The sequence below is a fragment of the Hyla sarda genome, chromosome 2 (assembly GCF_029499605.1).
Source record: "Hyla sarda isolate aHylSar1 chromosome 2, aHylSar1.hap1, whole genome shotgun sequence".
NCBI classification, from domain to species: domain Eukaryota; kingdom Metazoa; phylum Chordata; class Amphibia; order Anura; family Hylidae; genus Hyla; species Hyla sarda.
Genome location: NC_079190.1, coordinates 505,279,408 through 505,340,355, shown reverse-complemented (window position 1 = coordinate 505,340,355; position 60,948 = coordinate 505,279,408). Strand labels below are relative to the sequence as shown.

Sequence of the window (60,948 nt, the reverse complement as noted above, 5' to 3'; positions counted from 1 at the left end):
GAGTTGAAACGTTGTAATGCTGACATGAGATATTAAATCACACTGTTTTTTTGGAGTGCTGCGCCTGTTTTTGGTTTCTGTCTATGGAGGACTTTGATCGAGTCTTTTTTTGGACGCTGGCACCACCATTGTTTGCTGGACTGGATAAGTAGTGCTGCATTATTTTGGGACTATATATATATATATATATATATATATATATATATATATATATATATATATATAAATAAATATATGTCTACATTTATATATATATATATATATATATATATATATGTGTGTGTATATATATATATATATATATATATAACATTTTGATTATAAAAAAACATATATAATAAAAAAATATATATATTTTTCTTGTCATTTACATATATAACATGGATCCAGCTGTGCCACCACCAACATGGCCGCCGGAATTCCCCTTACGCCAACGACGGGAGCCCTTTCGTGCCTACTGAGCATGCGCCGAGCGGTCGCCCACTGATGACGTTATCGCTTCGCTCTGCCACGTCTCTCCTGGGCAGCTGCGGAGAGTAAAGGGAAGAAGAAGAAGAGCCGGGGAGCCCGAGGCTGCAGAAAGACCCCGCTCACCCCCCCAGGACGTGCACCCTGCATGGGCCCAACATGCAGCAGACAGACCCCTGCCAGACACCTGCCCCGACCGATGACTGAGCTTCCGCTGCCCGTCCATGTGTGAGTACCAGCCCAGGCTTACGCTGCTCAGAAAGTGCTCTGCAGCTCTGCACAACTACAACTCCCAGCGTGCTCTGACAGCCGCATTGCTGGGAGATGTAGTTCCACAGGTTGCAGGATAATTGCATAGACATGTGCACACAGTAAACACTATATATACGCTATAGGGCATGCTGGGAGTTGTAGTTGCGCACCAGCTGCAGAAGCACAGGTCGCCCCCTCATAACTTTGTTTCCTAACCAGTGTGCCTCCAGCTGTTGCAGAACTACAATTCCCAGCATGCCCGGACAGCCTTTGGCTGTCCGGGCATGCTGGGAGTTGTAGTTTTGCAACTGCTGGAAGCGCACTGGTTCGGAATCCCAGTAATATGTCAAGGGCATGCTGGGAGTTGTAGTTTCTCGACAGCTGGAGAGACAAAGGTTTCAACCTCATGCCTTATCAATGTTTCGATATGCCAAGTGCATGCTGGGAGTTGTAGTTTCTTGACAGCTGGATAGACACATGGATGCATCCTCTCATACACAAATGTACCAGTATGCAATGTGCATGCTGAGAGTCGTAGTTTCTGTACAGCTGGAGGGACATGGGTTGCATCTTCATAACCCTATCAGTATCCCAGTATGTCTTGAGCATGCTGGGAGTTGTAGTGTCAACAGCTGGAGAGGTATGTGTCTCACCCTTGCACTGTGTCTCAGTATGCCAAGTTCATGCTGGGAGTTGTAGTTGTTAACAGCTGCAGAGGCATAGAATGCATCCTTATAACCTGATCTGTAATCCAGTATAACAAGTCCATGCTGGGAGTTGTAGTTTCTTGACACCGAACAAGGCATATGGATGCATTCTCTTGTACACAGTATACATGCTGGGAGTTGTAGTTTCTTGACAGCTGGTGAGGCAAGGATTACACCTCCAAATACCTTACTTATGTCTCACTGTGCCAACCAAGTGCCTGCTGGGAGTTGTAGTTTCTCAACAGCTGCACGGCGATGCCTCCTCTTATACACCTATGTACCAGTATGTGATGTACATGTTGGGAGTTGTAGTCTCTTAACAGCTGCCAAGGCACAAGTTGCTTCCTTTTACACCTTATCTACGATCCAGCATTACAAGTGCATGCTGGGAGTTGTAGTCTTAACACCTAGAGGCAGGGGTTCCATCCTTGTACACCTTATTTATTTTACTATGCCAAGTACATGCTGGGAGTTGTAGTCTTAATATATAGAGAGGCAGGGGTTCCATCCTTGTACACATTATCTTACTATGCCAAGTACATGGTGGGAATTGTAGTCTAAACACCTAGAGAGGCAGGGGTTCCATCCTTGTACACATTATTTTAGTATGCCAAGTGCATGCTGGGAGTTGTAGTCTTAACACCTAGAGAGGCAGGGGTTCCATCCTTGTACACCTTATTTGTCTTACTTTGCCAAGTACATGCTGAGAGTTGTAGTCTTTCAATAGCTGTGAAGACACAGGTTGCATCCTTATGACCCCATCTATATCCCAGTATGTTATGAGCATGATGGGAGTTGTAGTTTTCAAATATGCACGCAGCAGGGCAGTGTTTTACAGCTAGCATGTCTCCAGCTGTTGCAAAACTGTCCGGGCATGCTGGGAGTTGTAGTTTTGCCACGGCTGGAAGAGGCAGAGATGTAGTCTGCAAGATACAGTATCATCTGTTCCAGTCCAGGATACATTGTAACAAACTCTCAGCACGGGAGAGAGATTTGTGCAGGTTACGACTGGAAACAACTGTAACAAACCCTCAGCTGTAATGCTGCGTTCACACGGCCGTCTGTCCCCGTTTTTTTGTATCCCCGTTTCGGTTGCATTCTTGCAGGTTGTAAACGGATTAAAAACGGTGTTTAAAAAAAAAAAAAACATTCATGTAAATGTTTTTTTTTTTTTTACAATCCGCTTACATCCGTCTGCGCTCATTTCCGTTTTTTTGACGGCAGAAAAAACGGCACATGCAGTATTTTTTTTCCCGTCAGAAAAAAAGGATACAGTAAATTTAACATTGAAGTCTATGGAAAACGCATGAGCCTTTAACCTCATCCGTTTGCATCAGTTTTTTTTCAATGTTTTTTTTTTTATCCGTTTTTACTTCTGAGCAAATTATAATTTTTTGTTTATTAGGCTGCGTTCACACGGCCGGCTGGACCCGTCCAGTTCTTCTCCCGGCAAAAAAAAAAAAAAGGACTTAACGGGGTATTCCAGGCCAAAACTTTTTTTCATATATCAACTGACTCCGGAAAGTTAACCAGATTTGTAAATTACTTCTGTTAAAAAAAAATCTTAATCCTTCCAATAGTTATTAGCTTCTGAAGTTGAGTTGTTGTTTTCTGTCTAACTGCTCTCTGATGACTCGCGTCCCGGGAGCTGTGCAGTTCCTATGGGGATATTCTCCCATCATGCACAGCTCCCGGGACGTAAGTCATCAGAGAGCAGTTAGACAGAAAACTTCAGAAGCTAATAACTATTGGAAGGATTAAGATTTTTTTAACAGAAGTAATTTACAAATCTGTTTAACTTTCCGGAGCCAGTTGATATATCTAAAAAAAAGTTTTGCCCTGAATACCCCTTTAAAAAAACGGACAATAATGGATGCAAACGGATGTTATCCGTCTGGATCCGTTATTGTTCAATTAATAAACAAAAACATTTTTTTTTCTCAGAAGTAAAAACGGATCAAAAAGCGCGTTGAAAAAAAAACGGATGCAAACTGATGACATTAAAGGCTCATCCGTTTTCCATAGACTTCAATTCTAAATTTACTGTATCCGTTTTTTCTTTTTTCTTACGTTTTTTTGACGGGAAAAAAAATACTGCATGTGACGTTTTTTCTGCCGTAAAAAAAAACGGAAATGAGCGTAGACGGGTTGTAAAAAAAAAATCCCATTGACATGAATGGGATCTTTTTATAACTGTCTTTAATTCGTTTACAGCCTGCAAGAATGGAACCGAAACGGGGATAAAAAAAAAAAACGGGGAAAGACGGCCGTATGAACAATAATGTATCGAAAAGGAAAACATCCGTTTGCATCCATTATTGTCCTTTTTTTTTTTTTTAAAGTCCGTTTTTAGGGGAGGGGTCTAGACGGCCCTGTGAACGCAGCCTATAAGACATATTAGATCAGGACAGACGTTTCATGTTCCTATTCACTGACGCAAGCAGAGATCTTAGAATTAGTAAATAATCCACTTCCCTTATTTCCTCCTTCACAAAGTAATAACTTTTTTTTTTTTTTCCTCTGCCTTCGTAACTCTGCTGGGAGTTGTAGTTTCACAGCAGGTTGCGGAGTACCTGCACATATGTATGCATGCAACTGATAGCATGACACAATGCAGCAAATCTCCAGCAGTGTACAGCAGCCTGTAGTGCTGTCACCCAGATCTCCTAAAAAATAAAAAGTAATGCTTGCAGGGGGTGTCAGTTTTCACTGCAGTCCTTGAAATCTGTTCATGAACCAGGAGGCTCAGGATGAACGATGCTGCAAGACCCACAATGTCATATAAGATACATTGTAACAAAGAGTTTAAATGGGAACTCCGGTGGAAAACAACTTTTTTTTTTTTTTTTTTTTTTTTTTTTTTTTTTTTTTTTACTCAACAAGTGCCTGAAAGTAAAACAGATTTGCAAATGACTTCTATTTAAAAATCTTAATTCTTCCAGTACTTATCAGCTGCTGTATGCTCGACAGGAAGTTGTGTAGTTCTTTCCAGTCCTGTCCGTGTCAGGAACTGTCCAGAGCAGGAGAGGTTTGCTATGGGGATTTGCTCCTGCTCTGGACAGTTCCTGACACAGACAAAGGTGTCAGCAGAGAGCACTGTGGTCGGACTGAATAGAAATTCAAAAAAGAAAAGAACTTCCTGTGGCGCATACAGCAGCTGATAAGTACTGGAAGGATTAAGATTTTTAAATAGACGTCATTTACAAATCTGTTTAACTTTCTGGCATCAGTTGATTTAAAAACATTTTTTTTACCGCTGGAGTACCCCTTTAATGCTCCCTTTGTTATTCCTACCTATGTGTGAGTCTTCACTGTGTTTTCTTGCATTCCGTTCGTGAACCAGGAGGCTCAGGATGAACGATGCTGCAAGACCCACAATGTCATATAAGATACATTGTAACAAAGAGTTTAAAGGGGTATTCCGGTGGAAAACAACTTTTTTTTTTTTTTTTTTTACTCAACAAGTGCCTGAAAGTAAAACAGATTTGCAAATGACTTCTATTTAAAAATCTTAATTCTTCCAGTACTTATCAGCTGCTGTATGCTCGACAGGAAGTTGTGTAGTTCTTTCCAGTCCTGTCCGTGTCAGGAACTGTCCAGAGCAGGAGAGGTTTGCTATGGGGATTTGCTCCTGCTCTGGACAGTTCCTGACACAGACAAAGGTGTCAGCACAGAGCACTGTGGTCGGACTGAATAGAAATTCAAAAATGAAAAGAACTTCCTGTGGAGCATACAGCATCTGATAAGTACTGGAAGGATTAAGATTTTTAAATAGACGTCATTTACAAATCTGTTTAACTTTCTGGCACCAGTTGATTTAAAAAAAATTTTTTTTACCACTGGAGTACCCCTTTAATGCTCCCTTTGTTATTCCTACCTATGTGTGAGTCTTCACTGCAGTTCTTGCATTCCGTTCGTGAACCAGGAGGCTCAGGATGAACGATGCTGTAAGACCCACAATGTCATATAAGATACATTGTAACACAAGGAGTTTCCTTCTCCCCCCCCCCGTGATGCCTACCTATGTGTCAGTCTTCACTGTGTTTTCTTACATTCCGTTCATGAACCAGGAGGCTCGGGATGAGCAGTGCATGACTTAAGTCACTGGCATACGTGAAGGCGTTGTAGAGGGAGATTGTGTCTGGCAGCATTGCTCATCCTGAGCCTCCTGGTTCATGAACAGAATGCAAGAAGTACAGTGAAGCCTGACACTACCGCAGAGGGAGAATGTAACACTCTGTATCAGTCTTTACTTCTTCTTGCATTCTATATATGAACCAGGAGGCTCAGGATGGGTGACACTGCCAGACACCTCATGCCAAGTCCTATTGTGACAGAGAAGGTTACACTTTTCGCTCTGCAACACAACACCTACGTGTGTGTCAGTCATCACTGCGTTTCTTGCATACTATTCATGAACCAGGCAGCTCAGGATGAACATTGCTACCAGACCCTAAGTCCTACTGTTACAGGGAAGGTGCTTGCATTCTTTCTCTGCAGGTTTGACGGTCTTTACTGTATTTCTTGCATTTTATTCATGAACCAGGAGGCTCAGGATGAGCAGTGCATGGCGTAAAAGTCACTGACACACGTGCGGGCATTGTAGAGGGGGATTGTAACTCTCTAATCCAGTGTTTCCCAACCAGGGCGCCTCCAGCTGTTGCAAAACTACAACTCCCAGCATGCCCGGACAGCCTTTGGCTGTCCGGGCATGCTGGGAGTTGTAGTTTTGCAACAGCTGGAGGCACCCTGGTTGGGAAACACTGCTCTAAACCAATGACACTCAGAATCTGGCTGTGTTGTTCATTCTGGTTTGTGAATAGAATGCGAGAAATACGGTAAAGACTGACGCCCCTGCAGGCATTGTAACTCTCTGCACCAGTCTTTGTTTTATTTCTTACATTCTGTTCATGAACCAGGAGGCTCAGGATGAGCAATGCTAGAAGACCCTGCATGCCATCTAAGTCCTACTGTTACAGGGAAGGTGCTTGCATTCTCTATGTGCAGGCATCACAGTCTTTACTGTATTTCTTGCATTTTATTCATGAACCAGGAGGCTCAGGATGAGCAGTGCATGGCATAAAAGTCACTGATAAATGTGCGGGCATTGTAGAGGGGGATTGTACCTCTCTAATAAAGTGTTTCCCAACCAGGGCGCCTCCAGCTGTTGCAAAACTACAACTCCCAGCATGCCCGGACAGCCAAAAAGTTGTAGTTTTGAAACAGCTGGAGGCGCCCTGTTTGGGAAACACTGCTCTAAACCAATGACACTCAGAATCTGGCTGTGTTGTTCATTCTGGGGGTCCTGGTTTGTGAATAGAATGCGAGAAATACGGTAAAGACTGACACCCCTGCAGGCATTGTAACTCTCTGCACCAGTCTTTGTTTTATTTCTTACATTCTGTTCATGAACCAGGAGGCTCAGGATGAGCAATGTTGCCAGACCCTACATGCCATCTAAGTCCTATTGAGGGTGCGTTCACACTGAGTAATCCAAGAGGAATTTACTCGAGTAATTCCTCTTGAGTTCGCCGCTTAGAAATAATTAACACCCGCTTTGCCATTGACTTAAACGTATTTTACTCTGCGCAGTTCACACTGCGTAAATTCCGCTCGCGGAATTCCGTTCCGCTGGAAGAAAGAACATGTTCATTCTTCTTGCGGAATACGCGAGCAGAAATTCATTGAAGTCAATGGTAAAAAAAAATTCCGCTTGGAATCATTTCCGTGCGGAATTTGCGTTAAATTTGCGCAGAAATTCCGTACGAAAAAATAAATAAATAAATAAATAAATAGAATGGGAAATTCCAATTGGTGGTTGTAGTCCAGCAAAAAATAAAAAACTGTTTCCTCCTACATTCCGCGCGGAATTAACGCAGAATTCCATGCGGAATATAGGAGGAAACTTTTTTTATTTTATTTTTTTTTATTTAATTTATTTACCGTATTAATTTTTATTTTGCTGCACTACAACCACCAATTGGAATTTCCCTTTTTATTTATTTATTTTCGGACGGAATTTCCACGCAAATTCCGAGTGGAAACGATTTCAGGTGGAAACATTTTTACCATGGACTTCAATGGACTTTTTCTGCTCGCGTATTCCGCAAAATTTGCGCAAATTTTGTTGCGGGAAAAAAAAAACGTAAATTCTGCGGCGGAGTTTTTACGCAAGGATTCCTCTGCTATTCAGTGTGAACGCACCTTGTTACAGGGGAGGAGCTTACATTCTCTATCTGCACTAGTGTCAGTCTTTACTGTATTTTTTGCATTTTATTCATGAACCTGGAGGCTCAGGATGAGCAGTGATTAGAGATGAGCGAACTTACAGTAAATTCGATTCGTCACGAACTTCTCGGCTCGGCAGTTGATGATTTATCCTGCATAAATTAGTTCAGCCTTCAGGTGCTCCAGTGGGCTGGAAAAGGTGGATACAGTCCTAGGAAAGAGTCTCCTAGGACTGTATCCACCTTTTCCAGCCCATCGGAGCACCTGAAAGCTGAACTAATTTATGCAGGATAAATCATCAACTGCCGAGCCGAGAAGTTCGTGACGAATCGAATTTACTGTAAGTTCGCTCATCTCTAGCAGTGATGCCAGACCTCGTATTCTGTCTGACACTAGTGCAGGAGGGACAATGCGAGGACTTAGACAGAATACCAGGTCTGGTGTCACTGCTCATCCTGCGCCTCCTGGTTCATGAATAGAATGCAAGAAAAAAAAAAAGCAAAGACTGGTGCAGAGAGTTCCATTGTCAGTCTTCACTATATTTCTTCTATTCAATTCAAGTGTTATGTGTAACTCCCGGCAACAGTAGAACTTGACATGTGGGGTGTGGCAACATTGCTCATCCTGAGCTTCCTGGTGCATAAATAGAATGCAAGAAATAAAGCAGAGATCGGTGCAGAGAGTTACAATGCCTGCAGGGGTGTCAGTCTGCACTGTATTTCTCACATTCTATTCACAAACCAATAAGAAATGCGTCCAGACTCTGCGCGTCATTGGTGCAGAGCGTTACAATCCCCCTCTACAATGCCCGCACGTGTGTCAGTGACTTTTATGCCATGCGCTGCTCATCCTGAGCCTCCTGGTTCACGAATACAATGTAAGAAATACAGTAAAGTCTGTGACGCCTGCAGATAGAGAATGCAAGCACCTTCCCTGTAACAGTAGGACTTAGATGGCATGCAGGGTCTGGTAGCATTGCTCATCCTGAGCCTCCTGGTTCATGAATAGTATCTAAGAAATAAAACAAAGACTGGTGCAGAGAGTTACAATGCCTGCAGGGGTGTCAGTCTTTACCGTATTTCTCGCATTCTATTCACAAACCAGGACCCCCGGAATGAACAACAAATCCAGATTCTGAGTGTCATTGGTTTAGAGCAATGTTTCCCAAACAGGGCGCCTCCAGCTGTTGCAAAACTACAACTTTTTGGGTGTCCGGGCATGCTGGGAGTTGTAGTTTTGCAACAGCTGGAGGTGCCCTTGTTGGGAAACACTGGATTAGAGAGGTACAATCCCGCACTACAATGCCCGCACATGTGTCAGTGACTTTTATGCCATGCACTGCTCATCCTGAGCCTCCTGGTTCATGAATAAAATGCAAGGAATACAGTAAAGACTGTGACGCCTGCACATAGAGAATGCAAGCACCTCCCCTGTAACAGTAGGACTTAGATGGCATGCAGGGTCTTCTAGCATTGCTCATCCTGAGCCTCCTGGTTCATGAATAGAATCTAAGAAATAAAACAAAGACTGGTGCAGAGAGTTACAAGACAGACAGATTCTAAATGTCATTGGTTTAGAGCAGTGTTTCCCAACCAGGGCGCCTCCAGCTGTTGCAAAACTACAACTCCCAGCATGCCCGGACAGCCGAAGGCTGTCCGGGCATGCTGGGAGTTGTAGTTTTGCAACAGCTGGAGGCGCCCTGGTTGGGAAACACTGGTTTAGAGAGTTACAATCCCCCTCTACAATGCCCGCATGTGTGTCAGTGACTTTTATGCCACGCACTGCTCATCCTGAGCCTCCTGGTTCATGAATAAAATGCAAGAAATACAGTAAAGACTGACACCAGTGCAGGGGGACAATGTGAGGACTTGGACAGAATACAATGTCCGGCATCACTACTCATCCTGAGCCTCCTGGTTCATGAACAGAATGCAAGAAATACAGCAAAGACTGACACTAGTGCAGGGGGGGGGGGGGGACAATACGAGGTCTGGCGTCATTGCTCATCCTGAGCCTCCTGGTTCACGAACAGAATGCAAGAAATACAGTAAAGACTACGCCCTCGCATTCTCCCCCTGCACGCGTGTCAGTCTTTACTGTATTTCTTGCATTCCATTCTTGAACCTGAAGGCTGTCAGGGCATGCTGGGAGTTGTAGTTTGGCAACAGGTTGTAGATCACTGGTCTGTAGAATAAAACCTTTATATCATCACTAATCGCTGTTGCTCCGTTGAGCAGAGCCGAGCGCGCTCCACTGTGTCAGTCCTCAATGCAAAGATCTTTCATTCTATTCCTGAACATGGAAGTTCTGCACAGTATGCTGGTGTGCCGGGCATGCTGGGAGTTGTAGTTCTTCAACAGTTTAGAAATCACTGGTCTATAGAATCAAATCTCTCCCCTCCTCCTCCTATTTCTCTTTGCTATTCCAGTGTGTCAGTCTTCACCTCAACTCGCATTCTATTCCTGAACCTGGGAGCTCAGGATGAGCTGAGGTGCGCAGTACTCTTCCGAGGTGCACGGGATGAGAAGATACAGAGAGTGAAAAGAAACGCGCTTCGGTGCTCGGCTCTGCTCAACGGAGCAGCAGCGCTTACTGACTATATCGGGTTTCATTCTATAGACCAGTAGTCTCCAACCTGCGGACCTCCAGATGTTGCAAAACTACAACTCCCAGCATGCCCGGACAGCCGTTGGCTTTCCTCTGTAGCCTACAGCTGCTAATAAGTACTGGAAGGATTAAGATTTTTTAATAGAAGTCATTTACAAAATGGTAAAATTTTTATGGCACCAGTTGATTAAAAAAAAATAAACATAAAATAAAAATTTCCACTGGAGTACCCTTTTAAACAGATTTGTAAATTACTACTATTTAAAAATCTTAATCCTTCTAGTACTTATCTGCTGCTGTATGTTCCAGAGGAAGTTCTCTTCTTTTTGAACTTCCTCTCTGTCTGACCACAGTGCTCTCTGCTGACACCTCTGTCCATGTCAGGAACTGTCCGGAGTAGGAGAGGATTGCTATGGGGATTGGCTCCTACTCTGGACAGTTCCTGACATGGACAGAGGTGGCTGCAGAGAGCACTGTGGTCAAACTGAAAATAACTTCAAAAAGAAGAGAACTTCCTGTGGAACATACAGCATCTGATAAGTACTGGAAGGATTAAGATCTTTAAATAGAAGTAATTTACAAATCTGTTTAACTTTCTGGCACCAGTTGATTTAAAAAAATAAATAAATAAAAAAAATAAATTTAAAAAATTCCACCGGAGTACCCCTTTAACGACATCGGACGTAAATGTACGTCCTGGTTTAGCGTAAAAAAAAAGTAACAAAAAAAGGTGGAAAATCCCCTCCCCCAATAAAAATGAAAATTGTCAGTTTTTCCCATTTTACCCCCAAAAAGCGTAATTTTTTTTTTTAATAAACATATTTGGTATCGCCGCGTGCGTAAATGTCCGAACTATCAAAATATTATGTAGAAATTATAAATAAAAAATATTTATGTGAACCAGTCCTCAAAAGCACAGGGGAGAGAAAAAGGAAAAGACTAGTGGAGATGGGATCCAAGAAATGGTCTTTATTATATAAAAAGGATATATATGACCAATCGCCTAGCAGGGCCCTTGCTAAAGGCGAATGGAATATACTGGGTAAAAAATAGATATAATAAAAAATACAGAATATAGTAGGATTAAAATGAGATAAATATGATGGGTAAGTAGCACCAAAGAAAATTCATTAATTAAATATCTGCTGCATATATCAGGAGAAAACGTTCTCAGTCCATATAATTCATAGGGATATTTCAATGAAAAATCCACAAGAAATGTCCAGAATGAAAAGTCCCAATTAGTTTGGGTGTGTCCGGAGTAACGATATATGGTAGTGAGTGTAGCCACAATAGCTACAATAGGAAATTCATGGACAGGTAATGCAGACAATGTGGCAAACACTGTCAGCGATGAAGATGTCGAGTCTCGGTGCACAGCACCACTCACCCTCCTTTGGAGTCCTCAGGTCCGGGCTGGCACGGCTGAGTCCGGCACTCTGGATATCAATGCCCGCCTGGGTGGATGGCTGAATCTCCGGGGGTCCGAGTGTCCTGGGCTGGCACGGGAGGCGTCCGGCCTTGGGGAGGATGATGTCCAGGAGTAACTCTGCCGACCGGGGCTGTGAGAGGATGCAGGTAACAGGTGGTGCGGATTGCACGTATGAATAAGGTGCTAACAGCGCGCGTGCAGCAGTGGTCCCGGAATCGTGGGCATCCAGCTGTTGCAATTGGAATATGGCAGATACAGTCTATTTGAAGTGATATACACTTATGGATAAGGTGCAGATAATGGGCTAGACGCGTTTCAAGGCCGCGGGCCTTTTCTTCAGTTCAGTTCACACACCTATAGCTACTGAAGAAAAGGCCCGCGGCCTTGAAACGCGTCTAGCCCATTATCTGCACCTTATCCATAAGTGTATATCACTTCAAATAGACTGTATCTGCCATATTCCAATTGCAACAGCTGGATGCCCACGATTCCGGGACCACTGCTGCACGCGCGCTGTTAGCACCTTATTCATACGTGCAATCTGCACCACCTGTTACCTGCATCCTCTCACAGCCCCGGTCGGCAGAGTTACTCCTGGACATCATCCTCCCCAAGGCCGGACGCCTCCCGTGCCAGCCCAGGACACTCGGACCCCCGGAGATTCAGCCATTCACCCAGCATACCACCCAGGCGGGCATTGATATCCAGAGTGCCGGACTCAGCCGTGCCAGCCCGGACCTGAGGACTCCAAAGGAGGGTGAGTGGTGCTGTGCACCGAGACTCGACATCTTCATCGCTGACAGTGTTTGCCACATTGTCTGCATTACCTGTCCATGAATTTCCTATTGTAGCTATTGTCGCTACATTCACTACCATATATACCGTTACTCCGGACACACCCAAACTAATTGGGACTTTTCATTCTGGACATTTCTTGTGGATTTTTCATTGAAATATCCCTATGAATTACATGGACTGAGAACGTTTTCTCCTGATATATGCAGCAGATATTTAATTAATGAATTTTCTTTGGTGCTACTTACCCATCGTATTTATCTCATTTTAATCCTACTATATTCTGTATTTTTTATTATATCTATTTTTTACCCAGTATATTCCATTCGCCTTTAGCAAGGGCCCTGCTAGGCGATTGGTCATATATATCCTTTTTATATAATAAAGACCATTTCTTGGATCCCATCTCCACTAGTCTTTTCCTTTTTCTCTCCCCTGTGCTTTTGAGGACTGGTTCACATAAATATTTTATATTTATAATTTCCACATGTTACATTAGGCCTTTTGGGTGAAGGCAACACCTTTAACCTCAAGCACATTATTTCTTTTATCCTAAGTGAGCTACACATATTTTACATATCAAAATATTATGTTAATGATCCCGTACAGTGAATGGCGTAAATGTAAAAAATTTAAAAAGTCCACAAATCCTTCTTTTTTGTCACATTTTATTCAAAAAAATTAATCAAAAATGATCTAAAAGTTTTATATATGCAAATGTGGTATCTAAAAAAAAAGTACAGATGACGGCACAAAAAATGAGCCCTCATACCGCCCTATATACGGAAAAATGAAAAAGTTATAGGTGGTCAAAATAGGGCGATTTTAGATTACTGATTTTGTACAAAAAGTTTTTGATTTTTTTTAAGCGGTACAAAAATATAAAAGTATCTAGCCATGGGGATCATTTTAATCGTATTGACCCACAGAATAAAGAACACGTCATTTCTACCGTAAATTGTACAGTGTGAAAACAAAACCCTCCAAAATGTGCAAAATTTAGGTTTTCATTTATTTCATTTCATTTTTTTTTTGGGTTCGCCGTACATTTTATGGTAAAATGAGAGGTTTCCTTACAAAGTACAATTGGTCACGCAAAAAACAAGCCCTTATATGGGTCTGTAGATGGAAGTATAAAGGAGTTATGGATTTTAGAAGGCGAGGAGGAAAAAACGAAAACGCAAAAATAAAACTGGCCTGGTCCTTGAGGTGAAAATGGGCTTGGTCATTAAGGGGTTAAGCACTGCTGCTCCGTTGAGCAGAGCCAAGTGTGCGGCAAACTCCTCGAAAGCAGGCGTGTTTTTATTTTTTTTTATTTCGTAACATGTTATTATCCGGATAAACTAAACCGCAATTATCACCAAGACATGAAGACTTCCAAGGACTCGGCCCAGACGCTGACTACACTACATGACTCAGGGGGGGCCGAGGTGGTGCCAAAAAAAGTATGGCCGCCCACCCCTCTGTACCCTAGTTGGGGGGGGCGAGGATGACTAATAAAGACCCTCATGCAAATCGCCATCTGCGTCGGTGTTTGCGCACTTATTTTAGGCAGAGAGGATGCCCTACACTTAGCCGTAGTTTTCCTACTTGCTGATGGTTTCCAGGTAGCAGCACGTGTGTTTGCCTTAAAGGGGTACTCCGAAAAAAACGTTCCGAACGCTTGGAGCGGGCGGCAGGGGTTGTGATGTTGCGGCCATGCCCCTTTGTGACATCACGACCACGCCCCCTCAATGCATTGAGCGTTGGGTGCCGGCGCTGGGGGTCGGGACATCACAACCACGCCCCCTCAATGCAAGTCTTTGGGAGGGGGCGTGGCGACCGCCACGCCCCCTCCCAAAGACTTGCATTGAGGATGCGTGGTCGTGATGTCACGCCACCCAGCGTTCTAAACGAACGCTGGGTGCAGCGCAGAGATTGCGGGAGTCCCAGCTGCAAGACCCCCAGCGATCAGACACCTTATCCCCTATCCTTTGGATAGTGGATAAGATGTCTAGGGGCGGAGTACCCCTTTAAGACTTTACGATTGAATTGCTCTCCTATAGAACTCAATGGGAATTGTGTAGACCGGTAATATATACGCTGCAGGGTGACAGGATCGGGCGCCGGGCCCTCAGGTAGGGCCGACATGACGTCTGTTGTAGAGATAAGTCTCTCCCGGGTGACGGCTCACAATGATTGTTTGTTTGTCTTGGGAGTCGCTGGTGACCTCATGTATTCACCACTTCCCATGACTTAAAGGGGAATTATCCGACTATTAGGGATTATATATGATCGCACATCTATGAGATACAGCTGATAAATGTAGTGCGCCTGCTGCACAGTATCACCTAACACATACACAAGTGGGGTCACTGTGTACATACATTACATTACTTATCCTGTACTGATCCTGAGTTATATCCTGTATTATACTCCAGGGCTGTACTCACTATTCTGCTGGTGAGCTCACTGTGTACATACATTACATTACTTATCCTGTACTGATCCTGAGTTATATCCTGTATTATACTCCAGAGCAGCACTCACTATTCTGCTGGTGAGGTCACTGTGTACATACATTACATTACTTATCCTGTACTGATCCTGAGTTATATCCTGTATTATACTCCAGGGCTGTACTCACTATTCTGCTGGTGAGGTCACTGTGTATATACATTACATTACTTATCCTGTACTGATCCTGAGTTATATCCTGTATTATACTCCAGAGCTGTACTCACTATTCTGCTGGTGGGGTCAATGTGTACGTACATTACTTATCCTGTACTGATCCTGAGTTATACCCTGTATTATACTCCAGAGCAGCACTCACTATTCTGCTGGTGGGGTCACTGTGTACATACATTACTTATCCTGTACTGATCCTGAGTTATATCCTGTATTATACTCCAGGGCTGTACTCACTATTCTGCTGGTGAGGTCACTGTGTATATACATTACATTACTTATCCTGTACTGATCCTGAGTTATATCCTGTATTATACTCCAGAGCTGTACTCACTATTCTGCTGGTGGGGTCAATGTGTACGTACATTACTTATCCTGTACTGATCCTGAGTTATACCCTGTATTATACTCCAGAGCAGCACTCACTATTCTGCTGGTGGGGTCACTGTGTACATACATTACTTATCCTGTACTGATCCTGAGTTATATCCTGTATTATACTCCAGAGCTGTACTCACTATTCTGCTGGTGAGATCACTGTGTACATACATTACATTACTTATCCTGTACTGATCCTGAGTTATACCCTGTATTATACTCCAGAGCAGCACTCACTATTCTGCTGATGGGGTCACTGTGTACATACATTACTTATCCTGTACTGATCCTGAGTTATATCCTGTATTATACTCCAGAGCTGTACTCACTATTCTGCTGGTGGGGTCACTGTGTACATACATTACATTACTTATCCTGTACTGATCCTGAGTTATATCCTGTATTATACTCCAGAGCTGTACTCACTATTCTGCTGGTGAGGTCACTGTGTACATACATTACATTCCTTATCCTGTACTGATCCTGAGTTATATCCTGTATTATACCCCAGAGCTGTACTCACTATTCTGCTGGTGAGGTCACTGTGTACATACATTACAATACTTATCCTGTACTGATCCTGAGTTATATCCTGTATTATACCCCAGAGCTGTACTCACTATTCTGCTGGTGAGGTCACTGTGTACATACATTACATTCCTTATCCTGTACTGATCCTGAGTTATATCCTGTATTATACCCCAGAGCTGTACTCACTATTCTGCTGGTGAGGTCACTGTGTACATACATTACATTACTTATCCTGTACTGATCCTGAGTTATATCCTGTATTATACTCCAGAGCTGTACTCACTATTCTGCTGGTGAGGTCACTGTGTACATACATTACAATACTTATCCTGTACTAATCCTGAGTTATATCCTGTATTATACCCCAGAGCTGTACTCACTATTCTGCTGGTGAGGTCACTGTGTACATACATTACATTCCTTATCCTGTACTGATCCTGAGTTATATCCTGTATTATACTCCAGAGCAGCACAGTGATGTGAAGGGGGCATTACTGGTCCTGTCCCGGGCTGACAGGAGGGGAGGGAAGAGCAGGGATGGAGTAGACTGGTTTCAGAGCCTGTGATGTGACGTCACAGCTTACAAGGCAATCAGCACCACTGACATGGAGAGATCTCTGCACTATGGCAAATAACATTATATTAGTAAGTTGATTTATTATACTTTTCTGACACTGTACACTGGTTGTTTCCTTCACTGGACATCCCCTTTATGGGAAGACAAAAAAATGTATAGCTGGGAAGTTCAGATCATTGATGACCTGATGAGGGAGGAAGATGATGGCTTTTCCCTCTCCCCAGAATTCAGTAGAACCCAATGTAAATGTAGCTGGGACTAAGATAAGATGTAGAATTTATATATTTATAAAAAATTAAAAAAAATTCTGCAGCCTGCAGCAAATTATGTATGTGTGAACTTACCCCTAGGCCGTGTTCACACCACAGAATTTCCAAGTCGAATCTGGCGGGAATTTTCTGCTCGGAAATTCCATTGCTGCATCGTCCCGTTGTTTTTAATGGGATTCTGCTGCACCATGCACAGGGTCTCAGAGTCCTTTCACATTTTGTGTGCGTTCGCAGCGGAAAATATGCAGTGGATTTTGTTACTAATGACTTTGAATTGGTCAGCAGAAAATCTGCAGTAGTGGGAGATTGAATTCTGCTGCCGTAAATTTTTCTGGAGCCTCGAAGAGCCCTCCCCCCCCGCCCCGATTCACAATAGCAGTGAGTAACACGCTGTTGTCTGGCAATAAAATTCGCCCATGTGAACGATCCCCAGCAAGCTGATAATTTTCAGCTTTTCTGATGCTTATTTTCAGCTTTTTTTTCTTTCTGATGCTTATTTTCTGCTGAAAATTCAATCCATTGTAAACAGACATTTAGGGTATGTTCACACGTGCAGATTTTTGCTGCAGATTTTCTGCTGCAGATTTTGCTGCCCATTGACTTAAATGGACAGCAAAATCGGGTTAAGCAAATCTCCAGATCTGCAGCAGATTTTCTGTTGCAGATTTTACTGCCCATTGACTTTAATGGGAAGCAAAATGGGGTTTAGCAAATCTCTGGATCTGCAGCAATCAATACACACGTGTGAATACACCCTTAGGGCTCATTCACACGAGCAGATTTCTTTGCGTGTTTCCCACTGCGCGTTTGAAACGGGGCGGTCTCTCCACGGCTGTCTGCAGCGGATTTTCAGCTGCGGAAAATCCGCCGTAGACCCTATTAACTTCAATGGGGCTTGTGGTGAAAATTCTGCGAAAATATGCTGCGGTCAGCTGCGGAGAGCCTGCCCCTCTTCAAACACGCAGCAGGAAACCTGCAAATAAATCCTCTCGTGTGAACGAGCCCTTATGGCAAGATTCCTTAAAGGGGTACTCCGCTGCTCAGCGTTTAGAACAAACTGTTCCGAACAGTGGAGATGGTGGCGGGAGCTTGTGACGTCATAGCCCCGTCCCCTCATGACATCACGCCCCACCCTCTCAATGCAAGTCTATGTGAGGGGGCGTGACAGCCGTCACGCCCCCTCCCATAGACTTGCATTGAGGAGGTGGGGCTTTGACATCATGAGAGGGCGTGGCTAAGACATCACAAGCTCCCAGCTCCTACGTTCAGAACAGTTTGTTCCAAACGCTGAGCAGCAGAGTACCCCTTTAAGGAGAACACCGGAATATAAAAATTGTCCCCCATACTGCCGGCAGTAAAAAAAAAAAAAAAAGATGCACATACCTTCCTCCGCTCCCCCGATGCCTCCGGTAACCGGCTCCGGTCTCCGCCGGGATCCACTTCCTGGTTGCCGGTGGTCCGCGAGTCATACTGCACTCAGCCAATCACCAGCCGCAGCGAAGTCCCAACTCGGCCGGCGATAGGCTGAGCGGCAGTGTGAGAACGCTTCAGGACACAAAATTGTTCACTACATCGGCACCTGCTCCCGGGGCCGAAAACGTCACACTGCCACTCAGCCTATCGCCGGCCGAGTCGGGACTTCACTGCGGCTGGTGATTAGCTGAGCGTAGTATGACTCGCGGACCACCAACAACCAGGAAGAGGATCGCGGCGGAGACCGGAGCCGGTTACCAGAGGCCCCGGGGGAGCGGAGGAAGGTATGTACATCTTTATTTTTTTACTGCCGGCAGTATGGAGGACAATTTTTATGTTCTGGAGTTCTCCTTTAAGAACTTTGCAGCGGAAAGGTTGACCAGTTGCCCATAGCAACCAATCAGATCGCTTCTTTCATTTTCCAGAGGCCTTTTCAAAAATGAAAGAAGCCATCTGATTGGTTGCTATGGGCAACACAGTAACTTCCTCTCTGGACAGGTTTTCATAAATCTCCCCTGGTGTCTGCCAGGATAAAATTCTGGGTGGACATTCCGCTCCCAACAGCGCCAAATGATTCAGTCGACTCTAGGACCGCTCGAGCGTGCGCCGCCGCCGCTATTGGCCACAAGTGGATCCGGATTTTGAATCTCCGCTTTGTGCGTGGTGCAGCAGAATCCCCTTAAAAGCAATGGGGCTGTGCTGCAGCTCAATTTCGGAAATTCTTTAGTGTGAATGCGCTCTAAGAATTCTAGAAGTTACTATTTCTTAAAGGGGTTATCCAGGGAAAAACTTTTTTATATATATATCAACTGGCTCCGGAAAGTTAAACAGATTTGTAAATTACTGCTATTAAAAAAAATCTTAATCCTTTCAGTACTTATGAGCTGCTGAAGTTGAGTTCTTCTTTTTTGTCTTAAGTGCTCTCTGATGACACCTGTCTTGGGAACTGTCCAGAGTAGAAGCAAATCCCCATAGCAAACCTCTTCTGCAGTTCCTGAGACAAGCAGAGATGTCATCAGAGAGCACTGTTGTCAGACAGAAAAGAACAACTCAACTTCAGCAGCTGATAATTATTGAAAGGATTAAGATTTTTTTAATAGAAGTAATTTACAAATCTGTTTAACTTTCTGAAGCCAGTTGATTTAAAGGGTACCTTTCATCAAAAAAACTTTTGATATATTATAGATTAATGTATGCAGAATAACTTTCCAATTGCATGTTCTTAAAAAAAAATATGCTTCTTTCTATTTACCGGTAATTTTCCACTTTGAAAAAATGACCACTAGGGGTCTCCCTACCAGTCCTTTTTTATAGATTTCAGACTCATGCTGGAGTCCTAAATCTCAGACTGCAGCCGGGACACAGACAAACTCCCTGGCAGGGAGCAGTGCTGAGTTTGTCTGTGTCCTGGCTGCAGTCTGAGATTTAGGACTCCAGCATGAGTCTGAAATCTATAAAAAAAGGACTGGTAGGGAGACCCCTAGTGGTCATTTTTTCAAAGTGGAAAATTAAATAGAAAGAAGCATATTTTTTAATAACATGCAATTGGAAAGTTATTCTGCATACATTAATCTATAATATATCAAAAGTTTTTTTGATGAAAGGTACCCTTTAAAAAAAAAAAATATTTTTCCTGTAATACCCCTTTAATACATCTGACAAGTCACGGAGATGTGTGGAACGTTTTTTCTATTTTGTGACGAGTAAACATTCCGTCTTCTTTTTTCCTCTTCAGAGCTGACAATTCCCGCTCGCCGTATCGTAGGCCTCGGAGTGGAGCTGACTGTTGGATGTGTACCGGTACCTTGTCATGCCCGGCGGAAGAAGGGGTCCTAGCCGGCAGCAGTTGAGCCGTTCCGCGTTGCCCTCGCTGCAGACTTTGGTTGGCGGGACGTGTGGCAATGGCACAGGGCTGAGGAACAGGTGAGAGAAAATACGAACAAAAAACGTCGTTGAGGCGAATGGCGACCACTAGTTGGCGCTGTTGTGCAGAAAACACTCGAAAACGGCGCATGTGATCAGTGTGAAATGTGTGGCCAGGTAAGGGTTACAGCACAGTGGACGCAACGTCTCCGAGGCCTGTTGGACAAGACAGGAATTGTGTGGAGAAATCGTGAAATTTGTTAGCAGAACAGCGCCGCCTAATGGACGTAATAGAAGTATAGGATACATGAAAGGGGCGAAACCCCTTTTTATTTAAAGGGGTACTCCGGTGGAAAATTTATTTTATTTTTTTTTTATCAACTGGTGCCAGAAAGAAACAGATTTGTAAATTACTTCTATAAAAAAAAAAAAAAAAAAAAAAATCTTAATCCTTCCAGTACTTATTGGCTGCTGAATACTACAGAGGGAATTTATTTTCTTTTTGGAAGACACGAGCACAGTGCTCTCTGCTGACCTCTCTGTCCATTTTAGGAACTTTCCAGAGCAGCATATGTTTGCTATGGGGATTTTCTCCTGCTCTGGAAAGTTCTTAAAATGGACAGAGGTGTCAGCAGAGAGCACTGTGCTCGTGATGTCAGCAGAGAGCTCTGTGTTCCAAAAAGAAAAGAATTTCCTCTGCAGTATTCAGCAGCCAATAAGTACTGGAAGGATTAAGATTTTTAAATAGAAGTAATTTACAAATCTCTTTAACTTTCTGGCACCAGTTGATATAAAAAAAAAAAAAAAAAAAAAAAAAGTTTTCCACTGGAGTACCCCTTTAAGTAAGCAACCATTATTAAACTGTTTTCAAACCAGGGTGCCTCCAGCTGTTGCAAAACTACAACTCCCAGCATGCCCGGACAGCCGTTGGCTGTCCGGGCATGCTGGGAGTTGTAGATTTGCAACAGCTGGAGGCACCCTGGTTAGGAAATACTGCATTATAAGTTGCACCCAATATTTCTTCTTTGAGGTCTTCTTGTATAGATACAAGGTATGAATCTTTTAGCAGGGCCCTTGTACGTTGCCTTCTTTCTCCGCTCTCTGAAGTCTCCAGAGCTGTACACCCTTTGATGCTGTTGCTTTCATCATGGAGTCAGCACATCTAACACAAGGACAGAGCGCGCGTGTGTCCGCTCTTAGACTGGAGAAAGCAGGAGGGGGGCCATGGGGGAAGATTGGAAATAGAAAAGCGATTTTTATTTTTTATTTATTTATTTTTTATTATTATTATTATTATTATTTATTTATTATAATTATTTTTTTTTTACTTAAAATACGTAATTAGTACCGAAAACTTAACGTAACTCTAAATGCTCACCCTGTCTCCCTGCTCTTCTTTCCTCTGGCTCTGTTCTGCTAGCTACTTTGTTTTTGTTTTGTTTAGGTTTGTTGTTGTGTGTGTGTTTTTTTTATTTGTATTTTATTTGTTTTTTTTTCCATTTATTATTCATTTTTTTTTTTTTTTCTCACAATTACTATCTTGAGTGTCTTTGGCTCCTGCTTGCTTGTACACGTGCACTTGTTATGTATTTTTTTCTGTTCTTCCGTTTATTGTTCGCACTTGATACCCGATTCCTTATCCATTTTCTTACGCACTTACGTTCACTTTTTCCGCTTGCTCGCTTCTTCTTGTCCTCTCCACAAATTTCTGTTAGCAACTTGTCTTGCTCTTTTTTTTTCTTTTTTTTTTTTTTTTTTTTTTTTTTATAACTATTCTTGCTTTATCCGGTAGATAGACAGCTCTCACCTCCCACTGGACACAGGTGTGCGCGGATTGGCGGAAGCGCAACTGCCCAATGTAGCAAACAAGGTAGGATGTCCAGCACACAGTATCCGTTGCAATGTGGTTTATTGGCATAAAAACAGTTTACGTGAACAGAACAGAGCGTAAACCTATGCGTTTCGGGTGACAAGACCCTTATTGCCATGACTAAGGGTCTTCTCACCCGAAACGCGTAGGCTTACGCTCTGTTCTGTTCATGTATCTGTTTTTATGTCAATAAACCACATTGCAACGGATACTGTGTGCTGGACGTCCTACCTTGTATTCTTGCTTCATGCACTCTTATTCTGCGTGCTCATGTTAATTTTTATATTTTTTTTGCTTTTTTCATACGTGCTCGCTCTTGTCTCACCCTGCGCGCTCATGTTTTGTTTTCACACTTGTGCTCACTCTTGTCTCGCTTGGTCTGCGCGCTCATGTTTTCCTACTGTTTTCACACTTGTGCTCGCTCTTGTCTCGCTTGGTCTGCGCGCTCATGTTTTCACGCTTGTGCTCGCTCTTGTCTCACCCTGCACACTCATGTTTTGTTTTCACACTTGTGCTCGCTCTTGTCTCACCCTGCACACTCATGTTTTGTTTTCACACTTGTGCTCGCTCTTGTCTCACCCTGCGCGCTCATGTTTTGTTTTCACACTTGTGCTCGCTCTTGTCTCGCTTGGTCTTCGCGCTCATGTTTTCACGCTTGTGCTCGCTCTTGTCTCACCCTGCACACTCATGTTTTGTTTTCACACTTGTGCTCGCTCTTGTCTCGCTTGGTCTGCGCGCTCATGTTTTCCTACTGTTTTCACACTTGTGCTCGCTCTTGTCTCGCTTGGTCTGCGCGCTCATGTTTTCACGCTTGTGCTCGCTCTTGTCTCACCCTGCACACTCATGTTTTGTTTTCACACTTGTGCTCGCTCTTGTCTCACCCTGCACACTCATGTTTTGTTTTCACACTTGTGCTCGCTCTTGTCTCACCCTGCGCGCTCATGTTTTGTTTTCACACTTGTGCTCGCTCTTGTCTCGCTTGGTCTTCGCGCTCATGTTTTCACGCTTGTGCTCGCTCTTGTCTCACCCTGCACACTCATGTTTTGTTTTCACACTTGTGCTCGCTCTTGTCTCGCTTGGTCTGCGCGCTCATGTTTTCCTACTGTTTTCACACTTGTGCTCGCTCTTGTCTCGCTTGGTCTGCGCGCTCATGTTTTCCTACTGGTTTCACACTTGTGCTCGCTCTTGTCTCGCTTGGTCTGCACGCTCATGTTTTCCTACTGGTTTCACACTTGTGCTCGCTCTTGTCTCACTTGGTCTGCGCGCTCATGTTTTCACGCTTGTGCTCGCTCTTGTCTCTCCCTGCACGCTCATATTTTGTTTTCACACTTGTGCTCGCTCATGTTTTGTTTTCACACTTGTGCTCGCTCTTGTCTCACCCTGCACGCTCATATTTTTTTTTCACACTTGTGCTCGCTCTTGTCTCACCCTGCACGCTCATGTTTTGTTTTCACACTTGTGCTCGCTCTTGTCTCGCTTGATCTGCGCGCTCATGTTTTGTTTTCACTGTTTTTACACTTGCTCTTGTCTCAATCACTCTTCACGCTTATGTTTTGTTTTCACACTTGCGCTCGCTATTGTCTCGCTCTAGTTGCACGCTCAGGTTTTGATTTTTGCTGTTTTCACACTTACGCTCACTCTTGTCTCACCTGCTCCTGCTCTTTCTTTCAGTCTTGCTGTCACTTTTTACCCTTTTGCTTTCTTGCATTGTCTTTCATGCCCGCTGTCTTTTTGCACTAGTCCATGTTTTGTAATTGTTGCCCACACATTTGTCTTCTTGCTCTCTTAGCCTCACTGTTTTCCTATTCTTTGTTTGTCATCTTATTGTTACTTGTTCTTCATTCACTGTAGTTTATTGTATCTTTTTTCCATTCATTGACTCACTGTTTTCCACTAGTTCTTTTATTTGTCTTCCTGTTGTTGTTTACGCACTTATTCATTCTTTTTTCCATTCATTGACTCACTGTTTTACACAAGTTTTTATTTGTCTTATTGTTGACTTTTATGCAGTTTTGCTTATTTTTTTTGTTCATTGACTGTTTTTCACCAGTTCTACTATTTGTCTTTTCTTTGTTGACGTTTATGCAGTTTTGCTTACCGTATATACTCGAGTATAAGCCGACCCGAATATAAGCCGAGGCCCCTAAGTTTACCCCAAAAACCCAGGAAAAGTTATTGACGCGACTATAAGCCTAGGGTGGGAAATACATCATCCCCCCCATGTAATCATCCAGACCCCCGTCATTTACACCCCTGTCATCATCACCGCCTGTCAATCCCTTCATCAGTGGTCCTCAACCTGCGGACCTCCAGATGTTGCAAAACCACAACTCCCAGCATGCACGGACAGCCGTCTGCTTTCCAGGCATGCTGGGAGTTGTAGTTTTGAAACCTCTGGAGGTCTGCAGGTTGAAGACCAATGCGGCCTTCGTCATCATCCAGCCCCCCCCCTCTTTTGTTTTGTACTCCCCTCCCCTCGGCGGGAAGTTAGGGTGAGCTGGTCCGGGCCATCTATGCTGCAGGGACCGTCCGGTGGGGAGGTGAGTACAAAACAAAAGGGGGGGCTGGATGATGACGAAGGCCGCAGTTATCTTCAACCTGCGGACCTCCAGAGGTTTCAAAACTACAACACCCAGCATGCCCGGACAGCCTACGGCTGTCCGGGCATGCTGGGAGTTGTAGTTTTGCAACATCTGGAGGTCCGCAGGTTGAAGACCACTGATGAAGGGATTGACATCAGAGAGGAGAGTTCACTCGAGTTTAAGCCGAGGGGGGCGTTTTCAGCACGAAAAATCGTGCTGAAAAACTCGGCTTATACTCGAGTATATACGGGATTTTATTTTGTTCATTGACTGTTTTTCACCAGTTCTACTATTTCTTTTCTTTGTTGACGTTTATGCACTTTTACTTATTCTTTCTTTTTTTCCCATTCATTGACTGATAGTTTTTTCCCATTTATTTATTCTTTTCTTTTCTTTGCTTATTGTTCTTCTTCCTGCACTCTTGCTTCTTTTTTTTCCATTCGTTGACTCACAGGCCATTCTTTATGGCTTGTTTGCTCATTGAGTGCCCTTGTTTACTCTGGTGTTCCTATTTGACATCCCGAGCTAGTGAATAAATGGGTGCTGATCTCTTTTTGGGAGCCTTCCCAATGCTGGATGGTTCATGCTGTCCTTTGCTGCAATTTAAAATAACTTTCCAATAGCATGTTATAAAAAAAATATGCTTCTTTCTATTTAATTTTCCACTTTGAAAAAATGACCACTAGGGGTCTCCCTTCCAGTACTTTTTTTTTTTTATAGATTTCAGACTCATGCAGGAGTCCTAAATCTCAGACTGCAGCTGGGACACAGACAAACTCAGCACTGCTCCCTGCCAGGGAGCAGTGTTGAGCTTGTCTGTGTCCCAGCTGCAGTCTGAGATTTAGGACTCCTGCATGAGTCTGAAATCTATAATAAAAAAAAAAAAAAAAAAAGAAAGAAGCATATTTTTTTATAACATGCTATTGGAAAGTTATTCTGCATACATTAATCTATAATGTATCAAAAGTTTTTTTGATGAGAGGTACCCTTTAATAAAAGTGGGCAATTTTAAACAAAACGGAAAAAAATGTAATGGGCACTCTCACTTTAAAAGATAAATAAATAATAACAATAATAAAAAATATATATATATATATATATAGAGAAGAAAGGTAGAAACGGCACTCCAACTTGTGGGTGAAATAATCACAAAATTTAGAGTGCCGCTTCTACCTTTCTTCTGTAAATCCTTGGGAAGTGGTCAGTTCCCGAAGTTGGCACCCACACGGATTTCAGATCCTGATATACGGTGCTTCTCCATTGTTATATATATATATATATATATATATATATATATATATATATATATATTAAATTAAGATGAAAAAAAAAATACTTTTTGACATGTTGTGAAGCAGTGTTTCCCAACCAGGGTGCCTCCGGCTGCTGCAAAACTATAACTCCCAGCATGCCCGGACAGCCAGAGGTTGTTTTGCAACAGCTAAAGCCACCCTGGTTGTGGAGACTAATCAAAATTGATTCCTATTTATATCCCACAATGCTCCGTATTCTCCCCCTTTCAGGAATGGAAGCGCCGTCGGCCTGTCCGCCCCTCCGATAACCGCTCTGATCACCCCCGAGCCGGTGCGTCACTGCCGTATTCCTGACCTGCCGCTGGACGGGAGTCTTCTCTTCGAGTTCCTCTTCTTCATCTACCTTCTGGTGTCGCTCTTCATCCAGTACATTAACATATATAAGACGGTTTGGTGGTATCCGTACAATCACCCGGCCTCTTGCACTTCATTAGTGAGTCACAGGTTGGATGTAAATGAATCATTGTGTGATTTAAAAAGAAAATCTTTGTATATTTGTGTGTGTGTGTGTGTATATATAGAATTTTAATTTTTTTTACATTTATTTATATATACATTCATGGCCGTAAATGTTGGTACCCCTGAAATGTTTCTAGGAAATGTTGTATTTCTCACAGGAAAGGATTGCAGTATCACATGTTTTGCTATACACATGTTTATTCCCTTTGTGTGTATTGGGACTAAACCAAAAAAGGAGGAAAAAAAAGCAAATTGGACATAATGTCACCAAACTCCAAAAATGGTCTGGACAAAATTATTGGCCCCTTAACTTAATATTTGGTTGCACACCCTTTGTAAAGAATAAGTGAAATCAGTGTCTTCCTATAACCATCAATAAGCTTCTTACACCTCTCAGCCGGAATGTTGGACCACTCTTCCTATAACCATCAATAAGCTTCTTACACCTCTCAGCCGCAATGTTGGACCACTCTTCCTATAACCATCAATAAGCTTCTTACACCTCTCAGCCGGAATGTTGGACCACTCTTCCTTTACAAACTGCTCCAGGTCTCTCTTATTGGATGGCGCCTTTTCCCAACAGTAATTTTAGGATCTCTCCACAGGTGATCAATGGGATTTAGATCTGGACTCATTGCTGCCACTTCAGAACTCTCCAGCGCTTTGTTGTCATCCATTTCTGGGGCTTTTTGACGTATGTTTGGGGTCATTGTCCTTCTGGAAGACCCAAGATCTCAGACACAAACCCAGCTTTCTGACACTGGGCTGTACAGTGCGACCCAAAATCCATTGGTAATCCTCAGATTTCATGATGTCTTGTACACATTCAAGGCCCCCAGTGCCAGAGGCAGCAAAACAACCCAAAACATCACTGACCTCCACCATATGTCACTGTAGGTTCTGTGTTCTTTTCTTTGTAGGCCTCATTCCGTTTTCGGTAAACAGTAGAATGATTTGCTTTACCAAAAAGCTCTATCTTGGTCTCATCTGTCCACAAGACGTTTTCCCAGAAGGATTTTGGTTACTCAAGTTCATTTTGGTAAAATGTAGTCTTTCTTTTTTATGTCTGTGTCAGCAGTGGGGTCCTCCTGGGTCTCCTCCATAGTGGGGTCCTCCTGGGTCTCCTCCATAGTGGGGTCCTCCTGGGTCTCCTCCATAGTGGGGTCCTCCTGGGTCTCCTCCATAGTGGGGTCCTCCTGGGTCTCCTCCATAGTGGGATCCTCCTGGGTCTCCTCCATAGTGGGGTCCTCCTGGCTCTCCTCCATAGTGGGGTCCTCCTGGCTCTCCTCCATAGTGGGGTCCTCCTGGGTCTCCTCCATAGCGGGGTCCTCCTGGGTCTCCTCCATAGCGGGGTCCTCCTGGGTCTCCTCCATAGGGGGGTCCTCCTGGGTCTCCTCCATAGCGGGGTCCTCCTGGGTCTCCTCCATAGCGGGGTCCTCCTGGGTCTCCTCCATAGCGGGGTCCTCCTGGGTCTCCTCCATAGCGGGGTCCTCCTGGGTCTCCTCCATAGCGGGGTCCTCCTGGGTCTCCTCCACAGCGGGGTCCTCCTGGGTCTCCTCCACAGTGGGGTCCTCCTTTGTCTCCTCCACAGTGGGGTCCTCCTTTGTCTCCTCCACAGTGGGGTCCTCCTTTGTCTCCTCCACAGTGGGGTCCTCCTTTGTCTCCTCCACAGTGGGGTCCTCCTTTGTCTCCTCCACAGTGGGGTCCTCCTGGGTCTCCTCCACAGTGGGGTCCTCCTGGGTCTCCTCCACAGTGGGGTCCTCCTGGGTCTCCTCCACAGTGGGGTCCTCCTGGGTCTCCTCCACAGTGGGGTCCTCCTGGGTCTCCTCCACAGTGGGGTCCTCCTGGGTCTCCTCCACAGTGGGGTCCTCCTGGGTCTCCTCCACAGTGGGGTCCTCCTGGGTCTCCTCCACAGTGGGGTCCTCCTGGGTCTCCTCCACAGTGGGGTCCTCCTGGGTCTCCTCCACAGTGGGGTCCTCCTGGGTCTCCTCCACAGTGGGGTCCTCCTGGGTCTCCTCCACAGTGGGGTCCTCCTTGGTCTCCTCCACAGTGGGGTCCTCCTGGGTCTCCTCCACAGTGGGGTCCTCCTGGGTCTCCTCCACAGTGGGGTCCTCCTGGGTCTCCTCCACAGTGGGGTCCTCCTGGGTCTCCTCCACAGTGGGGTCCTCCTGGGTCTCCTCCACAGTGGGGTCCTCCTGGGTCTCCTCCACAGTGGGGTCCTCCTGGGTCTCCTCCACAGTGGGGCCCTCCTGGGTCTCCTCCACAGTGGGGCCCTCCTGGGTCTCCTCCACAGTGGGGCCCTCCTGGGTCTCCTCCACAGTGGGGCCCTCCTGGGTCTCCTCCACAGTGGGGTCCTCCTGGGTCTCCTCCACAGTGGGGTCCTCCTGGGTCTCCTCCATAGCGTTTCATTTCATTTAAATGTGGACGTATAGTTCGCGCTGACACTGATGCTCCCTGAGCCTGCAGGACAGCTTGAATATCTTTGGAACTTGTTTGGGGCTGCTTATCCACCATCCGGACTATCCTGTGTTGACACCTTTCATCAATTTTTCTCTTCCGTCCACACCCAGGGAGATTATCTACAGGGCCATGGGTTGTAAACTTCTTGATAATGTTGCGCACTGTGGACAATGACAAATCTAGATCTCTGGAGATGGACTTGTAACCTGGAGATTGTTGATATTTTTCCACAATTTTGGTTCTCAAGTCCTCAGACAGTTCTCTTCTCCTCTTTCTGTTGTCCATGCTTAGTGTGGCACACACAGACACACAATGCAAAGACTTAGTGAACTTCTCTCCTCTTTATCTGCTTTCGGGTGTGATTTTTATATTGCCCACACCTGTTACTTGCCCCAGGTGAGTATAAAGGGACATCACATGCTTGAAACAATCTTATTCATCCACAATTTTGAAAGGGTTCCAATAATTTTGTCCAGACCATTTTTGGAGTTTGGTGACATTATGTCCAATTTGCTTTTTTTCCTCCTTTTTTGGTTTAGTTCCAACACACACAAAGGGAATAAACATGTGTATAGAAAATCATGTGTTACTGCAATCCTTTTCTGTGAGAAATACTTCATTTTCTTGAGAAATTTCAGGGGGGCCAACATTTACGGCCATGACTGTAGATAAAAATATAATTTATATATTTTTTATATATATATATATATATATATATATATATATATATATATATACACACACACACACATTAACTACATATATACCTTTTATTTTTTTTAATATATATATATATATCATTTTTCATGGTTTTCATGATCTCTGTTTGCTGCCAGTGAATGGGATTGTTTGGCATTTGGAAACCAATACAGACCTGATATTTTTTACAGATGAGAAGTTGTTACAGTTCTTTACTGTCTGGACCAGTGTCCCAACCCGGGTGCTTCCAGCTTTTGCAAAACTACATCTCCCAGCATGCCCGACAGCTGGAGGCACACTATTTGAGAAACCCTGCCCCCGGTAAATGTATAATGAACCTCTTCACTGCCATAGACTACTGTTGAATTTACAATTAAAGGGGAACTCTCGTGGAAAACTTTTTTTTTTTTTTTTAAATCAACTGGTGCCAGAAAGTTAAACAGATTTGTCAATTATGTACAAAAAAGAAAGTTGCAACAGCTCTCTAGGTAAAAAAAAAAATGGAGGCTCTCAGCGCACTTTTTGATCCTTTCCTTTTGTTTTTAGATTTGTAAATCACTTCTAATAAAAAATCTTAATCTTTCCAGTACTTTTTAGGGGCTGTATACCATAGATACTCGAGTATAAGCCGGGTTTTTCAGCACGATGTTTCGTGCTGAAAACACCCCCCTCGGCTTATACTCGAGTGAACTCTCCACCCGCAGTGGTCTTCAACCTGCGGACCTCCAGAGGTTTCAAAACTACAACTCCCAGCAAGCCCGGGCAGCCATCGGCTGTCCGGGCTTGCTGGGAGTTGTAGTTTTGAAACCTCCGGAGGTCCGCAGGTTGAAGACCACTGCGGCCTTCGACATCATCCAGCCCCCTCTCACCCCCCTTTAGTTCTGTACAGTACTCACCTCCGCTCGGCGCTGGTCCGGTGCTGCAGCACTGTCCGGTGAGGAGGTGGTCCGGTGGGATACTGGTTCCGGGCTGCTATCTTCACTGGGGAAGCCTCTTCTAAGCGCTTCGGGCCCGGCCCCAGAATAGTCACGTTGCCTTGACAACGACGCAGAGGTATGTTCATTGCCAACGTACTTCTGCGTCATTGTCAAGGCAACGCCTCTATTCCGGGCCGGAAGCGCGGAGAAGAGGCGCCCCCAGTGAAGATAGCAGCCCGGAACCACTATCCCACCGGACCACCTCCTCACCGGACAGCCCTGCAGGACCGGACCAGCGCCGAGCGGAGGTGAGTACTGTACAGAACTAAAGGGGGTGAGAGGGGGCTGGATGATGTCGAAGGCCGCAGTGGTCTTCAACCTGCGGACCTCCGGAGGTTTCAAAACTACAACTCCCAGCAAGCCCGGACAGCCGATGGCTGCCCGGGCTTGCTGGGAGTTGTAGTTTTGAAACCTCTGGAGGTCCGCAGGTTGAAGACCACTGAGGGCGGATGATGAGAAGAGGATGATGAAGGGGGGGGGGGTGTGGGATGATGACAAGAGGATGATGAAGGGGGTGGGGATGATGAAGGGGGGGTGTGGGATGATTACAAGGGGATGATGAAGGGGGGTGGGGATGATGACAAGAGGATGATAGGTGATGATTATGAGGATCTGGATGATGACAGGCGGTGATGATGATGAGGATGTTAATGACGGTTCTGGATGATGACAGGGGGGGATGATGTATTTCCCACCCTAGGCTTATACTCGAGTCAATAACTTTTTTCCTGGGATTTTGGGTTGAAATTAGGGCTCTCGGCTTATACTCGGGTCGGCTTATACTCGAGTATATACGGTACTAAAGAGAGAGAAAAAAAGAAATGAATTTCCTCTGATGTCCTGACCACAGTGCTCTCTGCTGACCTCTGCTGTCCATATTAGGAACTGTTCAGAGCAGGAGAAAATCCCCATTGCAAACATATGCTGTTCTGGACAGTTCCTAAAATGGACAGCAGAGGTCAGCAGAGAGCACTGTGCTCAGGACATCAGAGGAAATGCATTTCTTTTTTTGATTTCTCTTTAGTATACAGCCCCTAAAAAGTACTGGAAGGATTAAACATTTTTTAATAGAAGTGATTTACAAATCTTTTTAACTTTCTGGCACCAGTTGATTTAAAAAAAAAAAAAAAAAAAAAGTTTTCCACGGGAGTACCCCTTTAACCCCTTCACTACAGTTGATGGACTACTAGATGGGGACATCAATGGGCCCTTTGCTTGTTGCCCGCTGCCCAATTTTCTAGGAAATGCAGCTCCGTGTTCTATTGCTAACACTGCAGTAATGGATCAGTGCTGGCCTCATGCAGGGAGTTTTGCAACAGCTGGAGGCGCCCTGGATTGGAATGGTTGCTCTAGACAGCCCTCTGTGAGATAACGCAGCCTGATACATTATAAGAAACAAAAACATTTTACACTGATACATTGTAACAGTCTTATCAGGACAGGAGAGAGATTTGTGCTGCTAATACTACATTTACCTCACAGAGGATTGCGTAGAACAGATTCCACTGTAACAAACCCTCAGCTGTGAGAACATTTTATATATATATAATATTATTTTTATGATTATTATTATTGTTGTTATTGTTAATATATATAAAATAATATTTTTATGATTATTGTTATTGTTGTTAATATATATATATATATATATATAAAATATTATTTTTATAATTATTAATATTATTGTTATTATTGTTAATTTATATAAAATATTATTTTTATGATTATTATTATTATTATTGTTAATATATATATATATACAATATTATTTTTATTATTATTAATATTAGTTATTATTGTTAATATATAAATATTTTTTATTATTAATAATAATAATAATATTATTGTTTATTATTATTATTATTTTATTTACATTATTTTTTTATTTTTTTTGTCCAACATGTCTATGGTTTGGATCTTTTGGGGTAAGACCGACTCTTTTTGTCTTACAGAATTTCCACCTCATTGACTATCACTTGGCAGCTTTTATCACAGTAATGTTAGCCCGGCGCCTGGTCTGGGCCCTCATTTCACAGGTAGGTGCCTCCCTCCTCCACCTCCTCTCTTCAAAATGAAGGGCACAAAAAAAAGCATTATTAGGGTTACATTTCATGGGAGCAACCCATGTACCGTGATGCGCTGTTACATCATGCGGGTAGAACCACCGCGCAATCTTACTATAACCCTAAAGGAGGCGCAAGCAGGGGACATGGTCTCTTTTCCTGCATAAACAGCGCCACAACTGTGCAAAGGTTGTTTGCGGTATTGTAGCTAGGTGAAGTTCAGCTGCAATTCCAGAGAAAACCTTATTGACAGGTGTGGCGCTATTTCCAGGTGCACGGTGAGAATTCCCTACACCAGTGTTTTCCAAACTATGCCTCCAGCTGTTGCAAAACTACAACTCCCAGCATGCCCGGACAGCCTTTGGCTGTCCGGGCATGCTGGGAGTTGTAGTTTTGCAATAGCTGGAGACACAAAATGGTTCAATTGATGGTATCCTGTGGCCCACCATTAAGATCTTTTTTATTGACCCTCCCCCCTTTGTATGTCTCTCCATTAGGCTTCTCAGGTAGGATCGGCATCTATGTTCCAGTATGGCGCTCTGATCACCGCCCGCCTGGTCCTGCTCACCCTGTGCGGGTGGGTTTTCTGCTGGACCCTCGTCAACCTGTTCCGCAACCATTCAGTTCTGAACCTGCTCTTCCTGGGCTACCCGTGAGTACCGTCTCCCCTCTTCCGTGGGAACGTGGGATTTTATACGTGGCTGCGTCCGCCATTGCAAAAGTCGCATCAGTTCATCTGAACCCTTAGACGACACAGGGCGTACACCATTGCGGTCTGGGTATTTATGAAGCGTGCTTACAAGCTGAGCGCGCTTCATACGTGGCTACTATTGGGCAGAGATCGACGCTGTTGCAAATGCCCAGCATTGACCCTGGGGGGGGCGTGATCGGGACTTCCATGGCAGGATTATGGGTCCTGATCAGCGGAGATGCTGGCCTCCTTGCCCCCTGATCTTCTCTCTGCTAATATAGTCTGATACTGTATGCACTGCGCACATACAGCATTTTACGTGCTCTCTACTTGCGCTGCACACACGCACTGCTCTCTACGCGCGTTCTCTAGGCGGGGCTGCGCGCGAGCACTGTTCTCTAGGCGGGGCTGCGCGCGAGCACTGTTCTCTAGGCGGGGCTGCGCGCGAGCACTGTTCTCTAGGCGGGGCTGCGCGCGAGCACTGTTCTCTAGGCGGGGCTGCGCGCGAGCACTGTTCTCTAGGCGGGGCTGCGCGCGAGCACTGTTCTCTAGGCGGGGCTGCGCGCGAGCACTGTTCTCTAGGCGGGGCTGCGCGCGAGCACTGTTCTCTAGGCGGGGCTGCGCGCGAGCACTGTTCTCTAGGCGGGGCTGCGCGCGAGCACTGTTCTCTAGGCGGGGCTGCGCGCGAGCACTGTTCTCTAGGCGGGGCTGCGCGCGAGCACTGTTCTCTAGGCGGGGCTGCGCGCGAGCACTGTTCTCTAGGCGGGGCTGCGCGCGAGCACTGTTCTCTAGGCGGGGCTGCGCGCGAGCACTGTTCTCTAGGCGGGGCTGCGCGCGAGCACTGTTCTCTAGGCGGGGCTGCGCGCGAGCACTGTTCTCTAGGCGGGGCTGCGCGCGAGCACTGTTCTCTAGGCGGGGCTGCGCGCCAGCACTGTTCTCTAGGCGGGGCTGCGCGCCAGCACTGTTCTCTAGGCGGGGCTGCGCGCCAGCACTGTTCTCTAGGCGGGGCTGCGCGCCAGCACTGTTCTCTAGGCGGGGCTGCGCGCCAGCACTGTTCTCTAGGCGGGGCTGCGCGCCAGCACTGTTCTCTAGGCGGGGCTGCGCGCCAGCACTGTTCTCTAGGCGGGGCTGCGCGCCAGCACTGTTCTCTAGGCGGGGCTGCGCGCCAGCACTGTTCTCTAGGCGGGGCTGCGCGCGAGCACTGTTCTCTAGGCGAGGCTGCGCGCGAGCACTGTTCTCTAGGCGGGGCTGCGCGCGAGCACTGTTCTCTAGGCGGGGCTGCGCGCGAGCACTGTTCTCTAGGCGGGGCTGCGCGCAAGCACTGTTCTCTAGGCGGGGCTGCGCGCGGGCGGCACTAGAGGTCTCCCCACCAGTCCCGGCCGCAAGCCCTTTTTATAGATTTCAGACTTATGCTGGAATCCTAAATCTCAGAATGCAGCCGGGACACAGACAAGCTCCTCTCTGTTTACAACTGCATGTGCAGAGAGAAGAAGGATCGGAGCTCAGATAGTAAAATGAATGAGGGCCTGCAGTAAGGCCGAGTCAGGAGTATGCACTGCTGTGCTATGAGCACAGTGTAGTCTCCTGCCTGTCTGATTGATAGGCAGGGAGCAGTGCTGAGCTTGTCTGTGTCCCGGCTGCAGTCTGAGATTTAGGACTCCAGCATGAGTCTGAAATCTATAAAAAGGGCTTTTGGCCAGGGCTGGTAGGGAGACCTCTAGTGGTCATTTCTTCAAAGTGGAAAATTAAATAGAAATAGAAAGTTATTCTGCATACATTAATCTATAATATATCAAAAAAAATTTTGATGAAAGGTACCCTTTAAGTAATGTCATTACAAAGTACAATTGGTCCCGGAAAAAACAAGCAAAAAAAATCAACTGTTTTAAGGATTTTAAAAATGAAAAATATCTGTGTCCTCAAGTGGTTAAATAAAAATAAATAAATAAACTGCAGTATTGTGCAGTGGTCTCAAACCGTGGCCCTCAAGATAAGCCTCCCGTTCACGGCATGACTTGTTATTCAGCACATTGAGACCGTCATGGAGGTCTGGGGGTGAACGGGAGGCTCAGAGGCTACAACCGGTAGTTTCGTGCTGAGGCCGGAAGAAGCACATCTGCACAAAACTACAGGTTGTAGCCTCTGAGCCTATCGAATAAAGATTAATGTGTAATTTTATTTTTATTTTTTTTACCGTATAGTTGCAAAAATATTAATGTTATTACAAAGTACAATTGGTGCCGGAAAAAACAAACAAAAAAAAAACTGTTTTAAGGATTTGAAAAATATCTGTGTCCTCAAGGGGTTAAATGAAATTAAAAAAAAAATAAAATAAACTACAGTATTGTGCAGTGGTCTCAAGTTGTGGCCCTTCAGATGTTGCAAAACTTTAACTCCCAGCATGCCAGGACAGCCAAACACCTGTCTTCCTCCTCCAGAGTATCCACAATTACCATGAAAGGTAAATCAAGGCTTCTCTTTTGCAAAAATTCAACTCCCAGCATGCCCGGACAGCCGTTGGCTGTCCGGGCATGCTGGGAGTTGAAGTTTTGCAACATCTGGAGGGCCACAGTTTGAGACCACTGGTTTTGTGTATGCAGCACCTATGCAGTCCTTGGCGTCTCTATGGTTACAGACTACAAACCTTATGTAGTCTGACACTTTTTTGCATTCTTCATGATGATCTGACGATGTTTCAGCCGCCTCTGTCTTGTTTTGCCCCCCTCAGGTTTGGGGTGTACGTACCTCTCTGCTGCTTTCACCAAGACAACCGCTCGCAGCCTCTGCCCACAGACTGCGGATACCTCGTCCAGGACTCGCTGGTGGAGGACGGTGCTAATGGCGTGGCCAGCCTCGTCAGACCCAAAGACTTCCTCTCCCTCCTGCGCGAGTCTTTGAGGGAGCAGTTCAATTCGCCCCCTTCCATCCCCTCCCACAGCTGCCCGCTGTCCCCCGACCTCATACGCAACGAAGTGGAGTGCTTAAAGGCCGACTTCAACCGGCGGATCAAGGAAGTCCTCTTCAACTCCTTATTCAGTGCCTACTACGTGGCTTTCCTGCCACTGTGCTTCGTAAAAGTGAGTCTCTGTCCCTCGCCCCCAAACTGAAACAGTGCCAAGGGTTGACTGCTGCTGTTTTTTTTTTGGGGGGGGGGGTGCCCGTATCACTAGTCCTGCAGCGCCATCTGTTTTATTCCAGCACAACTGCATCCATATGTATTACTAGTCCTGCAGCGCCATCTGTTTTATTCAAGCACAACTGCATCCATATGTATCACTAGTCCTGCAGTGCCATCTGTTTTATTCCAGCACAACTGCATCCATATGTATCACTAGTCCTGCAGCGCCATCTGTTTTATTCAAGCACAACTGCATCCATATGTATCACTAGTCCTGCAGCGCCATCTGTTTTATTCCAGCACATCTGCATCCATATGTTATCACTAGTCCTGCAGCGCCATCTGTTTTATTCCAGCACAACTGCATCCATATGTTATCACTAGTCCTGCAGCGCCATCTGTTTTATTCCAGCACATCTGCATCCATATGTTTCATTTCTGTAACTGGGTCATGTGATCAGAAAATCCCAGTGCTTCATGTGAGAAAGTGGTCAGTCCTGGGTCAGATGACTTCCTGTGAACTAAGGAATGACATAATAATCAGATCACTCCTAATAGCTCATAGACCGCTCCCCTCCAACTCTATCTGTATACCGCTGCTACTATCTCTATGTGATCAGCATATGTAGTTATACACCTCCTCTCCAGCTCTATCTGTATACTGCTGCTATCTCTATGGGATCAGGATATATAGTAGTTATATACTTCCCCTCTTGCTCTATCTGTATATTGCTGCTGTCTCTATGGGATCAGGATATATACTGTAGTAGTTATACACCTTCATTCTCTATCTGTATACTGCTGCTATCTCTATGGGATCAGGATATATAGTAGTTATACATCTCCTCTTTAGCTCTATCTGTATACTGCTGCTGCTATCTCTATAGGATCAGGATATAGAGTAGTTATACCACTCCCCTTCAGCTCTATCTGTATACTGCTGCTACCTCCTATAGGATCAGGATATATAGTGGTTATATACCTCCCCTCCAGCTCTATCTGTATACTGCTGCTATCTCTATGGGATCAGGATATATAGTAGTTATACATCTCCTCTTCAGCTCTATCTGTATATTGCTGCTGCTATCTCTATAGGATCAGGATATATAGTAGTAATACACCTCTCCTCCAGCTCTATCTGTATACTGCTGCTGCTATCTCTATAGGATCAGGATATATAGTAGTTATACACCTCCCTTCCAGCTCTATCTGTATACTGCTGCTGCTATCTCCATGAGATCGGGATATATAGTAGTTATAGACCTCCCCTCCAGCTCTATCCATATACTGCTGCTATCTCTATGGGGTAATTATATATAGTAGTTATACACCTCTCCTCCAGCTCTATCTGTATACTGCTGCTATCTCTATAGGGTCAGGATATATAGTAGTTTTATACCACCCCTCCAGCTCTATCTGTATACTGCTGCTGCTATCTCTATGGGATCAGGATATATAGTAGTAATACACCTCTCCTCCAGCTCTATCTGTATACTGCTGCTATCTCTATAGGGTCAGGATATATAGTAGTTTTATACCACCCCTCCCGCTCTATCTGTATACTGCTGCTATCTCTATGGGATCAGGATATATAGTAGTTATACACCTCTCCTCCAGCTCTATCTGTATACTGCTGCTATCTCTATGGGATCAGGATATATAGTAGTTATACACCTCCCCTCCAGCTCTATCTGTATACTGCTGCTATCTCCATGAGATCAGGATATATAGTAGTTATATACCCCTCCCCTGAGGCTGTGTTCACATGCTGGGTTTTTGCCACATTTTGGCACTAGAAAAAACTTGGTCACTAGAAAAACGTTCCTATTTGACTGCATTTGTGCAAATCACGGTGGTCGTTTTGCCACAAATATGGCTAATGGCTCCAAACGCAGTAAAAATGTATGAAAAATGCAGAAAAAAAATCAATGTGTTAACGAAGCCTAAAGACTTAAAATATTGATAACATCACCTCAGTTGTGAAAACTGCGCATAATGTGAACCGACCCCAAAGCCACTTATGAGTCCTGGGTGACCTCCAGCACCTGCAGCCTAGAAAGAGAACAACCAGGTGCAGTGATCAGACTCCACACCCCCTTGGTTTTTAGATGGCATAAGACGTTAAGTGATGACGTAGTAAAGATGGAGTTCTCCTTTAAGCTGGCGTTTTTTTTTTTTCTCTTGCAGAGCACTCAGTATTACGACATGCGCTGGTCGTGTGAGCACCTCATCATGGTGTGGATCAACGCCTTTGTCATGTTGACCACACAGCTGCTGCCGCCCCGATACTGCGACTTGCTGCACAGGTCGGCGTCCCATCTCGGGCGGTGGCAGAAGCTAGAGCCCGGCTCGTACAGCAACGCACCGCAGCATATGTGAGTCCACCGCCCGCCCGTGTTACACGTGTGAGGTCGGTATATAGGCGTCTAACACGTCTTCTTCCTCTCTGTCCGCAGCTGGTCAGACGGCACGGTGTGGCCGCAGGGCGTCCTCGTACGGCACAGTCGGAGTTTATACAAAGCTGTGGGGCCGTATAATGTAGCAGTGCCTTCAGATATCTCACACGCCAGATTTTACGTGAGTAGCGTTGACGTTATTTGCTGTTTAGACTGTGTTTGGCAGGTTACTGCAGTGTTCCCCAACTAGTGTGCCTCCAGCTGTTGTCAAAACTACAACTCCCAGCAGGCCCGGACTGCCAAAGGCAGTCCGGGCCTGCTGGGAGTTGTAGTTTTGCAACAGCTGGAGGCACACTAGTTGGGGAACATTTTTTGTATAACCCATTAACATGGTGCCAAAGGCAGTCCGGGCCTGCTGGGAGTTGTAGTTTTGCAACAGCTGGAGGCACACTAGTTGGGGGGAACATTTTTGTATAACCCATTAACATGGTGCCAAAGGCAGTCCGGGCCTGCTGGGAGTTGTAGTTTTGCAACAGCTGGAGGCACACTAGTTGGGGGGAACATTTTTGTATAACCCATTAACATGGTGCCAAAAGCAGTCCGGGTCTGCTGGGAGTTGTAGTTTTGCAACAGCTGGAGGCACACTAGTTGGGGGGAACATTTTTGTATAACCCATTAACATGGTGCCAGAAAGTTAAAAAGATTTGTAAATTACTTCTATTTAAAAATCTTAATCCTTCCAGTACTAGCTGCTGTATGCTCCACAGGAAGTTCTTTTCTTTTTGAATTTCTTTACTGTCTGACCACAGTGCTCACTGCTGACACCTTTGTCCATGTCAGGAACTATCCAGAGCAGGAGAGGTTTGCTATGGGGAATTGTTCTTACTCTGGACAGTTCCTATAATGGACAGAGGTGTCAGCAGAGAGCACTGTGGTCAGACAGAAAAGAAATTCAAAAAGAAAAGAACTTCCTGTGGAGCATACAGCAGCTGATAAGTACTGGAAGGATTAAGATTTTTAAATAGAAATAATTTGCAAATCTGTTTAACTTACTGGCACCAGTTGATTTAAAAAAATATATATAAAATTTTTTTTTTTTTATTCCACCGGAGTACCCCTTTAACCCCTTGGGGACGGAGCCCATTATGACCCTAAGGACGGGAGCATTTTTTGCAAATCTGACCACTGTCACTTTAAGCATTAATAATTCTGGAATGCTTTTACTTATAAATTTGATTCCGAGATTGTTTTTTCATGACATATTCTACTTTATGTTAGTGGTAAATTTTCGGCGATGCTTGTATCCTTTCTAGGTGAAAAATGCTAAAATTTCATGAAAAATTAGAAAATTTAGCATTTTTCTAACTTTGAAGCTCTCTACTTATAAGGAATATGGATATTCCAAATAAATTATGTATTGATTCATATATACAATTTGTCTACTTTATGTTTGCATTATAAAATTGACGAGTTTTTACTTTTGGAAGACATCAGAGGGCTTCAAAGTTCAGCAGCAATTTTCCAATTTTTCGCAAAATTTTCAAAATCGGAATTTTTCAGGGACCAGTTCAGGTTTGAAGTGGATTTGAAATACCCGATAAATGACCCCATTATAAAAACTGCACCCCTCAAAGTATTCAAAATGACAATCAGTAAGTGTGTTAACCCTTTAGGTGTTTCACAGGAATAGCAGCAAAGTGAAGGAGAAAATTCAAAATCTTCATTTTTTACACTGGCATGTTCTTGTAGACCCAATTTTTGAATTTTTACAAAGGGTAAAAGGAAAAAAATCCTCTCAAAATTTGTAACCCAATTTCTCTGGAGTAAGAAAATACCTCATATGTGTATGTCAAGTGTTCGGCGGGTGCACTAGAGGGCTCAGAAGCGAAGGAGCAACAATGGGATTTAGGAGAGTGAGTTTTTCTGAAATGGTTTTTGGGGGGCATGTTCCATTTAGGAAGCCCCTATGGTGCCAGGACAGCAAAAAAAAAACACATCGCACACTATTATGGAAACGACACCCCTCAAGGAACGTAACAAGGGGTACGGTGAGTCTTAACACCCCACAGGTGTTTGACAACTTTTTGTTAAAGTCGGATGTGTAAATGAAAAAAAAATATTTTTCCACTAAAATGCTGGTTTTTCCCCAAATTTTACTTTTTTACAAAGGGTAATAGGAGAAAATGCCCCCCAAAATTTGTAACCCCATTTCTTCTGAGTATGGAAATACCCCATATGTGGACGTCAAGTGCTCTGCGAGCGAACTACAATGCTCAGAAGAGAAGGAGCACCATTTAGCTTTTAGAGAGATAATTTGTTTGGAATGGAAGTCGGGGGCCATGTGCGTTTACAAAGCCCCCCGTGGTGCCAGAACAGTGGACCCCCCCACATGTGACCCCATTTTGGAAACTACACCCCTCACGGAATGTAATAAGGGGTGCAGTGAGCATTTACACCCCACTGGCGCTTGACAGATCTTTGGAACAGTGGACTGTGCAAACAAAAAAATTTAATTTTTCATTTTCACAGACCACTGTTCCAAAAATATGTCAGACACCTGTGGGGCGTAAATGCTCACTGTACCCCTTATTACATTCTGTGAGGGGTGTAGTTTCCAAAATGGGGTCACATGTGGGTATTTATTATTTTGCATTTATGTCAGAACCGCTGTAAAATCAGCCACCCCTGTGCAAATCACCAATTTCGGCCTCAAATGTACATGGTGCGCTCTCACTCCTGAGCCTTGTTGTGCGCCCGCAGAGCATTTTACGCCCCCATATGGGGTATTTCCGTACTCAGGAGAAATTGTGTTACAAATTATAATTTTTTTTTTTCCTTTTACCTCTTGTGAAAATAAAAAGTAAAGGGCAACACCAGCATGTTAGTGTAAAAATTTTTTTTTTTTACACTAACAGGCTGGTGTAGACCCCAACTTTTCCTTTTCATAAGGGGTAAAAGGAGAAAAAGCCCCCAAAATTTGTAACGCAATTTCTGCTGAGTACGGAAATTCCCCATATGTGGCCCTAAACTGTTTCCTTGAAATACGACAGGGCTCCAAAGTGAGAGAGCGCCATGCGCATTTGAGGACTAAATTAGGGATTGCATAGGGGTGGACATAGGGGTATTCTACGCCAGTGATTCCCAAACAGGGTGCCTCCAGCTGTTGCTAAACTCCCAGCATGTCTGGACAATCAGTGGCTGTCCGGAAATGCTGGGAGTTGTTGTTTTGCAACAGCTGGAGGCTCCGTTTTGGAAACACTGCTGTACAATACGTTTTTCATTTTTATTGGGGGGGACAGTGTAAGGGGGTGTATATGTAGTGTTTTACTCTTTATTAGGTGTTAGTGAAGTGTAGTGTAGTGTTTATAGGGTACATTCACACTGGCGGGTTACGGTAAGTTTCCCGCTAGGAATTTGCGCTGCGGCGAAAAATTTGCCGCAGCTCATACTTGAAGCAGGAAACTTGCTGTAAACCTGCCCGTGTGAATGTAACCTGTGCGTTCACATGGGGGGGGGCAAACCTCCAGCTGTTTCAAAACTACAACTCCCAGCGTGCACGGTCTGTCAGTACATGCTGGGAGTTGTAGTTTTGCAACAGCTGGAGGCACACTGGTTGGAAAACCTTCAGTTAGTTTCAGTTACCTAACTCAGTATTTTCCAACCAGTGAGCCTCCAGCTGTTGCAAAACTACAACTCCCAGCATGCATGGTCTGTCAGTACATGCTGGGAGTTGTAGTTTTGCAACAGCTGGAGGCACACTGGTTGGAAAACCTTCAGTTAGGTTCTGTTACCTAACTCAGTATTTTCCAACCAGTGTGCCTCCAGCTGTTGCAAAACTACAACTCCCAGCATGCACGGTCTGTCAGTACATGCTGGGAGTTGTAGTTTTGAAACAGCTGGAGGCACACTGGTTGGAAAATACTGAGTTGGGTTCTGTTACCTAACTCAGTATTTTCCAACCAGTGTGCCTCCAGCTGTTGCAAAACTACAATTCCCAGCATGTCTGATCACAGAAGGGCATGCTGGGAGATGTAGTTATGCAACAGCTGGAGGTACGCAACTACAACTCCCAGCATGCCGAGACAGCTGTTTGCTGTGTGGGCATGCTGGAATTTGTAGTTTTGCAACATCTGGAGTGCTACAATTTAGAGACCACTGAACAGTGATCTCCAAACTGTGGACCTCCAGATGTTGCAAAACTACAACTCCCAGCATGCCCAGACAGCAAACAGCTGTGTGGGCATGCTGGGAGTTGTAGTTTTGCAAGATCTAGAGGGCAGTATAGAGATCACTGTGCAGTGATCTCTAAACTGGAGACCTCCAGCTGTTGCAAAACTACAAATTCCAGCATGCCCACACAGCAAACAGCTGTCTCGGCATGCTGGGAGTTGTAGTTTTGCAACATCTGGATGGCTACAGTCTAGAGATCACTATAGTGGTCTCAGACTGTAGCCCTCTAGATGTTGCTAGGCAACTACTCACCGGCTTCCGTCACATCCGGGAGCCGTCCTCTTCTGCCGCACGCCGCCGCAGATCTCCGTCGCCGCCGCCGATCCCCGACACTCCGCTGCCTCCGGAGGGGTAAGTGGACTCCGGCGCCTCTCCTCTTCGTTTTCCCCGTTCTGCCCCGCCTATTGTGGGAGGGCAGGATGGGGAAAACGAAAGTAAACCCCTCCGCCCCTAATCTGCTATTGGTGGTCGCGTCTAGACCACCAATAGCAGAGATAGGAGGGGTGGCACCCATGCCACCTCACTCCTATCGCTTTAGGGGGATCATGGGTGTCTTAGACACCCGCGATCCCCCTTCTATTCCAGGTCACCGGGTCACCATAGACCCATAATGACCCGGAATCGGCGCAAATCGCAAGTGTGAATTCACTTGCGATTTGCGCCGATCGCCGACATGGGGGGGGGTCTAATGACCCCCCTGGGCATTTGCACAGGGTGCCTGCTGATAGATATCAGCAGTCACCCCGGCCCGGTCCCCGCCCGGCGCGCGGCGGGGGCCGAAATTCCCACGGGCGTATGGATACGCCCTTCGTCCTTAACCCCTTAAGGACCGGGGTTTTTTCCGTTTTTGCATTTTCGTTTTTTGCTCCTTGCCTTTAAAAAATCATAACTCTTTCAAATTTACACCTAAAAATCAATATGATGGCTTATTTTTTGCGCCACCAATTCTACTTTGTAATGACGTCAGTAATTTTGCCCAAAAATCTATGGTGAAGCGGGAAAAAAAATCATTGTGCGACAAAATTGAAAAAAAAAAACGCTGTTTTGTAACTTTTGGGGGCTTCCGTTTCTACGTAGTACATTTTTCGGTAAAAATGACACCTTATCATTATTCTGTAGGTCCATACGATTAAAATGATCCCCTACTTATATAGGTTTGATTTTGTCGGACTTCTGGAAAAAATCATAACTACATGTAGGAAAATTAATATGTTTAAAATTGTCATCTTCTGACCCCTATAACTTTTTTATTTTTCCGTGTATGGGGCGGTATGAGGACTCATTTTTTGCGCCGTGATCTGAAGTTTTTAACGGTACCATTTTTGCATTGATAGGACTTATTGATCACTTTTTATTCATTTTTAAATGATATAAAAAGTGACCAAAAATGCACTATTTTGGACTTTGGAATTTTTTTGCGCGTACGCCATTGACCGAGCGGTTTAATTAATGATATATTTTTATAATTCGGACATTTCCGCACGCGGTGATACCACATATGTTTATTTTTATTTACACTGTTTTTTTTTTTATTGGAAAAGGGGGGTGATTCAAACTTTTAATAGGGGAGGAGTTAAATGATCTTTATTCACTTTTTTTTTTCACTTTTTTTTTGCAGTGTTATAGGTCCCATAGGGACCTATAACACTGCACACACTGATCTCTTATACTGATCATTGTTATCCCATAGGGACCTATAACACTGCACACACTGATCTCTTATACTGATCATTGTTATCCCATAGGGACCTATAACACTGCACACACTGATCTCATATACTGATCATTGTTATCCCATAGGGACCTATAACACTGCACACACTGATCTCTTACACTGATCATTATTATCCCATAGGGACCTATAACACTGCACACACTGATCTCTCATACTGATCATTATTATCCCATAGGGACCTATAACACTGCACACACTGATCTCTTATACTGATCATTGTTATCCCATAGGGACCTATAACACTGCACACACTGATCTCTTACACTGATCATTATTATCCCATAGGGACCTATAACACTGCACACACTGATCTCTCATACTGATCATTATTATCCCATAGGGACCTATAACACTGCACACACTGATCTCTTATACTGATCATTATTATCCCATAGGGACCTATAACACTGCACACACTGATCTCTTATACTGATCATTGTTATCCCATAGGGACCTATAACACTGCACACACTGATCTTCTATGTTGATCACTGGTTTCTCATAAGAAACCAGTGATCATCGATTCTGCTGCATGACTGCTCATGCCTGGATCTCAGGCACTGAGCAGTCATTCGGCGATCGGACAGCGAGGAGGCAGGAAGGGGCCCTCCCGCTGTCCTGTCAGCTGTTCGGGATGCCGCGATTAGCCGCGGCTATCCCGAACAGCTCGACTGAGCTAGTCGGGAACTTTCACTTTCACTTTTAGGCGCGCGGCTCAGCTCTGAACGCGCGGCTAAAGGGTTAATAGCGCGCGGCGCCGCGATCGGCGCTGCGCGCTATTAGAGGCGGGTCCCGGCTTCACTATGACGCCGGGCCCGCCGTGATATGACGCGGGGTTACTGTGTAACCCCGCGTTATATCAGAAGAGCAGGACCAAGGCCGGTACGTCCTTGGTCCTTAAGGGGTTAAGTACCAGGACGCAAGGGCGTATGCATACGCCCTTCGTCCCCAACAGGTTAAAGTGTACCCGTCAGATCAAACAAAAATTTTTTTTTTTTTTATATATCACTCAGTACCTAATCCTGACCATGTACATCTATTTTTTTTTTTTTGTGTCTAGCACCTCTATTTTTATTTTTTTTATTAGTTCTTACACTTTTATTTTACCTGACTAGTCTGAATTCCACTCAAAGGGAGTGGGCGTGGTCTCGCTCTGCCGGTCTCCACCCCCTCCCTCAGTATGCTGTCTGCTCACATCTCCCCTAGCATTAGTAAAACTACAACTCCCAGCATGTCCTCACTGACAGTAGCGGGACACAAGATGACAGTGGGAGGAGTTTTCCCTGCGCTCACAGCTGTCAATCAAGGAAGTGTGTCCATGACATAGGTGATGACACATGGACACAGCAGGACTAGTATGTTTACAAGCAGGAGGGGGGGCAGTTGTTTGACTGGGTTTTTCTTTATGAAATACTGAAAATGTTCTAATGAAAACAAAACCTATTGGTCATACCTGCTTTACAACATATCAAAGGTTTTTGTATCTGACAGGGCCCATTTAAGCCTAGCACAGCCGGACGGAGATAGCAGTGGTTCCCAGTGGTGGGACCCCCGCGATCAGACATCTTGTCCCCTATCCTTTGAATAGTGGATAAGATGTTTAGAGGCGGAGTACCCCTTTAAGACCCACAAACATTCCAGTTTAGGTTTAATAAAGTTTTAAAAATTATATTGAAGAATATAAAAGTAAAAAAATATATATATTAAAAAAACATAACTTTCCATATATATATTTGGCATATTCTTAAAAACTTTTATTTATTTATTATATATATAATATTGTGTGGTCAAAAAGTCCCATCTACCCCAAAATACAAAGTTGGAGAACACTGCACAAAAAAACCTTACACCGCTCTGTGGATAAAAAAAAAAAAAAGTTATAGATGATACAAACCAATTTTTTTCATGTGTTTTTTCTTTTTTAAATACAGTAAAACATAACAGAAACTCTATAAATGTTACCATCTAATATATTAAGAAACTACTTAAAAGGGCACTTTGGGAAACTTATGCTATGGAGTGCCCCCCCCCCCCCCCCCGTAAGTGTTCTGGCTACTTACCTGTCCTCGGGGCACTACAGGCCCCCTGAGAGAGCAAGTGACGGGCCACTCAGCCAGTCAACGGCTGAAACGGGACCCCCGACTCAGCCGATGATTGGCTGAGTAGTTGGTCACTCCCGGGGACCGCTCTGCTACCAGGATGGGTGAGTGGCTGGGACCCCATTCTTGAGATCACGTGGGGGGGGGCTATACTGTGGATGGGAGATATGTTTAAAGGGGTACTCTGCTGCTCAGCGTTTGGAACAAACTCTTCCAAATGCTGGAGCCGGCGCCGGGAGCTCGTGACGTCTAGCCCCGCCCCCTCAATGCAAGTCTATGGGAGGGGGCGTGACAGTTGTCACGCCCCCTCCCATAGACTTGCATTGAGGGGGCGGGGTGTGATGTCATGAGGGGGTGGGACTATGATGTGACGAGCTCCCGACTCCAGCATTTGGAGCAGTTTGTTCCAAGCGCTAAGCAGCGGAGTACCCCTTTAAAGAGGTTATCCAGGAAAAAAACTTTTATTTATTTATATATATATATATATATATATATATATATATATATATATATATATATAACTGGCTCCAGAAAGTTAAACAGATTTGTAAATTACTTCTATTAAAAAATCTTAATCCTTTCAGTACTTATGAGCTGCTGAAGTTGAGTTGTTCTATTCTGTCTAACTGCTCTCTGATGACACCTGTCTCGGGAACTGTCCAGAGTAGAAGCAAATCCCCATAGCAAACCTCTTCTACTCTGGGCAGTTCCCGGGACAAGCAGAGATGTCAGCAGAGAGCACTGTTGCCAGACAGAAAAGAACAACTCAACTTCAGCAGCTGATAATTATTGGAAGGATTAAGATTTTTTAATAGAACAAATCTACAAATCTGGTTAAAAAAACATTTTTTCCTGGAATACCCCTTTAAGTTCCCTGGAGTACCCCCCTTTCAAAGTTTAAGTGAGGTGAAGAAAAAAAATAAGAAAAACACATTTCAGCCTTTTTTTTTTTTTCCCCTGCAATATTTCTTCCCCCAAAATGTTTTTTCTTCACCTCCATTGTTTCCCAATACGTGTTATGGTCAAATAAAGGATGTCATTAAAAATACAACTTGTCCTGCAAAAAACAAGCCCTCATACGGTAATGTCAATGAGAAAACAGAAAAGAGCGGCGGCTCTTGGGAGGAGGGAATTTTATTTTTTTTATAACCCCGCCTTCCAAGAGCCATAACTTTTCTATTGACGTAGCTGTATAAGGGTTTGTTTTTTGCGGGTTGAGTTGTAATTTTTTTTTTTTTATGGTAAAGACAGCAGTTATGGGGTTAAATGGGCAAATTCACTATTAGTAAGGTTTGTATAATGACTGTTTCCCCTTATGTCCGGCAGTTCCTGTTCCACCGGCCGTTACGACTACTGAATGTCCTGGTGGTCCTGGAGGGCGTCCTGGTGATGTATCAGCTGTACTCCCTGCTCCGCGCCGAGAAGTGGAACCACACCCTCTCCATGGCGCTCATCCTCTTCTGCAACTATTACGTCTTGTTTAAGCTCCTACGGGACAGGATAGTATTGGGGAAAGCGTATTCTCACCCCCTCAACAGCTACGGACTCAAACCCCACTGACGCCGTGCAGCTCGTTCTCGCCATAGGACAGACCGCGCGACCGCGGAGGAAGAGAAAAGAGCCGAGGGGGAGGGGAAGGGGGGGGGGGGGGGCTGTGCAAAGAAAAAAAAAAATCTGAAAAAATATTTTCATACACTTCTATTTTTTTCTGCCAATGTTTATAAATATTTAAGATATTTTATATTTTGTATACAATTTTTGTTTTTGTTTTTTCTTTTTTGTGTTCACTCGTCAAGAGGAGCGGTCACCGGGAAAACCAAAAAATAACGCAGGAATTCTCTTTTAGACGTGCATGTCCCAAAGAGAAAGCATTACCGCTCCCATGTATTATGTGAGAAGGGGGCTTCAGACGGAGGTGGAGGTGGTGGTGGTGGTAGCGCCCCCCCGGAGGCCCTCTCAGTGTTCAGCAGATTTCAGAGCCACTTGCCTGTGTTATCGCAGAGCTTAATAGTATTGAAAAGAAAATAATAATAATAATAAAAAAAAAGTTCATTTTCATAATGTGTTGCTTTCTCCGAGGAGGGGGAGGGCGGCTGAAGGGTTAATTTTTTATAAGAAAACATTTCTAGAAAGTCGGAAATATCTAGATATTTGAGGCGAAGAGTTTTCCGACTTTAAAGGGGTACTCCGCTGCTCAGCGCTTGGAACACGCGGTTTCGAACGCTGGAGCCGGGAGCTTGTGATGTCATAGCCCCGCCCATCATGATGTCACGTTCCGCCCCTCAATTCAAGTCTATGGGAGGGGGCGTGACGGCCGTCACGCCCCCTCCCATAGACTTGAATTGAGGGGCGGAACGTGACATCATGATGGGCGGGGCTATGACATCACAAGCTCCCGGCTCCAGCGTTCGGAACAGTGTGTTCCAAACGCTGAGCAGCGGAGTACCCCTTTTTAAAGGATCCTTCACTGTCCATAATAATCTTGCAGTAAGTATTCATACCCTTCACTATAACATGTCACATATGTACAGGGTCGGCCATTTCTATGGATACACCTTAATAAAATGGGAATGGTTGGTGATATTACCTTCCTGTTTGTGTGACATTAGTATACGTGAGGGGGGAAACTTTTCAAGATGGGCGGTGACCATGGCAGCCATTTTGAAGTCGGCCATTTTGAATCCAAGTTTTGTTTTTTCAATAGGAAGAGGGTCATGTGACACGTCAAACTTATTGGGAATTTCACAAGAAAAACAATGATGTGCTTGGTTTTAACGTAACTTTATTCTTTCTTGAGTTATTTACAAGTTTCTGACCACTTATAAAATGTGTTCAATGTGCTGCCCATTATGTTGGATTGTCAATGCCACCCTCTTCTCTATATACTGCTATATACTACTATATACACCGCAGGAGATATGCTAGCACAGGCTTCCAGTATCAGTATACACTATATACTACTATATACACCGCAGGAGAAATGCTAGCACAGGCCTCCAGTATCAGTATACACTGCTATATACTACTATATACACCGCAGAAGAAATGCTAGCACAGGCTTCCAGTATCTGTATACACTGCTATATACTACTATATACACCGCAGGAGAAATGCTAGCACAGGCCTCCAGTATCAGTATACACTGCTATATACTACTATATACACCGCAGGAGAAATGCTAGCACAGGCTTCCAGTGTCCGAATACACTGCTATATACACCGCAGGAGAAATGCTAGCACAGGCTTCCACTATCCGTATACACTGCTATATACTACTATATACACCGCAGGAGAAATGCTAGCACAGGCCTCCAGTATCAGTATACACTGCTATATACTACTATATACACCGCAGGAGAAATGCTAGCACAGGCTTCCAGTATCCGTATACGCTACTATATACACCGCAGGAGAAATGCTAGCACAGGCTTCCAGTATCCGTATACACTGCTATATACTACTATATACACCGCAGGAGAAATGCTAGCACAGGCTTCCAGTATCCATATACACTGCTATATACTACTATATACACCGCAGGAGAAATGCTAGCACAGGCTTCCAGTATCCATATACACTGCTATATACTACTATATACACCGCAGGAGAAATGCTAGCACAGGCTTCCAGTATCCGTATACACTGCTATATACACCGCAGGAGAAATGCTAGCACAGGCTTCCAGTATCCGTATACACTGCTATATACTACTCTATACACCGCAGGAGAAATGCTAGCACAGGCTTCCAGTATACACTGCTATATATTACTATATACACCGCAGGAGAAATGCTAGCACAGGCTTCCAGTATCCGTATACACTGCTATATACTACTCTATACACCGCAGGAGAAATGCTAGCACAGGCTTCCAGTATACACTGCTATATATTACTATATACACCGCAGGAGAAATGCTAGCACAGGCTTCCAGTATACACTGCTATATATTACTATATACACCGCAGGAGAAATGCTAGCACAGGCTTCCAGTATCCGTATACACTGCTATATACTACTCTATACACCGCAGGAGAAATGCTAGCACAGGCTTCCAGTATACACTGCTATATATTACTATATACACCGCAGGAGAAATGCTAGCACAGGCTTCCAGTATCCGTATACACTGCTATATATTACTATATACACCGCAGGAGAAATGCTAGCACAGGCTTCCAGTATCCGTATACACTGCTATATACTACTATATACACCGCAGGAGAAATGCTAGCACAGGCTTCCAGTATCCATATACACTGCTATATACTACTATATACACCGCAGGAGAAATGCTAGCACAGACTTCCAGTATCCGTATACACTGCTATATACTACTATATACACCGCAGGAGAAATGCTAGCACAGGCTTCCAGTATCCGTATACACTGCTATATACTACTATATACACCGCAGGAGAAATGCTAGCACAGGCTTCCAGTATCCGTATACACTGCTATATACTACTATATACACCGCAGGAGAAATGCTAGCACAGGCTTCCAGTATCCGTATACACTGCTATATACTACTATATACACCGCAGGAGAAATGCCAGCACAGGCTTCCAGTATCCGTAGTTTCAGGTGCTGCACATCTCGTATCTTCACAGCATAGACAATTGCCTTCAGATGACCCAAACGATAAAAGTCTAAGGGGGTCAGATCGGGAGACCTTGGGGGCCATTCCCCAGCAGGCGTGACATCATCTGAAGCCATACAGGGGAGAACTTCCTCCCTCACTCTGCTACACACAGAGCAGTTCAGTGTGAGATGAGCTATGATTGGCTAAGGCTGCACACACACACACACACACACCCTCAGCACCTAGAAAACTTTTTTTTTTTTTTCCATAAAGTTAATTAGAAAGATTTTTTTATTTACCATAAGGAGTACAATAGCAATAATTAGTTTTAATGAGAGTGCCCATTTAAATGAGAATTGTGTAATACTGCATTTCACCTGTAGGGGCACTGCAGGGAAATTAAACACCTGTTGATTGATACCTCAACAGATTAACGCTGATCACAGGAGGTCACACCCTATTCAGGACTGTTTGTATTGCTTTGTTGGGGGGGGAGACAACCTATGCTGCCTTATCTGTCACCAGGACACATTCGTCCAATTAATGGTACAAAAGTGTGCCTCCAGCTGTTGCAAAACTAACTCCCAGCATGCCCAGACAGCCAAAAGCATGCTGGGAGTTGTAGTTTTCCAACAGCTGGAGCCACACCGTTTGGAAAACACTGCACTACAGTTTTGTTGCTGAAATTTTGCTATGTGTGAACAGGGTGTCAAGAAATCAATAAGCTCCATAAAATGCATTGTCTATAGCATCTAAGGAGTTAAACGGCCGGGACCAGAGGTTGCGGTTCTTACAGCAGGAGCTCAGCGGTCAACCACTGCCAGGATTCTGCCCTACGTCACGTACTTCTGCAATCTTACATAATTTCCTTGCATTTCTAACACATGAACACTAGGTGGTGCTGCTGTAATAGATTAAATGTGAATTGTGGGTCAAACATTGTGGACAGCTGTTTCTGTATAAACTACAGATCCCATAACACAGAACTAACTGCTGGTGGGGTCACTGTGTATATACATTACTGATCCTGAGTTATATCCTGTATTATACTCCAGAGCTGTACTCACTATTCTGCTGGTGAGGTCACTGTATACATACATTACATTACTTATCCTGTACTGATCCTGAGTTATATCCTGTATTATACTCCAGAGCTGTACTCACTATTCTGCTGGTGAGGTCACTGTGTACATACATTACATTACTTATCCTGTACTGATCCTGAGTTATATCCTGAATTATACTCCAGAGCTGTACTCACTATTCTGCTGGTGAGATCACTGTGTACATACATTACATTACTTATCCTGTACTGATGTCTAGTAAGTAGATGGGTCTTCTCCGCCCTGTTGGTCTATGTGAGATCTGAGGGTTACTAACCGGTTCTATCAGGACTATAATTAGGGACTATTAAATTACAGGAGGAAGCAGGAAAAAAAAAAAATACACCTAAAAGGAAGAAGAAACGCGATGACTGTCCACTAGGGGCGCACCGGGCACACAATTATAAGTCATGCACATTCCTAATCATATGTCTCACTAGTTTCTGCTCTGACCGCAGCGAAAGTGATGAAGAAACAGGACTGCAAAACACGGAACAGTCACCACCCCGAGAGTATCATATGGCGTCAACCTCTACAGCAATGGTCTCCAAACTCCAGCTGTTACTATACTACAACTCCCAGCATGCCCGGACTCCCACACTTATTTTTCAACAAATGAATGACTTTCCATTTATAGTGACTTGTGCAAAAGTTTTTTTGTTTTATTCATTTATTTTTTTTTAAAGTAGTTTTCCATTTGTGTCTATAGCTCCTAACCAGTTCTATATGTCTCCATGGTTACAGACTACAAACAAGCCCCGTGTAGTCGGATCATGGTACTGATTTTTATACAGGAATATTACAAATTCACCATATTCTTTTCTTGCTGCAAATCGATTAAATAAGAATCAATCAATCAATCTAGGCAAAAGGGACCAGATAAAATAAAAAATATGTATTTTACTAATTTTATTTAAATTAAATAAATGATACATTTCTTATTTTAAATAAATTAAAATGTTTTGGTCACTTTTCCTTAGATTTTATTTGTTTTAACTAGAGATGAGCGAACTTACAGTAAATTCAATTCGTCACGAATTTCTCGGCTCGGCAGTTGATGACTTTTCCTGTATAAATTAGTTCAGCTTTCCAATGCTCCCGTGGGCTGGAAAAGGTGGATACATTCCTAGGAGACTCTTTCCTAGGACTGTATCCATCTTTTCCAGCCCACCGGAGCACCTGAAGGCTGAACTAATTTACGCAGGAAAAGTCATCAACTGCCGAGCCGAGAAGTTCGTGACGAATCGAATTTACTGTAAGTTCGCTCATCTCTAGTTTTAACCAATCTAGGCAAAAGTGACCAGTAAATGAAAAAAATAAAAAAAGTAATAAATGGTATTTAATTAATTTATTCATTTTCAGTAGAACAATCATAAATAAAATTAAATACATTTATTTGTGTATTTAAATTAAATAAATGATTCATTTATTTATTATTTTAAAAATCAATGAAATACATTTACTTTTTTTTTTGGTTTTGGGTCACTTTTCCTTTTATTAAATAAATAAATATACAAATCAATCTAAGGAAAAGTGACCCAAAAAAAAAAGTAAATGTATTTGATTCATTTATTTATAAAAACAAAAATCAATTTATTTAATTTAAATACATAAATAAATGTATTTTGTTTGTTCTACTGAAAATGAATAAATTAATTAAATTCCATTTATTTTTACTGGTCACTTTTGCCTAGATTGATTAAATAAAAATACAAAAATCAATCTAGGCAAGTGACCAATACAAATAAATAAATAAATGGCATTTAATTAATTTAAAGTATTTAGTCATTTTAAATCAAATAAATATGTTAAAATGAATCATTTATTTGATTTAAAATTAATGTACTTATTTAAAATGACTAAATTAAATCAAATACCATTTATTCATTAAAAAATAACATTTTGCTCACTTTTCCTAAGATTGACAGAATTTTTAAACAAAAATAAAATCTAGGTAAAAGTGACCAGAAAAAAAAAAAAAAAGTAATTACCGTATTTTTCGCCATATAAGACGCACTTTTTCTTCCCCAAAACTGGGGGGGAAAAGTCGGTGCGTCTTATACGGTGAATACACCCCTATCGCGGCGGTCCCTGCGGCCATCAACGGCCAGGACCCGCGGCTAATACAGGACATCACCAATCGCGGTGATGCCCTGTATTAACCCTTCAGACGCGGCGATCAAAGCTGACCGCCGCGTCTGAAGGGAAAGTGACACTAACCCGGCTGTTCAGTCGGCTGTTCGGGACCACCACGATTTCACCGCGGCGGTCCCGAACAGCCCGACTGAACAGCCGGGTTAGTGCTTACAGGACACCGGGAGGGACCTTACCTGCCTCCTCGGTGTCTTCTCCGTTCAGGGATCCCCTGTATGGCCGGCGCTCTCCTTCCTCGTCATCACGTCATCGCGTACGTGCGTCGGCGTGCGTAACGACGAGATGGCGGCGACGGAGAGCGAGGATACCCGGCCAGCAGCAGAGACGTTCCGGAGCGACGGGGACACTGTGACAGCGATGGAGCGACATCCAGGGCAGCGGTGACGGGTCCGGAGCGGCGGGGACACGTGAGTATTACCTCCTATGCAGTGGTCTTCAATCTGCGGACCTCCAGATGTTGCAAAACTACAACTCCCAGCATGCCCGGACAGCGCATGCTGGTAGTTGTAGTTTTGCAACATCTGGAGGTCCGCAGGTTGAAGACCACTATTGGGTTCAAAATCTTTATTTTTTTAGATTTTGCACCTATAAATTGGGTGCGTCTTATACGCCGGTGCGTCCTATAGGGCGAAAAATACGGTAATTCAATTTATTTGTTTTAAATAAACAAAAACATAAATACAATGAATCATTTATTTAAATTAAATGATTCATTTTATTTATGTATTTGTTTTTTTAGTTAAATACTTTTTTTTCTGGTCACTTTTACCTAGAATTTTTAAACAAACAAAAATTAAATACATTTATTGATTTTTTTCCCCCCTTTTTTTTACTGGTCACTTCTGCCTATAAAGTTGAGTAACTTTATAAATCTCTTAATAGTTTATACATTTTTTTCCCCATCGCTATCCGTATCGGCTCAGCTCTGCAATGTCCGTATGTATTGATTTCGATTGAGTTCGTCTGTTACTAAGCTCAAATAAAACAGCTTAGGTGGTGACTCAGTGCAGGGTTTCCCAACCAGTGTACCCCCAGCTGTTGCAAAACTTCAACTCCCAGCATGCCAGGACAGCCAACGGCTGTCCGGGCATGCTGGGAGTTGTAGTTTTGCAACAGCTGGAGGCACACTGGTTGGGAAACCCCGCACTGGAGTATACTTTACATCTTCTACATTGTGAAATCATCAGGGATCATGCAGAGTGGTTGTTGCCCCATTCATTCAGTGTGAGAACTTCCAGGCCAGGAGGACATGGAGGAGTGCGGCCGCTGGGAGATGAGCCCCTGACATTCTTTACATTCCTACTTCCACCTGGGGATATTGATGGCAGAGCGGTTCTCGACTCTTACATACAGAACCCCCATTATATATATAATCATTTAAATCCCATTGCATGGGGAATGTGATAAACTCATCAGTTGTAATCTTGGATCTGTCTGAAATGCGTCGTCGACGATGCAGCAGAATCATATTGAACACAATAGGACGGAATTTATCCGCTGGATTCCACTCGGAAATTTCCCCTGGCTAAGGGATATAAGATGTCCAACACCGGAGTACCCCTTTAAAAGGGTCCTTGTTTAAAAAGGAGCTCTCTCATGGATAATTTTAAAGGGGTATTCCAGGATTTTTTATTTTTTATTTGACTATGCTACAGGGGCTGTAAAGTTAGTGTAGTCCATAATACAGTGTCTGTACCTGTGTGACGGTTTTCTCACAATTCTTCTGTGATTTTCACCCCAATATTAATTTTTAACAGCATACAAAATGACTGTTGTCTCAGATTTTTCCCAGGTTGCAATGCGGCCGAGACATTACATCACTAGTCGGCTGATGACAGGGAGCCTGTCTGCTTCAATGGGTGGAGGGATCAATCTGCAAATAATGCAACAGCTGGAAGCACCCTGATTGGAAAACACAGGTATTTTGAATGGATGCAGCTCATTTATGTTTCAATGGGTGGGGTGGCTGATGTGTGGGAGGGAGGAAAATGGAATTATGGGATTTGTAGTAAAAAAAGAGAAAACTGAAACAGGAAATACCTGTTCACAAACAGCTAGCCACAGTGTTATGGTAATCTCACAACACAGTCATTTAGCCCCAAGACAAGCGCAGACCCTTCCTAAGCATCTCCATTACTGTCTGCCAGGTACGTACTAAAATCACCTTATGGTGGAGAACCCCCTTTAAAGGGGGTACTCTGATGGAAAACTATTTTTTTTTTCATATCCTCTGGCTCCAGAAAGTTAAACAGATATGTAAATTACTTCTATTAATAAATCTTAATCCTTCCAGTACTTATCAGCTGCTGTATGCTCCACAGAAAGAGTTCTTTACTGTCCGACCACAGTCCTCTCTGCTGCCACCTCGGTCCATGTCTGGAATTGTCCAGAGCAGGAGAGGTTTGCTATGGGGATTTGCTCCTGCTCTGGACAGTTCCTGACATGGACAGAGGTGTCAGCAGAGAGCACTGTGGTCAGAAAAAAGAACAATTCAACTTCCTCTGTAGCATACAGCAGCCTATAAGTACTGGAAGTGCTGGTAATGGAGATGCTTAGGAAGGATCTGCGCGTGTCATGAGATTACCATAACACTGTGGCTAGCTTTTTGTGAACTGGTATTTCCTGTTTGTTTTTTTTTACTACAAATCCCAGAATTCCATTTTCCTCCCTCCCGCACATCAGCCACCCAGCCCATTCAACTTAATTGTGCTGCATCCATTCAAAAGACCTGTGTTTTCCAATCAGGGTGCCTACAGCTGTTGCATTAGTTGCAGATTGATCTCTCTCCCACCAAGCGATCGCTCCACCCATTGAAGCAGACAGGCTCCCTGTCATCAGCCGACTAGTGAGGTCAGGTTTTGGCCGCATTGCAACCTGGGAAGAATCTGAGACAACAGCCATTTTGTATGCTGGTAAAAATAAATATTGGGGTGAAAATCACAGAAGAATTGTGAGAAAACCGTCACACACAGGTACAGACACTATATTATGAACAACACTAACTTTACAGCCCCTGTAGCATAGTGAAATAAATAAAATTCCTGGAATACCCCTTAAACAGATTTGTAAATTACTTTAATTCAAAAATATTAAACTTTCTGGAGCTAGTTGATTTAAAGTGTACATGTCAGTGCAAAAAAAAAAAAGTGATATGTTACTCAGTACCTAATTCTGGTCATGTACATATCATTTTTATGTGTCTAAGACCCATATATCCCTAACAAATAGCATTTATACATTGCTCACTTGCTTTGTGTTCTTGCCTTGTGGAGGGGGCGTGTCCATCTCTCTCCCTCACTGTGATGATTCATCTGCTCTGACTCTGGGAGCAGCCTGGTAGTCTGCAAATCACTGCACAGTAGTTTTTATTTATACATTCTCTATTCCTAGTAAAGCTGGATGCTGATCAGCATATCTGTCACTATGTGTGCCATTCAGCTTTCACAGACCCCTGAATGTCTGATCAACTTTTGTCATTCAGGAGTCGGAAAGCTTTGGCTTGTCAAGCATGCTGGGAGTTGTAGTTTTACAACAGCTGGAGCTGCAGTGTTTATAAAGCACTGTGTTAGAGCAGTGTTGCCTTTAGCTGTTGCAAAACTACAGCTCCCAGCATGCCCACACATCCTTTGTCTGTAGTTCTGCAAGAGATGGAGGCACACAGCTGGAGAATACACAGTTCTAAAACAGAGTTTTACAAAGATTGTACCCCCAGCTGTTGGCTGTAGTGGTGAATGGTGATCTCCTATACTAGATACCAACACACTTTACGGCCGGTATTTAGTATGCTGCAAAATACAGAGTAGTTATGGAAGGAAGTGACAACAGTGTTCAGCACAAATCGGTTTCTCCATTTCCTCGGGTCGGGATCGATAATCTGAAAACCTTCTAAATGACAGAACATCGTATGCGACACATTGAACACTGTTACAATGAATCGGTTTTTCAAAATAAGTTTATTCCAGTATAATTAAACTGTAAAAAATACAGAAAATATATTTTGACAATTGCATTGATATGAAATCCACGGGACGGGCAGGACCGGAGGAGGGGGTGGGGAGAAAAGAAACAACCTCCGGTCCTGGCATCTTACAGCAGACAACATCTGAATGCAATCCAAGGCATGAAAAATTAAATTCCAGTTTACAATTCGGTAAAGTAAAAAATAAAAAAAATATATGGAAAACAAAAAATGAAACTAATGCAAATATTGACCAGGAATGTTATAAAATATTGACGGCCTTTAGTGTCTGTCCTGTCTACACGGCCTTTAGTGTCTGTCCTGTCTACACGGCCTTTAGTGTCTGTCCTGTCTACACGGCCTTTAGTGTCTGTCCCGTCTACTATTCAAATAAGCCGCCATCATTCTTATTATAATAATCAGATTACTGCTCGAGTGTCAGCCAATACACCTCCCTGAACAGAAAAAAAAAAAAAACAGCACCACCCATCCTCAGGTTGGGTGGGGTATTGCAGCCGAGCTCCACTGAAGTGAATGGAGCCAGGTTGTAATTCCACATACAGGCTGAGGAAAGGGGTGGGGATTTTTTTTAATTTTTTTATTTATTAATAAAAAATTTAAAAAAGCAACTATGGTTTTTCTGTTCCTGCTTCCATGTTTCCAGCAATGTATAGGCAAAGCGAGGGGAGAAGCTGAAGGAAGCTCATCACATATCTGCTGTGCGGTGAGGAGTGTATTAGGGATCGACCAATATCGTTTTTTAGGGCCGATACCGATAATCTGTGGAGGTTAGGGCCGATAGCCGATAACATACTGATATTACGGTATAAGTTATCGGCTATTTACCAAACCCCCCCCCCCCCCCCCTATAGACCGCCGCCGCCACCACCCGCTTCTCTCCCCCTGCCTGTCCGGGGGTCCTGAGTCCTATCACTTTACGGTAGGCGCATTTCACGGTTGAAGTTACTGGATGTAATGCTAAAGAGAAGTTACCAGATTGTCGCGTTCAAAAGGCAGACAGAATTATTCCCAAGCGACGCGGAAACGGCGGACAAACGATCGGCGGATTAAAATAAAGGCAAAATGACAAAAACACAACAACTTCTAACAGAGGCCAAGAGGAATGTTTTGTATTTTTACAATAATTACACAAACGTCTAGTTTTAGGCGCCGCCAAACCGCGAGTGCGCAAAAGTTCCCATACCAAACAATTGCTTCAATGTGGGGAATATACATATGGCTCTTGAGATTTTACTCTCCAAGATTTTAAAAAGGGTCCATGCAGGATTAGAACAGAAGTAAATTTCTCCAAAATAAACAGCGCCACCCCTGTTTTCAGGCTAAGCGTGGTATTGCAGCTTCCAATGAAAGGAAGAGAGCCAAGTTGCAATACAACACACAACCTGAGAACAAGTGTGGCGCTGTAGTTCTATTCCTGGATAACCCATGTAACTGTAATATCTTAAATCACACATCCCTCCCCTACTATGAGGCCTGGGGTGAGATCTTCACAAAATACTTTCGGAAATTTTTCCTGTTCAGTTTTTTTTTTTTTTAAGCTTTTTTTTTCTATTAAATATATTATAAAAATATGGCTGAAAAAAAAAAAAAAAAAACACGCTGAGGCATGCAGCTCTGGTCTCAGAGTGATGTTAAATAAAGTATTTACAAAAAAAAAATGTTTTTAATGCTTTTCCATGATGCTAATGTTCTATAGGTTAATGCAGAGGTTTAGAGAAGAGCACGGGGCCATTTTGGGTTAGAAATGACTGTGGGATTGAATTGTAGTGATCATTAGGTATGTCGTACACCAGTCGCACCCGGAGCTGCATTCATAATTCTGCAATATATTTACTTTCTGCTCAATGCTGCCCCCCTCTGCTTGCTCTGTTCACTGCAACTTCTAACCAAGATATTGATTTTATATTTTTTAAAGTTTTTATGCTGTATAGCAGCGTTTTTCCAACCTGCGACTCTTCGACTGTTGCAAAACTACAACTCCCATCATGCCTTTTGACAGACGTAGGGCCACAGATTGGAAACAAAAAAGTATCATCATAAACTATGTGTCACTTATAGTGTCCGGGATAAGGCTTAATAGGTGTGTTGTTACTGGTACCCTCACTTTTTGTAAAAGTTTGTCTATAAAAGTGAGGACACCCTTTTGGCAGTGATTTTTTTTATCATGTCTATATAAAAAAAAAAAA

General features: G+C 43.9%; 1 protein-coding gene across 1 annotated transcript; it reads left to right on the top strand.

Moving 5' to 3' along the window:
- The first annotated feature begins 396 nt into the window (after positions 1–396).
- On the top strand, positions 397–49,049 carry TMEM39A (transmembrane protein 39A). The gene is made up of 9 exons (XM_056560942.1): positions 397–696; positions 20,123–20,310; positions 26,226–26,448; positions 32,563–32,646; positions 33,171–33,325; positions 36,093–36,441; positions 38,670–38,857; positions 38,939–39,059; positions 48,269–49,049. The coding sequence occupies exons 2-9, from the start codon at positions 20,198–20,200 to the stop codon at positions 48,500–48,502; spliced, it is 1,467 nt and encodes a 488-aa protein (XP_056416917.1). The 5' UTR covers positions 397–696; positions 20,123–20,197; the 3' UTR covers positions 48,503–49,049.
- Positions 49,050–60,948: the final 11,899 nt, after the last annotated feature.

Excerpts from the sequence above, each read along its gene's own strand:
- TMEM39A (XM_056560942.1), top strand. The coding sequence starts at position 20,198 with ATGCCCGGCGGAAGAAGGGGTCCTAGCCGGCAGCAGTTGAGCCGTTCC. Across the intron at positions 20,311-26,225 it reads GGCACAGGGCTGAGGAACAG|GAATGGAAGCGCCGTCGGCC; the intron begins GTGAGAGAAAAT and ends TCCCCCTTTCAG. Across the intron at positions 38,858-38,938 it reads AGCAACGCACCGCAGCATAT|CTGGTCAGACGGCACGGTGT; the intron begins GTGAGTCCACCG and ends CTCTGTCCGCAG.